This window comes from Setaria viridis, chromosome 1 (genome assembly GCF_005286985.2).
Source record: "Setaria viridis chromosome 1, Setaria_viridis_v4.0, whole genome shotgun sequence".
NCBI classification, from domain to species: domain Eukaryota; kingdom Viridiplantae; phylum Streptophyta; class Magnoliopsida; order Poales; family Poaceae; genus Setaria; species Setaria viridis.
Genome location: NC_048263.2, coordinates 3,081,236 through 3,151,659, shown reverse-complemented (window position 1 = coordinate 3,151,659; position 70,424 = coordinate 3,081,236). Strand labels below are relative to the sequence as shown.

Sequence of the window (70,424 nt, the reverse complement as noted above, 5' to 3'; positions counted from 1 at the left end):
CGCCCCGCACACGCCGCATAGTGCCACCGTGCGATGTCAGGTGGACACTGTGCTACCTGCCCATCACAACGGAGCACGAACATGGATGGAGGGTGATGGCCATACTGTACCCAACAACGTGGGGAACAACAAGACTAGGCAGCACCCGTATACACACACACTCTCTCTCTAACTTGTAAGGCCATCCCCTTGGACTATAAAAGGGGGCGGACCCTCTCTCTCCTAGATAGATCACACGAGATCACACATTAATCATAGGAGAAACCCTCTGACCCTCTTCCGACACATAGTGCACGTTTGAGCCCATGTCACTCTCTCCTACTCGGATCAGAGCACGACCAGGTCTCGGACACCCCCTTCTCATTCCTCACTCGTTTGTACCCCCACTGCAAACTTCGAGCACTTGGGCTCAGGAATACCGTTGACCGACCGACCCTGAATTGGATGTAGGGCACGTTGCCCGAACCAATATAAATCCTGTGTCATTGTGTGCTAGGCCACATCTGATCTAACACACGGCAAAACTACTTATATTTACTAGTCGGCCAGATTCCGCACCGACAGTTGGCGCCGTCCGTGGGGATCCGCCTCGCGTTCGCATTTTCGATCATCGGATGGCTCACCTTCCCGCCATTCTCGGCATGGCGAGCTTGAGCGGTACGATTTGCTTTGGCTTGCTGGAGTTCCCCGCGCCCCCGCTCGGTGGGCTGTGGGCTCCCCCCGTCATTGCGTCATCCCAGACCTTCCACTTTTGGAGCCTGAACTTCGCTGTTGACCAGCTCGACGTACTCCGCCTCCATGGGGACGCCCCGGCGTCCCCAGGAGAAGGAGCGCCCTCCACGGGTCCCGGGCCACTCGACGACCTCGACATCGAGGCGCTCACACTCTACCTCGAGTCCGTGTTGGGCTCGAATCCCACGGTGAGTGATGTGGACATTGTCCTGTACTCACTGTTCAACACCTTCCGCTAGCTCTCCGTAGGGACCCGGCTGTCTCCGCCGCGCTTGCCATGCGGGCGGCTCCCCTACGGCCTCACGTCCTTCGCGGACATGTACGCACGGGGGCTCCGGAGGGCCATGACATCACCCCCTCTCACATGCGAGTTCATGGGGATGGCGGGCTACGCCCCTGCCTCCTTCCACGACCTCTGTGATGAAGAGGTCAAAAGCGACGGCTCCAGCATCGGCAACTTAATGGCACCTAGCCATCCTCTGTCGCGGGAATGCGCCATGGCGGACGCCCTGAAGCAGCCACCGGAGGTGGTGGAGTCCCAGCAGACTCACACCCCCCGGACCATCATGCGGAGGCCCTGGTGCGTATGCAGGTGCATGGTGATGAGTTGCGACAGTGGCGGCTGAGCCGGCAGCCACCTGTGCCGGTGCGGACCACGTAACGCTCTGAGCCATGCGCGCGCAACCCGACGGGCGGCACTCGAGGCCGTGCCCACCAAGCCCAGCACAACATCTTGGCTGGAGGAGACAATCCCCTCAGTTCGCTCGGGCTGGCCAGAACATCGCTGCTGCGGCGATGCTTTTGCGCAGGCCCCCTGAGCCCGTCAGCTCCTAGGAGAAGGAGATTCACCGGAACCTCCGAGCAGTGGTGGAGACCGCCGCCGTTTAGCAGGCGGAGAGCTCCGCGTTGCGACAGTAGCACGCGGCCTCTTGCCTGACCATGGCCTCTCGCTCCGTGTTGCTGTTCAATCTCGATCACGATGCCCCAAGAGTAAAGGCCTTCGACCAAGACCGAGCCGCGGAGGCTCAGCAGGACGCGGTCGACCTGCTCAAGGAGGCATGAGAGACGGCCATCATCCGCTCTGCTCTCTACCAGCAGACCCTCCGTAGGTACCACGGGAGAAAAATCCGACGGAGCTTGAGGTCGGCGACCTCATACTCCGGAGGACCCAGTCGACCAAGGACAAGCACAAGCTCTCTCCACCATGGAAAGGACTGTACACGGTGGCTGAGGTGATCCGACCAGGTGCCTACCGACTGAAGGACAACGACGACAACATCCTCACCAACTCATGGAACATTGAACAGTCACATCATTTCTTTCCCTAACTCGGTTTTTAACGGTCATTTCCATTCGACATTCGCTCCTACAGCGCCCTAGCCCGAGCACTCTCAGCCTGGATTGCTCGGGGGCTCCATGCGGGTGCGGTACCACTCCCTCCTTACTTTCGTGCAATCACGCACTTCGCCCAATCGAATGGCATCCCGTTCCTCTGACTACCCTAAGTAGCTTACGCTCTAGCCTCCCGACCGATCAAACCCCACCATGACCTACAGTCACGAGCAGCTGAGCCTCACGGGCCACGCCCGGGTTCTAAAGGTTGCAGCCTACGGTCAATGGGCAGGTTTGAAAGGAAAAGGGCAAAAAGCAAAATTACTTAAGGGTAAAAATGAGGGTGGGCGGGACAAGCTCCCCCTCACGATTAAGAAGAGTGCAATCACAAAAGAACTTAAATTGTTCACTCGGGGGCTCTTAGTCCCCCACGAATTCATTCTAATACAAAAACTAACTATTTCTATGAAAGTTTACTACGGCCCCCCGGTCGCGTCAGATGGCGGTGCAACTGGCGGGGACGAAGGTGCCTCACGTGCGGTCGGGATGGCGCTCGGCTCCGACCCGGCCTCCGCTGCTTCAACAGGATCGGCGATGCCTTCTTGGCCCACGCTCGCGGCTTGCACCGAGCGGCGAGCCTCCATCACCCACTGCGCGGTGATCTGCTCAACGACCACCTGCGCGTGCGGCACCAAGCTCTCCCCCAGCTTCTAGATCTTGTCCGCGCTCCACCCGCTGGCGTACCCTCCGCACACGGCCTTGAAGTCCAGATCGAGGTAGTGGGTCACCACCGATGTCAGCACCCCCGATACCCCGTAGAACACGCCGTTAGAGATGACCGCCCGAACCTCATTCGAGATCTCCGCGAGCTAGATGGCGGGTGCGCTGGTGCTCTGGCCCAACCCGAACACCTTAACGACCACCATTTGCGCCATGTTGCGGAGCTGGTCGAGCTTTCCCTCACAAGTGGCGCGCTCCTCCAGGAATCCGGGCCACCCGACTCGGTCGGACGGCTCGGGCATTTGCTTAGAGACGGGTAAGGAGCAGTGGAATGCCACACGAAAGCTATGCCAACCCTGTCACGAACGACGAATCCGGATTCCACTCGGGCATGCCCGTTAGAAGCTCCCCAAGCCTGTCACTCGAGCCATCGAGGTAAGTGGCGTCAGCACCCCTCTAGTTGTGGAAACCACGGATGGGGTGGCGCCTAAAAACCCGACCGAGGTAATTTTACTGACCCTCCATTTTCTTTCCCATTGCAAGAGCATTCATTCATTCATCTATCTCATGCATACATGCATTCCTTCATACATTCATTTATACGTTCATCTCATACATACAGTCATTGCATTACATTGCTTTGCCTCGCATCACAAAGCAATAGTCGGCTCATTCGAAATGAGCCGCGACCGACCGAGGTTGAAGGCCGGTCCGTGAAGGACTCGAGGCTGCCTCGCATCCAACGAAGCTAGGGGGAAAAGCAGATGAGCCCCAGCGGCCTCCGCTCGACCCGCTCAGAAGCGGACAGGGTCATCTCAACTTCTCGTTCGATCCTGACCTCGAGCCATGTCCACAGAATCTCTATCGAGGAGATGCCAGCGGGCCACCCGAGTCGGTCGGACGACTCGGGCATCTGTTGGGAGGTGGGTTAAGAAGCAGTGGAATGCCACATGAGGGCTATGCCGACCCCATCATGAACGACAGACCTGGATTCCACTCAAACATGCCCGTTAGGGGCTCACTGAGCCCGCCACTCGAGCCATTGAGGCAAGTGGCGTCAGCTCAACCCCTCCGGTTGCAGAAACCGCGGACGGGGTGACGTAGGAAAAGACGCGACCGACCCCGACCGAGCGCAACGGAGCTCGGGGGCTCGGGCCGCCATATCCCGACTCGGGAATCTGACCGGTGACACAGGTCGCGGTCGGGAACACGCACATACGAACGCCCCGACTCACAATAGGGATCGCCTGATACCAACCGGTGGGGACACTGGAGTCCACGACCTTGGAAAAATTCAGCCTCCGACCGACTCCCCAGTCGGTCGCAGGTTTAGGGGCTAGACCCATCGGGTCCGCTCGTGCGAACCTGGCAGAAGACAGACTACCAGCAAAGTCCCCCCCCCCTCGGGGGTTGGGCACCTATATCTACTTGGCACACCTCCGCGGCCTTCGCCAGTCCTCTCCTCGGGGGCTGTGCGCCTATCTCTACTTGGCACGCCTCCACGACCGTCGTCAGTCCTATCCTTGAGGGCTGGACGCCTGATCCTACTCGGCTACCCTACGCAACGCAGCAAACAAAGGGGGAATACGCCAAAGTCCCAACGGCAACCCGCCTCCACGACGCGATGGGCACAGGAAACATATATCAATGAAAACATTCATCGAGCTAAAAAAGGCTTTTACAATATCACGCAAAGTGTGCAAAAACAAAAGCCCCAGGCTTTTATGAATATCACGCAAAGCGTGCAAAAATAGAAATCCTAGGCTTTTACAATATCACGCAAAGCGTGCGTAAACAGCCCCGGGACTACTCTACACCTCGAAGCAGGAAGCGTCGGGGTAGTAGGAGAAAAATGAGCGCATACAAGAAAGCTGCGCTCGAACAAAGTTCTCTCCTCCCTCTACAGCGATCGGGACAAGACCCGGTCAGGACGCACGATGCTCTCTCCTTACGAGAATTCTTCTAGCATCATGGCCCCCGGACATGCCCAAAGAGACTGCAAAGGGAAGGAGCATCTAGGCACCGATTACGAGAAATCTTTTGGCATCATGAAGTATAGCTGAAGCTACTCCTGGCGAAGAGCAAAAGCCTCAAGTCAACTAGCGCTATAACTCGAGCGATGAGGACTCCGGATGCAGAAGCAGTCCTATTTATAGCTAGGCCGCCGGCTACCATCCAGGAGCCTTACAGTACGCGCTCGTGATTGCGCAATAAAGGTACCTAGGCATGAGGTGACGCCATAAAGGTACTTGGGAACGAGGCGACGGTACAGTATCCACGTGAAGCTTATCCTTATCGTCAGGAATCCAGAGCTAGTGTTCACATGCGGCTCGTCCTTTTTGCAACAAGACGAAGCCGAACGACGCTCTCGTATGTCCCTCCTGACAAGGCAGCAACCTGCCGGTCAAAATCCAACAGCCCCTTCATAGCTTCAAAAAGCCCCAAAGGGGCTTGGAGGCTGCTGACGGGTCCATAGACCTGGGTCCCAATGGGCACACCTTTCTGCAACGCTCGGCCCAGCAAGAGCCGCAACAATAATGCACACCTGGGCCGGCCTAGATATGCAACGCCAGGCCGAGACCTTGATCTGGCCACCAACCGGCGCCTCCGACCAGGAAACCTGGTCGACGCCCCGACTAGAAGGCACGGTTGGGGCCGGCACCACAACCCGACTCTGACCGAGTTACTCCGACCGGGAGTATGCCAAACCGACGCACACCGCTCTACCTGACCAACACGGTCAGGACCGACCGGGATGATCGACTGGGGACGCCCGCTTGGTGTGGGCCCGGGGAGTAGGTGGAGCAGATAAGGGAAGCACTCAGGTCAACCACCGTATAGAGGATCGTACCTCGCCACACCTCGCACACGCCGCACAGTGCCACCGTGCGATGTTAGGCGGACACTATGCTACCTGCCTATCACAACGGAGCATGAACAGGGATGGAGGGTGATGGCCATACCGTACCTGGTGACGTGGGCAACGACAAGACTAGGCAGCGCCCGTGCACACACGCACTCTCTCTCTAACTTGTAAGGTCGTCCCCTTGGACTATAAAAGGAGGCAGGCCCTCTCTCTCCCAGATAGATTGCATGAGATCACACATGAAGCATAGGAGAAACCCTCTGACCCTCTTCCGACACATAGCGCATGTTTGAGCCCCCGTCACTCTCTCCCACTCAGACCAGAGCACGACCGGGTCTCGAACACCCCCTTCTCATTCTTCACTCGTTTGTATCCCCACTGCAAACTTCGAGCACCTAGGCTCAGAAATATAGTCGACTGACCAACCCCGAACTGGACGTAGGGCACGTTGCCTGAACTAGTATAAATCCTGTGTCATTGTGTGGTAGGCCACATCCAATCTAACGCATGGCAAAACTACTTATATTTACTAGTCGGCCAGATTCCGCACCGACAGCAAGTGTGCTAGGGCCATGTTGGGAGTAAAATCCAAGTAGCATAGACTTGCTTGAGTTGGTTAAGGCTTGGTTGTTATCGCCGTGATACTTGAGCACTATTCTGTACAAACCACATACTTAATATGGGAATAGTAAGACAAGTAGCGTAAGTCACACCTTGCCTTGACCAGATTCAGCGCGGGATGGGATGAGATGTGATCGGCCGTGTCCAGTGCGTCTATATATTTCCGGCCATTCGTTCATAGCCGGGTGTGGGTATGTGAATGGTCGGGGGCATGAATCAACACTTATCCTAGGCCAAGGGTACGGTCGTTGATCTTGCGCCTCATGTGGGAAAAGTTGTAATCTATTGCAATAGTCAAGCTCACGGTCAAAGACACGCATATGTACTTGGACTTTTTTTTGATACTTATGTACTTGGACTTTAATTTAGAGTTCCGTGAAGAGCTTATGGAAGATTGAGATCATGACTACATGATCACTTTACTAATTATGCAATTGTATTGATGCTTGATATAGAAAGTAGATGCCATGTCTTTTGCTTATTCACTTTATAAATTATGCTCACATTTTTATGATTTAATGATAAAACTTGACAAGCCTCATGCATCCACCAAATGTAGAGTATTATGGATAAGTCCTGCAAGTATGCAATGTACTTACAGTGCTGCCATTAAGTTGTTTTGCAGGTTTCCTTGTTGTGAGCGATGGCCACATTCATCCTGCCGGAGTTGGCAAAGTGGATGGATGGTGGAGGTCGCTCTAAGCTTGTGCAGGTGGTGTCTTATGGGCAAGGACATCATTGTTGCATCTTATTACTTTGTATCTCTCCACTGCATATTAGCTCTCAATCTAAGAACAACATGATAGGATAGCCACCTATCTAAGTTGGTTAATTACTTCACTTATAGTTGATCAAAACTCTCATGTTCTTGTTGTAGCTATGATTTGTGAATTTTTGTAGGATGATCAAAACTTGTAAATTGTCACACCCAGTTTTAAGGATAAAACTGAGTGCATTGAATGCATGTGCGCTAGGATCAAGTTACACACATGTATGACATAAGTGAATAGCAAAGATAGTGTCATAACGAATAAAGAGAGTATTAAATAGTTATTACATGACCGAAAGTCTCAATAAAGTACAAGCCTAATTTATTACGCAGCGGACTCCGAAGATAGCGACGACACCATAGGCAGCTGACTGAAAAACCATACGCCTAGAACTCCTCAAAGTTGTCAATGTACTCTACCAGATTATCTTGGTCTAAACAACAATTTTGCAAGGGTGAGTACTCAACAAGTCATGGGGAACAATGTAGTGTAAGGCAAATCAAGGTATAGCTAAGGCTTAATCAGTATCAGCTTTTAATTAAGTTGGTCAAATTTTATTAGCAATTAACTAAGTGTAAGTTCATACCACCCGAAATTAAACAAGAGTATAAATAAAGTAAACAACATATGTTATACATTGCGCTAATCATGAAACCACTAGGGGACTGTTATACATTGCGCTGATCATGAAACCTTAGCGGACCACTTCTTATTAGGAAATCTTTGTAAAGGTCTCGTAGCGTTCCTATGCAATCACACCTCGGAAGTGTGGTATGGTGCCTTGCAAACACCGCATGGTTGGGTCCAAAGTTCTTTTGAACTTTGACATGACTTGTGGGTAAAGATGTGCAACCTCTGCAGAGTGTAACACTGATCGATCAGCCGTGCTCATGGTTAAGAGCGGCCTGGACCCTCACATGATAATACTATCGAAAGATGGACTTAAATCGTTGTTATTTCATTCATGCATATGTTGTTTACTTTATTTATACTCTTGTTTAATTTCAGGTGGTATGAACTTACACTTAGTTAATTGCTAATAAAATTTGACCAACTTAATTAAAAGCTGATGCTGATTAAACCTTAGCCATACCTTGATTTGCCTTACACTACACTGTTCCCCACGACTTGTTAAGTACCAACCATAAGTGTACTCACCCTTGCAAAACCACTGTTCAAACCAAGATAATCTGGTGGAGTACATTGATGACTTTGAGAAGTTCTAGGCGTATGGTTCTTCAGTCAGCTGCCTGTGGTGTCATCGCTATCTTCGGAGTCCGCTGCGTAATAAATTAGGCTTGCGATTTATTGAGACTTTCGGTCATGTAATAACTGTTTAATACTCTCTTTATTTGTTATGACATTGTCTTTGCTATTCACTTATGTCATACATGTGTGTAGCTTGATCCTGACGCACATGTATTCAATGCACTCAGTTTTATCCTTAAAACCGGGTGTGACATAAACCAAAGTTTAAAATTTGCTCTCATATGCGGGTTGTTCCTGGCCGGGAACTGCTGGGATTATTTCAATTAAGTTAGGTTGATCAATGGATGATAATCCAGTTTAGTTGAGATAATTTGGACAGTTCTTACACTATTATTATATACATATACTAAAAAAACAGAATTCTGACGATTCTCCTCATCCTATCCATTAGCTGGGCTTGTCAGCGTCATGTTTCTTCTTAGCAAACTGCTCCCTTCTCGGTTTACCATCTGGCACAAATGTTACTTGGCTCTAACATATGCCTTGAGATGTTTCAGAACTTTTGTATAGATTTAAATATTGGTTTTGCTTGTTCTATAACATTTTCATTTCTTCGGACCTTTTGAATGATTTGCAAAATCTAATTGACAGGAAAGAGCTATATATGGTGTATCATAGTATTGTGCTCCTTCTTTCTTTCCCAAATAAATCAAAATGTGTTGATGCTAAAGAAACATGTGGCATGTGAAGAATGTTTTCCAGACAAGTCTGAAGGGCGCCACTTATTACCGCATACAAGTAGCTTATTTCATATTTGTTGTTCCTGAATTTTTTAAATTCACATATTCGAATTTTGAATATGTAATAGTAAACATTTATAAATGGAGCCATGGCAACTGTAGCTTGAAAAAGTTATAGGGAAGTACATATTGTTCTAAACTTTCCACTCCCACACCCATCTTAAAATCATGTATGTCGTTTTGTGCATCATCAAGTACTGAGAGAGGACTCCTAGATTTATGCTTGTTTCCCTTTCCCATACTATTATTAGTTTATAACTTCACCTGATCTGTCATTCATGCCTAACATAATCTTGAAATCTTGTGGTATGGCATTTAGCCCCCAAATAAGTGGCTGTGGCTCAACCCTTCATCCTACCCCTAGGTTACCTTATCCACTAGCTCACAGTTAGTGTATTCGTTGGTGTGTGCTACTTGCAGCCACTTATTGCATGTTTCGGTGATTACGTCCTCATCTTAATATATTATCCAAGTAAAACCTAAGTAGGATCATGTCTCTGAAAATAGAATTTTCCATTATAATATTTTTTGGGTTGTGTTGTGCATTTTGACCTGTTTTTTTAATAAAATTATTCATGCCAGTGTTATGCAGGACTTTTCTCATTTCATTGTAAAATTTATATTGTGTCTTGATCATCCTTTTTAACTCTTTTTTTCACAACGGAAAAATGCAGAGGTTCTTTTCTCAAAGATCTTGTCCTATATTTTTCCCAATTAAATTAGAGAAAGGTGCGAGAGTGGAAAAGGAACAGATAATTTAGATCTTCTTATGACTTTAATCTTACTGAGTACCATTGACAAGATCATTTCATTATATACTGACTATGCAAGCAAATTTCTGCTTTAGTTAGAAGTAATTGGTTATCTTACTTCAGCATGCACTTGGTGTTCTTCATTCATAACTATTTAGCTGATTTTAGTTTCAACAATACTTTTTAACTTTTTGGATTTTGCATTTCTCCTTTTTACCTTTAAGTTTAAATAAGACTTTGAGGTCATAGATTCAGAGCACAGGTGATTATTTGGGGTGTTATCTTGGACTCTTTTCTTATCTCTCAGGTGGGATAAGTGGGTTGCCTTGTATGGGGCTCTTTCCCTTTTTCTCTTTTTAACACAAAGATATGCAGCTCTCCGCATGTTCGAGAAAAAAGACTCAAAGCTAGCAGATGTTATTTGTTGCTTGAATCTTTAGAGCGACTTGATCTAGTATGTTAGGAAACAGTATATCCTCTGGTTTTATTCTTGAAAAATGTTGGACTGTGACAGCAGCCCTTCAAAACTAAACACTTGCTGTTTGACATTGGAGCATGCTTATGCTATTTGCTTTTTCTGTACTGGCCTATTAATTATGTTTGTGCTGTAATGTTTTAGTCTTCAACTGCCGAGTGTAGGGGCATGGCTGTATTGTACATGTATAGATCTCACATGACCCCCCCCCCCCCCCCCCCCCCCCCCCCCCCCCCCCAACACACACACAAACGAGGGTTCATGTAGGCATGGAGCACAGTGTCTTTTTGCACAAAGCCATGATCCCATTGGATTTGCAGAGCCTTCTGAAAGCTACCTTTTTGTAGCTTTTAAAAAAAGCTACAGTTTTGTTGGGCACAAGTCTATCATTGAGCTGGACACCTTACATCTTGTGACAGTGAGTGAATTACTCTCACACGCTCTCTCTCCAGGAGTGATTCAAAAACTATATACGTACGCACCTTAACCATCATACAACCAGAATCTGGCGTTCTGTTGGAGCGAACATTATCCATCTGTACGAATGGTAGTTTGAGGGCGGTCTGAAATATTTCATCCATGTACTTATGTGAATATCTAGCATGGCCTATCTCAAGTGACATATTAGCAAAAAGCTGTTATTTGGCTTACATACTATATCTAGCTCTGATTCTGTGGCATAATTTTCTTGCACATCGCGAGTAAGACAAAAATAATATATGGCGTCCTGTGAGATTTCACATATAAGTAGTCATTTTCTAGCAGATTTATCCTGTACCAGTCAATTCCACTAAGTCAAGAGGATCTAGCTTGTATGTCTTGTGCAATAACATGTGAAACTACTACAGTAAGTGTATTGCCTATACATGTTTGAAAGTTTAGACTTTACTCTGAAGTTGCAGTCGGTTTCATAGAATAAGGTAACTTTTAGTAAGATAAATATTTTGTATTAGTATCATTGTCATCCACTATTGCCCAAGTTCTATAAGTGAATTGCTAATGCCTGCCCAGGTTGCTCATCAATTAATAAAGAAACAAGGACTGTACTAATTACTGCACTGGGGCAGCGTTTTACTCACATTTTGATCTGACATCATGCTAATAGTCCACTAAAATGCTTGTTTGTAGATAATATACAGCATTATCAATCTAATCAAATTACTGAACTAATCCATATCTAATAGCTGCATGCGTTCCTCTTGCAGTAATCTGTCGTAAAATGCTCATTCATGCACCCCCTCTGCGTAATCTCTGGCGCTGGATCCAATGTCCCAAAGACAACCTCTGCATTCTGTCTGAGATTCTGATGATTCAGAACTCTGGAACTATGCCTGATAAATCTTGTGCAGAGCAAGGTGGAAAGGTGAGTGGAGAGATGTGTTCATGATTAAATCGAACTGTATGCCGCCCAGCTGAGATTTGGCATCCACCATGGATCCCTCTACACCTACTTCTTCCAAAGCTCACTGCAGGTGCATAGTTCTCTGTTATCAATGCGCCTGAAATTGAATTTCAGATCTCCACTCTACCTCTTGCCTGCTGATTTCTGATTGTCTCTGCATTTCATCGCATTGCAGGCCGATCGGTCGATCGGGCAGCCTTGTCAACTTCTGTATTCTTTTGTACGTATGCCATGTATCGCTGTGATGATCTATACAATTCATCTGACCACGAGAGCATGGTGCACGTACATACAGAGGCAATCAGTGGGCACGGCCTTGCTGCCCGCAGCCTGCCTGCCTGCCCCTCTTGCTCAAATATGCGCCATTAGCTAGCCTGCTTGTCCCCGCTGTGGTTTGTCCCCAATGGGGATCACGAGAGTGTGAAGGAAAAAGTTGCCCAGATTTTGGCTGCGCACCCATGGAAGGGTGTGGGTTTGTCATGTGGGAAGAGACATCGCTTTCAGGGTTTAAGCAGTTTCTGCTTCTCTCTGCCCAGTCATAGCAATAAGAGAGGGAGGATTGGCTGGCCTGGATGGATCATGTGTGATTGTGAGACTAACAAGAGGCTGGTATGGCCATTTTCTTGCATGTTAGGGAGATGCTGCGATGTCGTTATAGCTAATGAGTTTTGCCCTCTTTGAACGATGAAATGGCAAGCTGCTGGTTGAATGGTCAGAGGGATGTAGATGGGCTAGCAAATGTACCCTGTCCTGTTTCAAAGTCATGGAGAGGTTTTGGAACATATATGTATGGCTATAACTAGCATGATCCATAGAATTACGCAAATTATTTTTTTGCATCTAATTTATCAATTGTTTGTAACCTAATTGTGACAAAACCTGGTTGATGGTTTATGCAGGTGCAGAAGACACTTCTTGAGCTTAATGAGATTTTCCTTTCAAATAATCTTTGGAGCTCTGTCGTTCACTTAATGAAAAGGTGAACACTCAAGTTAATTATTTCTCCACAATAAACCCTGCTAACAAGGCATGCTTGATCCTGATTTCAGTGGAGGTTTGATAACATCCCATCGTATCTCCTTGGTAGGTGTCGATCCTAAGGTACTCGGCTAACCCGGCCGCTCTCTCCTAACAATGACAGGCCAATACTATCTTTCTTTAGCTGTAGACTACGGTAGAGGCACAAGCCAGTACTCCATTCTGTCTGCTGCTGTCACTAGTGTTGGTTCTGCTAATCAACATAAGTAGCACATAAACACAGGATTTCGTAGCCTAAACTACAATCAATCTACTAATGCGGAATTATGCGGGATTAATCTTATACCAGTGTTAGAAGCCACCATGGATGCCTCCTGGGTTGATGAAGTAGTCCATGAAGATGTCGCAGGCGTGATGCAGAGAGCCGACTCAAGAACAGGGGTGTTCTTGATTGGCAACTTGAACTTCTCGCCGGGTAGCGCCTTCCTCCTGGACGCCAACGGCACTGACCTGGACGTGGACGTGGTAGTTAACCGAGAAGATCACGTTCTAATATTTCCAACAGCTAGATCCAAAAGCCATGCTTGCATGGGTCCCAAGACACAGGAAGTGTCTTATTGCCTGCTTATGTCTTTAATGCTGATTTGTCTCTACTCTGAGAGAAAGAGAGAGAAGGGTGCGTGTGTGCTCGTGTGCGAGAGAGAGAGTGGAGAGAGAGAAAGAGAGAGAGAGGGAGAGCCTTAGCCTCAATGAGACCTATCCTGCTATCCATGATCCAGCTGCTGAAATCACTCGGACCCTACAAAGGCCTCCCTCTGGAGCACTCCAGCTTTTGTTCAACCGATCTGTACAGTATATGGGAACGTGCATGTACCTGATTGAGAGGCTAGGTGAACATCGATGGACGATGGCACGTGAGAGAGTTAGTTATCTAGCCCTAGATGTGACCATGTCATGGCACCGATGACCTACTAGAGACGTACAATGATTGCTTATAAACCAGGCTTCTTATATGGGAATGATATGTAATTCATAATAGCCTGTATCTTTTCATTAAAAAAGAGTAAAATATCATTATGGGGATATGTTCATCAGTAGGAACCTAATAGATTGCCGTGAAGGTTATGTAGCACACACCTAAAAGATACAAAGACCTGGATGTGTGTGAATGAATTTCATAAGAGGACAAGAGAATTTCAACCAACCAACCATCTTTTGACGGCTAACCGTTGCAGGGATAAAAATACAATTGAATTAGTTATACAAACAAGAGCTCGCAACCTAAGATATGCTATATGTATATAACTTTATTATACTAGAATAGGTGGCTCATGCTGGAATGCATCTATGCACATTACCCAAATTAAAGAGAATGTTACACATTATAAGCCATAAGTACATGGTGATATACTTCCACGTAGTCCAGTACCCGCAAGCTAAAAATGTAGGTTCTGTAGGTATTTAGTTGCTGCAGCTATCAAGCATTACAAGAGTCATTAATATTTTCTTGTTCAGCTTTGCAATGAAGGTGTGGTTTTGTTTGCAAAGTGAGCCATTTGATATGGCCCAGAAGATAATCTGTTACAAGCAGCAAAACCTGTCAAATGTATAAAGTGCACCGGCTAATATAGAATCTTTAGATTTACCTAGCGCAAACTAGTAGTTGGTTGCAAGTTACACATGGGGCGGACCCAGCTAATGGACATGGGTGTACATATGTACACCCAATAATTTAGACTAAGAAATATACTTAGCATACATATACACATATGTACATTCATATTTGGGTCCAATTTTACATACTTAAGCTCAAACAAGAGAAATAATCTGCTTAAAAGCTCCAAAGCGTTCTAACCTCCCTCTGTGTTGAGCTAGACTACTTTGTGCTGGCCGTCGTTATTGCATCATTGGTTTTCCTAGCGCGCCTGCGAGAACTCCACCCTAATCCCCCCTTCATTTTTATTCTCGAGTGTTTAAGTATTTAAGATTTTGGCAATGAGTTTTACCAAAGAAACTAAAAGCTAAGCATGTGTTTGATTTGAGTGCAAGATGTGATGTCATCCTATTTTTTTGGATGGGTTGGTCCTTCACGGGATGGGACGATCCTAGTTCTTTGTTTAGTAGGAGAGATAGAAAGAAATGGGATGGATAAGGTTCACAGTCTGCAACGGTAGACACCGGTGTTGGTGGGGGTGGAACTGCCCTAGCATGGATGACTATGATCTTGGCGTTGCCTTGCCTCCCTAGATGCCGCTTTCATCTCGTCCGCACAGGAGCAGGGGTGGCCGGGTTGAAGTTACATCATGGGTGGAGAGCACAAGGGGGACGGTGTGGTCAAGCTCTAGCGGAGGGCAGCGCGATTGAGCTCCGGCAGAGGGTGATCCGGTCGGATGTCCACAGAGACACTATGGTCGGTCTTTGGCGGAGCAATTATTCTCTACTCTATGTACATCCAATTTTAAAATCATAAAATCCTGCGTCGGCCACTGAGTTACACTCTAAAAAAACACTGAGATAGTATTGTTTAAATTCCCTTGTATAGTGTACACGCTTTGCCTAGTGAAATTTGCATTTGTGTTGTGGTAGAATTCATCCCCAGTTGCATTCTGAATTAAGATCAGAAGGTATATGCATGCAGACTTGGGGGCTCAAATTTCCTTGGCCATTTATATTTCCTTTTTTTTATTCTTGGCGATTTCCAGAAAATCTTGGTGAAGTCACAGTTTTTCTTTTTCTTTTCCCTAAACAGGTTTCCACTAATATTTGTATAGTATTTACTAAGTGACAGGGGAATCTTGCTAACTATGACAAGTATAAATTAAAGTGAGGTTTGTCTATAATAAGTTCCTTAAGTCATGGATTAATTGTCAAAAACGAAAAGAAAGGAGGAGAGGGGATTCATCTTCTTTTACCGGATAAAATGACAGGGAATTCCGTTCTAGGTAGCCAAGTTTTGAATCCTTGTTTATACGTAGCTCCAAGATCTAGATTGTCATCATGATGTTGGATGTTGATCTCAGGACACTTCATACATCCTTTATTTTAGTATTAAGGTTTTTTGCATTTTATACATAACCAACCAATATTTCTACAAAAAGGTTAGCATGAAAACCCATTGCTGTTTGTTTGAACTTCGTAACATCTTCTTAGCGTGAAAAACTAAAAGCTCAAAGGAAAGCTGAAATGCTCAATTTTCTTAGCTTTTCGTAGCTTTTTGAGCGCAGAAAGCTAAACACGTCTTCTAAAAGCTATCGGAGGCTTTTTAGAATCAAAAAGCAAGTAGCAGCTTTTCAGAAAGCTTCAAACGCTGCAGCTCAAACAATCAAGCTCTAATCCAACATCCTAGTTTTGTTATCAAAACAGAAGATAGCTTCTTATTGTTAGATTAAATGGGCCTCGGCCTATTAAATCAATTAATCAATAAATCCTAAGGCCCATGCAGATGGTGGTAGTTTTATTTGGAATAAATAAAATCACCTTGGAAGTTGAGAGGGTCCCTAATCAACTTATAAGGTGGAGCCATATTTCACCTGTTGAGAAGTTGAGAGAGGGACAGTAGGATGCCGCGCGCTCGCTCGCCTCGCCGAGGCGTGCTGTGCCACAGACGGACATGAGGTGTGGTCTGGACTTGATCTGGTTTTGCAACTTTTCATCACGAGTTGATGATTAGTAACTAATGCATTATAACTGATGTGGATTAAAAGGCTGACAACAAATGACTCCTGTTAATGGTTGGGGGTTACTAGTAACTGATCATTTGATGTTTGTTGAATAATTGCAATGAACCTGGACACTCAAAGGTTTCTGGTTCCTATAACATGTTGGAAGAGCAGGCCTCCGAAGCTGTGCTCTTGCCTGAGACTTTGCACCTGAGAAGTAAAAGGGCGATCAAGTTTTTGGGGAGCGCATCTATGCGACTATTTGGGGAGTGCATCTACGCGACTACTCGCTATGCACCACTACTTTCTGGAGGCGCAACGGTACTGCGAACATCTGCACGGTATCAACTATGATCGACTACATCGAATAGGCTCGAAATGTCGAGTAACAGCGCATCTGGTGCCGCCGGTGCTGGCCTCACTGCAAGGTTCTGGTTTCTAATATCCAACTCGTGCTTTATGTTCATCGCTATACACACACAATGGATGCTCCTGTTTCTTTTATATATGTCATATTTTATTAAATATTTCATATTTCAGATTAAAATGAACTAAAATGCCTCTAATTCCAACACTTATTGTCAGCTAATTGTATTGATTCTTGTCTATAACAAGCTTTGCGTACCAACCATCATTTAGCAGAATATACCTACAACATTATGGGACATGGTCGTCTTGGTGCCACGAACCCTTACCTATTTCTATTTAGATTAGAGAGCAATTTGGCGTCAAGGAATTTTACCCCAAAGGGGCTATTTAGTTGGTTATTTATACAAAAGGAAACAAAAGGAAACATCTGATGCAAATTAGAATTTAAATGCTGATTCTCTCCACGTGTAAGCTGTTGAAGGCGATTTTGAACGTAGAATTTTGTTAAAGCACAAAGTATTATTCATGGTGCAGCGTGATCTTAATCAGTGATATGTAATCCAAAGCAACAGCATCCTCAATTCCATGTAAACCATTTGGCAAAACAATCATTGCCCAATATTTGCACTAGCCTGGTGGGTCAGAGTTGCATCAGATTTTATAGTTGTGGTCGATCTGGGAATGAATGTTTTGCACTCACGGTGCATAATGTGTTTGTCCCACTGTTTCCCTTGGTTCCTCATCCCTTTCCCGTGCCGGCGTGCCTGCCTGTGCGTGGCCACCTCTCTCTCACTCTAGGAAAGGGATCACACATCATGACATCTTTCTAAATCCCTAGGGCCCTAGCTAGAGAGAGACTGATAGCAGCTCTTGTCTCCTCCTGCATCTCTTTATAAAAAGGACAGGACCGTCTCCACACTGTCCATGATCACCCTGGGCCCTTGTAAATTGCCCCTCCAACTGCAGATCTCCTCTCCATCTCCCTGCAGCTTATATGCATCTATCCCTGATCTCTTTCGTCTTCCCCCAGTGCTTGCTATCTCCCTAGCTAGATCTCTCTCTAGCTCCCATCTCTTCTCACATGTCTACCATCTACATGAGCCAACTGTCTACTCTCCCTCTAATGGAGGGAGAGCAGGATCAAGGACTCTTTCCGGCCTTCCACATCTCAAAGGACCCTCCTATCTTGTTCCCCTTCATGATCAACAACCCCGTGGATCAGCTCCAAGGGCAAAGCAGCTATGGAGATCAGCACTTGAGGCAGCAAGTTTTGGCTGAATCTACTCAACAGGTTAGGGGATCACAACTTTTATTTAGTATAGATGCATATGTATATCATCCAAGGAAAGCTTATGTATCCTAGCACATGCTGCTATTTTAATCTTACATACAGCTCCTTACCATGTTTAATATTAGTCTTATCTCGCTTGTAGTTCACAGATCGCATGATGATGAGCGGATCAGACATCTTCCCTAGGCCACCGCTGTTCCGGCCGACTATTCAAAGCATCGATGGTGACATGATCCAGCGGTCCGCATATGATCCATACGATATCGAGAGCAAGCGTGCTGACGGCTGGGCAGTGGCACCACCAGCAGCGAAGATGAAGATCATGAGGAAGGCGACGAGCGAGTATCCCGAGGGTGGAACGGCAAGAAAGCCAAGGAGAAGAGCACAAGCGCACCAAGATGAGAGCCAGCAGCAACTGCAGCAGCAGCAGGCTATGGGTGTCGTTAGAGTGTGCTCCGACTGCAACACCACCAAGACCCCCTTGTGGAGGAGTGGTCCTTGTGGCCCCAAGGTGAATTACCAATTGGGCAAAGCCCTGATCTGATCTGTGTGTGCTTTTGAGATTTACACCACAAGTTGTTGTTACACTTGCAACCTAGTACCACAGTACACATATTTACCTTTTGCATGCTGCAGTCTCTTTGCAACGCATGCGGCATAAGGCAAAGGAAGGCTCGGCGGGCGATGGCGGCTGCCGCCGCGGCGGCGGCGGCTGCTGCCAGCAACGGAGGCACTCCACAAGCTGCAAGCGTCGCCGTACAGGCAAAGGCACCCAAGAAGGAGAAAAGGGCAGACGTCGACCGGTCGCTGCCGTTCAAGAAACGGTGCAAGATGGTAGCCGTCGATCACGCTGTCACGGCAGCCAAGGCGACGCCAGCAGTCGCTGCTTCGACCAAGGATCAGGATCACGTCTCCAGTGACAAGGTCGCTGCTGCGGCGACGAGTCTGCAGAGCAAGGCCGCCAGTCCTCCTCCGGCGGCGGCGTTGCACGTTTTCCCCGCCGCCGACGAGGTTACGGACGCCGCCATGCTGCTCATGACCCTGTCCTGTGGGCTCGTCCGCAGCTAGGTAGCTACCTATAGCTTCTACTAGCAGCCGAGAGATCAATCACTAGTAGCCACTGATGAGTGCGACCTGATTTGCAACTAAGTACCCTGCCCCTATTATATTTCTTGTGTTTTCTTCTTTGATTTTGTGTTGAGGAAGAGGAAGAAGATCACCAGGAGAGATAGAGTGACGACATGCCCAAGGCAAAAATAATAAGCGAAAACTCTCGCTAGCCAGTAATGAGTACCAGGATTTTCTATAAGAGTTTTTTTAATTATTTTACCTTTTCTCAGCTGTGGCTAATTAATTATTCAAGCCACTATATGCTATGTAACTTTGTTTCTTTGTATTGTTTATGTTTTGGATCATTGGAGCTAATAATATGGATAATTGATCGAGGAGACACTATACCACAGCCCCGGATCACCGACTACGTTGTAGTTGGTATAACCCGCTGAATTAAACATGTAATACTGTTGATTGCTTGTCTGTGGTTCATGGCATTTTTCTCCCAGTGTCAAATGTGTATGTCAGCTGCTACTTGCTCAGATGTAGAGGGTCTCAAGCTACTTCTTGTCAGGCATCCCGCATACCCTCACTTTTTTGTGACAAACATTCCCTTTTATCATGCATGGCAGCAACTATGCGGTAGGTGGGACAACTTGGTGCATGCCTTGATGTTTGGAAACGATTGTCCGGTGCATAGTTTACTACTACAGTACTAGTACTAACTTTATATTCACATTACATTGTCCAATGCCAAAGAAAATGCAAAATAATCTCATGCATTATATACTTTGTATCATAAATCTCTGTAGTTTCATTTCTGTTGCATTGCACAATCTTACTAGTTAGGTCTGGTTAAGAAGCTCATCCATCAGTTAAGGAGGTAAACAAGAAGAGAACACATAGTTGTACCCTTTGGGCCTAGGAGAGGAAACGTTTACATGCATATGGATTCCAAAATATTCTTTGTTATTTCTTTACTTTAATTTTTTATCAATTAGCACTTCCTAATAAGAGGAATTATATTACTAATCTTTATTTTTTAGCACCAAGAACTTCGTCGTCTATTTACCGGCAACAATAAACAGTCAAGCTGAATACAAGGCAACAAAAATCTGTGTCTGGTTCAACCGGATGCAGCCTTCACTGCACGACAGCGCCTGTACGTCTCGCACTTGAGTGACCGGACAAGGTTTGCCTCCCTTTGAATATGAACGCTAGAATGCATGACCTTCTCTACTCATTTCCTTCAACACGTTCCCACATGTTGCAGATTCTACGACAACCATTTGGTACGGTGTTAAAAATGCGTCGTATGTACATAAAAAAAAAGCCCTAACAGCACCTTGTTTTTGCCTGCCCCATGACAAGCCGGCCACACAAAGATTACATGCATTATTATGCATGATTTATTTCCATACTATATATTTTTCATTCATGGTAGTTTTATTATGTATGTTGTTTCATGTTGGAGATCTAATTGCTATCTTCAACATGAAGAGTGAATAGAGCTTGCATTTGCAGCTGTGTTTTACTGTTTTCCCTATATATACATGCTGACATGTGCCGGACTGGACGGATGATCTCTCATGAGCACTACTACAAGCAGTAAAAGTTAGCCGGTCAGGACTCGGACGTACAAAGCTGTCCCAACGCAGGTGCAGCTGTATCGACGGCAGAGACAAAGTGTCTGGAGCCTAAGGACTGGCCTGGCGTTTTCTGCAGCCATCAGCCATGCACTGCTTGTGCATTGGTAAGTGGTAAGTTTAATCTGAACCGGACAAACAACATCCCTAGAGTGGCCTAGAGGGAGAGGGAGAATCACCCAGGATCACGAAATGAAATTGACGGCAACTACAGAGGAGTTGCCCAGCTATACTTTAGTTTACCTTTTTTTTCCTGCGAGTTTCTTAGCTATTCTTAGAGCACAAGTATACTTCCCGCTAAGGTGTAGTATTTTGTTTTTTATAAAAAAAATCAAACTGTGAAAGTTTTGAACAAGAAATCAGTCAAATTATATGCATATTTAATGTAAAGGAATTAGTAGGTTCATATTCAAATGGATATTAAGATTATGTAAATTTAGCAAATGGCAATACTGTAAGAAAACTAAATGCCAAAATTTACTTTTAAAGATTTCTCATGTCAAAATATGTCTTACATTGGTTAAAGAAGTTTTCTGATTTATCTACACATGTTTAGTACTCTAAATGTTAAGGATCTGCTGATTGAGTTTGACTTGAGGACTACACGTTCCTAAATTAATTAGAAAAAGAGCAAAGAAATATCTACAAATATTAACAACAACAACTACTACACAACAGCAACAATTTTTTTTGGTATGGATGTGTGTTGTGTGACCTGGAAAAAATATGGAATCACAAATTCATATTGCAGTACATCAAGATATACACTAAAAATTTTTACTTGCTTAACAAGATAGACACACTATCACTTTTGCATATAGCCAATCAAAAGACTCATTTGGAACGTGAGAATTTTTGCTGCCATATCAGAGTTGAGGTTGTTCATGTTATCTGAGATTCCAACAAAACCAAAAAGCTTAGTTTGTTTCGCATTTACTCATTCTAAATTAATGGAATCCCTTTAATTTGTTCGGCCATAGACATTGATCGGAAAATGATGACACGGTTCCAACTAATTAAAATTTTGTTTGCTAGCATTGCATTCATACTACAATTGATGCTCGATCATTTTCACAGTTCAGAGTAGTGCAGTAGTAGTGATGAAGGCAACATTTCAGAGAGAGATACAAAGACCTGCGTCCATTCATGAACCAAGGAACAAATTCAAGGATAAGGGGCGACGTGGTGCCGCGAAAAAGTGAGGTGCCAGATTGTCACTTTGGCTTCTGGCTCAGAAGCTAGCTGCTAGCTAGAGACCTAGAGTCCCTTTTATTTTTGCTTTTGAATGGAAAAGAAGTTGGCGAAATGGCTCGGCGGTTGGATCAACGATGAAAGGTCCATTAAAGAACCAATAAGAGGGCAGACTTTGTGTAACTTCGTTATCAGAACAGCTTACAACATCAACGTCTCGTTTCGAATGCACAAATTTGATAGAGTTGTATCAATTTCTAGAAAATTGGATCCCTAATTAAGCTCTAAACGGGGATTACTTGGTAGTTCTCCTCGAGATTTGAAGTAATATCCTCGAATTTTGAAGTAATATCCGGGCTCCTTGGCAAAGGCGTCAGTAGAACGGCAGGCCAACCACTCGCTACCACACGGCAGACCACAATCCAATGAACAAAATCAACATACTATCTGCTATCAGACGCATAGAGACCAAGAGTCCGCAAGGCAAAACCTACCTCCTTTTCCTCAATCGCTCCCTCTGTATTATTGTTCGGTTCTTGGTTCTGTCGTCCTGCGTCCAAGCAGCGAGGCCCCAGTCCTCAAGTGCCCAAAAGAATATGGGATATGCCCAGTTTTGAAAATCCAGTGAGTCATGTTGAGATCATTAGCATGTCCTGTTTTGGGACTGAAACCTTAGAGTTTTGATTCTTCATTTGGATTCCTGAAATCTTAGGGACTTCAAGAAGAGATGGCCAAGCAAATCAGAACTAATCTTACTACTTATTGTTCTTTAGGGTAGTTGGAATAATGATGTGATAATTCAGTAATTCACTTTAACAAACCGTATTGTTAAATTATAAGAGGTAACCATTATTGTGAAGAGTTTATTTCACAATGTATCATTATTAGTTTATCCCTTCGTTATGTTTGGTCCAATATTTTTAATAGCTGTCAGTTAGGATCATGAGTTGGATTTAGTTTTTGTTGAAATACCATGGAGCATATTCCGGGCTCATGAAAATTATTGTGTAATCTCCTATTCTTGTGTAAGCATGTTAGCATGTGTACTTAACAATGATTTCGGCACCAAAAATATCGAGATTGTCAACTTTGCTTATATTAGTAGCTAAATGTTTGTACGAACTTGTTCCTCGTGGCTATATGTTCGCCCAGCCTCCACGAAATTTATGGGTCCGCCACTAGGGTAGCGTGCAGTTGGAAGAACTAACCGGTGCTGTACAAAGCGTACGCTAGGACAGCGACCTCACTTGTACCAGCAATGGGCAATGGCAGCCAGACGTGGCAGCCTAGTCTATGCATAAAACATGCGGATGCCTCTCACTCTGTACCTGTGTTATGTGTGTGTGCATGCCAAAGGACGACACGTTTGTCTGATTCAGAACCAATGTATACTGTAGTTGAATTGTCCAATGGCGCTTTCGGTGGGCATGCAGCTAGCAACAGTACCTAGGTGCTAGCTGTAGTGGTAGTTTGTTGGCCTAGCTGCTTAGCGTTTCGGTTGGGGGAGACGTGGATTCTGTTGCTAGCAGGTAATTGTTGTGGTTCCGATCCTGCCATCGTTCCCAAGATTTTGCGGTCGCGCCTTGAGATCCGTATTTCGATTAGGTTTTTAGGTTCTGAGGGGTGAGGGGCTAGTTCTATTGACAAAGCGGTCGGGGCAATGGCGTGAGATCGAATTATTTTATCAGATTCCATCGTAGATGCAGAGGGGTTTATTATATCAAGAGTGCATAAAAAGGAGAAGAATGTCGTCACAAAGTTTCCCTCATATGATTTTAACTTCATAACGTATATATGTAATATTTACCTTTGTCTTGTCCTCAAGTGCTACCAATGTGAAATGAAGATATGAGCAGATGCTTTATATAACTACTTACTCGAGTAAAGAGATGAGTGAGGGTTTTAAGTTCTCGCTGATGTATTTTTTTTAAGGAATTAAGAAAATCAGGATATAAATAGGCTCATGAAGAGCAAAAGAAAAGGAAGAAAACAGAATTACAGAGAATTAAGCCAAGATTCCATGGTAGGAACTAGACTAGGTTTAGCCCTTAAGAGAACAAGGGAGAATTCAAAGACAAATTTCCTTTTACAAGCATTCACAGATGGGTCGATATCATTGAAGATCCGGTCTATTCTTGTTGTCCAAATGCTCCAAGCCATTAAGATGATCTCCATGAAGAAGGGAACTCTCAGTTGTTGCTTTATACGAGAGAAGATTTGAACAATTGGTCTTGTAGTTACCACCGAGATACCAATCGATGCCTAGCATGCTTTAGCAAAATTGCATCACAGAAAGAGGTGAGCATTAGTTTCAGGTCTATGCAAGATGCACATGTCACAATTATAAGATTCCAGGAACATCCTTTTGCGCCTCAAGAGGTCTCTCGTGCTTACACGATCTTTGAGCAGCAGCCAAAAAAAGACTTTATGTTTCATCTGGCATTTAGACCTCCATATCCAGTAGAAAGTTGGATGGGTGCTTCTATGGCCAATCAGTGATTTATGAACTTTTGATGCTGAGAAATTTGCATTGCCCCATATGTATCTCCATTGGTCAAACCTAGATAGTTGTTGCGAGTTGTTCAGAGAAGTTTGCAGTTCTAGGAACTGTTGGTGAGCTTGGATTGAGAGAGCCAGATGGAAGTTGCAAGAAAAGTTAACACTGCCCACTGCATTTTTGTAAGTAACATTGGGGTTCTTGGCAAAGGAGAAAAGTTTAGGGTATTTTTGCTGCAAGACTTGACCATTCCACATATCCTGCCATAAAAGGATTGATGCACCATCATGTACAGATGCTGAGGCAATTCCCTTGTAAGAGTCTACTAGCTTGACTATGTCTCTCCACCAAAAGGAGCTCTTGTTTTGTTGCCCTGGTAAGTGACCATTCGAGTAGTAGTTATCCCAGACTAGATGCACACAGGGAATGTCAGCTCTTGAATAGAATTTGTGTAGGAATTTCATCAATAGAGAGTCATTCTGAGCAGACAGATTAATAACACCCAATCCTCCTTCTTTCTTGGGCAGACACACCATTGGCCATGCTACTTTTGGTGGTTGCTTAGCATTAAGATCAGATCCCTTCCAGAGGCAATGCTTCCTGTATTTGTCTATCTGCTTAATAACCCCCTTATGCAGTTTCAGAGTGCCGCAGTAGAATACTGCTGCAGAGGAGAGGACAGAGTTCACCATTTCAAGTTTGCCACCCTGGGTGAGGAATGCAGATGTGCAAGTCAATCTTCTCTCAATTCTCTGAACTAAGGGTAAGAAATCTTCAATTTTTGGCTTAGTTGTGCCCAAAGGAAGACCCAAGTATGTGAAAGGCAGGCTACCCTTTTGGCAATTGAAGGTGTTGGAGAGTGACTGCAATGTTTCTTCAGAGACGTTTATTGGCACCATGACTGACTTGTTGTAGTTCACTTTAAGGCCATTTGCTGCTGCAAATGAGCTTAGTAGGTCCTTTAGAACTAGCAGTTGTCTGGGGTAGGCTTCCATTATTAGAAGAGTATCATCAGCATATTGAATAATTGGGAAATCAGACCCTGCTCTCTCGGGGATGGGTAGATTAATTAAACCTTGAGACTTTGCTTGATTGACCATGGACTGTAGAAGATCTGCTGCCAATACAAAGAGGAGAAGGGATAGAGGGTCACCTTGTCTGACTCCTCTTTTGTAATGGAAAACCTTACCAGGGACACCATTTAGGAGCACTGAGGAAGTGCCAGACCCTAGGATGTCCTTGATCCAATCCAGCCATCTAGGACCAAAATCCTTTTTCTGGAGGATTTCTAGGATAGCTTGATGTTCTATTTTGTCAATGGTCTTTTCAAAGTCCAGTTTCAGAATGACCACTTCCTTCTTGGTAGATTTGCACAAGTGAATATATTCAAAAGCCCAAGCTAGGTAGTCATGAATAGTCTTTGATCTGATGAACCATATTGATTATCATGTACTAGGGTGAGAATGATCTGCTGAAGCCTTTCAGCCAGAAACTTGGTTAGGAGCTCTATGGAGGAATTAAGGAGGGAAATAGGTCTGAAGTCTCCAACAAATAAGGGGCAGTCCTTTTTAGGTACCAGGTATATGAGTCATTAATACTTTTCAAGCAAATTGTTCCTTCATAAAAAAGCATCACAGAGATCATAGAAATCTTGGGCAATAGAAGGCCAACATTTCTTGAGAAACTCTCCATTGAAGCCATTAGGGCCTAGAGACTTGTGATTTGGCAAATCCATTATAATCCTATCAATTTCCTCCCTTGTTAATTCACCTTCTATCCACTCAAGATTCTAAGCTAGAGGAAATAGAGAAGCTAGATCCATGTTTATGCCAGAGAATTCTGAGATGCCTAATCTCTCCTTAAATGCCAACCGGAGAAGCTGAACTTTTGCCTCATGCTCAAACAGTTCCCTTCCTGAATCATCCCTAAGCATGGTGATTTTTCTTTAATTGTGCTTGATGGAGGCATTTGCATGAAAAAAATTCAGTGCACTCATCTCCAAATTTCACCCACTTGATTGTGCCTCTCTACTTCCAATAAATTCTCTGTTGGTTGAGAAGGGATTGTAATAGTTGTTCTAAAGTTCCATTCTTCTAGAGTGAGATCCTTGGATTCTTCAAGGGTGTCAAGGAGGAGGATAGCATCCTTACAGTTTTGAATGGTTTTTGCCAGGTTTGGGAGCTGGTTCTTCTAAGCTTTCAACACTCTCCTTAGGTTTTTGAATTTAGCACTTACAGCCTTTACCTTGCCAGTCTGCATAGTGGGCAGGTTCTAGCCATGTTGAAGGATAGCACCAAACTGGTTATGTTCCAACCAATAATTCTCAAATCTAAAGACATGTGGTCTTGGCACATTTGTGCATGCAGATATAAGGCAAGGAGTATGATCAGATGGATCCCTGGACAAGGCAGATGCCCATGTGTTCGTGAGAAGAGTCGCTCAGGAATTGGAGGAGAAGAACCAGTCCAGTCGTTCTAAAAGGGGATTATGCTGCTTGTTTGTCCAAGTGTATCTACACTTTTGAGTGGAATCTCAACCAATTTAAGTATGCTAATGGCTTCATTGGAGGCAAACATCTCTTGACTGTTTCCTCCTAGCTTATTCCTATTTTTTAGAGATCGAATTAGTTTGAAGTCCCCTAAGATTAGCCAATATACCTCCTCAGGCATGCCAATGTTGCTGAACCAATTGAGAAAGTTCACTTTTCCTTCTGGTGTGCATGGGGCATAAACGTTGGTTAGGATTCGGTGTTCCCTAATAAATCAACAAACAAGCTCTGTGCATAGTCATTTTGAAAGGCAAGAGAGCCAATGAACTTGGATCCATTCCAAATTATAATACTACCACCAGATGCTCCTACTGAGGGTAGGACTTCAAAACTGTCCACACAAGGAGGGCAGAATTTCTTGATATATTGGGCATCAAAAAATTATTTTTTAGTTTCTTGCAAGCAAATAATACACATCTGGATTCAGTAATTTTGCTTTTAATGGCATCCCATTTGCCTTCTGAATTAATACCCCTTATGTTCCAACTTAGGATCAGCCATGTTCTTTTGTTATTAGTGCAATTCATTTGGAAAACTCAGAATAAGATAGAAACCCTTTGCATGCACAGCACCCAATGCCATAACTGAGGAAATGAAACCAGTCTCTAACATAACTGAGAACATCCAACATTAAACCAGGAATAAAAAAAAAGAAGAATCCAGCCACACAGGGCCAATAAAGGGCACGACCTAGAGTTTTTAACTGAGAAAATAAGCTGGAAAAAACCATCAACCGGCAGGCACAAAATCCACAGCCACTTCCGATGGCTGGAAAGGGGGAGAGAGAGCATGCCCTTCTCAGTTTTTGGTCTTCTTCTGTGGTTCATCATCATCATCATTCTTGTCTTGATCTACCTTCTTCTTCTTGCCCTTTCCAGCTTGCCTGAATGAATCTTGCTTGGTGTCTTGGATGTAGGCCTCTTTTCACTAATGACTTTAAAGGACTTGGGTTTACTTTTTAGAGCTCTGTCAGTCAACTTTTCAGGAGGGATCATACAGGCTGACTCACCAATTCTCTTGATAATGCTTAAAGGAACAGCTGGAGGGTTTGCAGAGCACGCAAGACAACCTTTACTAGCACAGCTATCTTGCTTAAAACCATCATTGCATACTCTAATTCTAGAACTCCTTTTGAATGCAGTTTCAACTAAGGGAGAAGTAGCTTTAGGATTTGACTGGGAGGTCTACTCAGCTTGGTCCATTGAAGTGACATTGTTTGCAGAAGGATCCAATTTTGAGGATTGACCAATTTCATTGTCTGCAGAAGAGCTTACACAAGTGATCTTGCCATGATCAGGACATGTAGGGGGCATGGCAAAGGATAGCATATCTCCATTCTTGGAACAGTCAAGCAGCACTTTCCAAGTCTGGGAAGATAGGAAGGATTTGGCCTAGTCAAAACTGTTAGGTGACATCAGCAAGATTATGAAAAAGGGAGTCCAATCTTTAGGGAGCTGCACCACCAACTCTCGATTGTCAACAGGAGAGAAGAGCTTGGACCACAATCTGAAGAGATCAGGACTAGGGGTGTGTTTGGTTGGGCTGTGACTTTTGGAAAAGCTGCTGTAAGCTGTGGGCTGTGGAAAAAGTTGTTGTAGGTTGTGGGCTGTGAGAAAGCTGAAAGCTGTTTGGTGAAACAGTTGTGGCTTTTTAGGAACACTTATGAGCGGACCCCACGTGTCATTCATAGTTCCTTTCACTGACATACGGGCCCTATAGTCATTAATACCTTTTTTTTCTTTTTCTCTTCTTTTCCTCTATCTTCCCTCTTGTGTGGAGGGGCGGCGGCGTGGCCGGCCGGTGAGGAGGGCCAGCAGTGCAGCCGGCCGGCCGCCGAGGAGGGGCGGCGAGGAGGGCCAGCGGCGCGGCCGGCCAGCGTGGAGTGGCAGCAGCGCGACCGACCAGCAAGAAGGGGTAGCGGCACGGCCGGCCGGCGAGGAGGGCTAGCGGCGCAGCCGAACGATGCGGAGGGGCAGTGGCTAGACGGCGCGGCCGCCGGAGAGGGAGCGGGCGCCGCCGGAGGGAACGAGCGCGAGAGAGAGATGATGGAGAAGAAAATAAACGAAGTGGTACACCACTTACGAGTGGCACGCGGGTAATTTTCCCGAAAGTTTGGAAGTCACAGCTGCTAAAAGCACCCTGGGAGCTGATGTGAAAACTATACTAGGAGAAAGCACTTGCTTTTGTGAAAGCTGCTACTAGTTCTACCCCTTTGGTTGGGCTTTTGGCTTTTCTTGGTGGCAAAAGCACTTTGGAAGCCCAACCAAAGGGACCCTAGGTTTGCTAGGCTGGGTCATTCTCCCAAAGATGTTTGCCAGCCTAGGGTCCACAAGCGGCCTGTCAAACAATCTGGCGAGGCCCGCATTCAAGTTTAATTTCATATGGATGGCGGGAGTTGGTTGACCATTGGATGTCCATAATAAGCTGCATTGCAGGTGCAATGGGAGCAACATTTGCCAATTCCTTATCATTCATCAGCTCATCTATCTGAATCTCAGGGACTAGAAAGTTAGGATGTTGGGCCTGAAGGCCAACCACTACCTCTGGAAAGAGCTCTTCAGGGAACTGATCACTGTCATCAATGGGGGAATCAAGGTTCAAATCAGGAAGTTCAGGTCCTGTGACATCAAATGATGAATAGATAGAAGAACTTTGCTGAACTGAAATACTGATCTATTCATTGTCCTCTATGTTGATCTGATCAGCAGGCTGAGCTTCTTCCATAATCTGATCTTGATCTTGATTACCTTGTACAACAGGAATCTCAGGGTGTCCAATTGGCTACTAGGGAGGCAGTGAGTTAGGAATTTATTCTGGAGGATCAGCATTGCCATCATTTATATTCTAAAATTCTTCCAAATTTAGGCCCAAATGTTGAGGGTGAGGTCAGAAGGGTCCTTGATTGTGACCAGGCTAACCAAGTCCCAATCCTGGGAACACAAAATTTTCATCTAGTCCTTCAGGAGGAATATCCTCATCCTGTGGCATGCCCCCAAGAAGATTTTGCCGGAGAATCTCACACTAGATAGTCAGGGAAACTCCTTCAAAGTTATCCCCCTCGAGATGATTATGTAGTGTAGGACATTCGACAAATCAGTAACTGTAGCCTTAATAATGATTCTAGCTAGAACATTGTCTCTTTGCTAGAAAAGCAACCTGCCAAATGATTTTATAGTATCCCCTGTTTCTACATTGGATCGATAATCCAGAGGGTAACCAATCAACATTAGCCAGCATTCTCTATTAAAGGTAACCCTTCTAGCATTGGGACCCCTATTGTGATTAATGAACTCAAGATTAAATCCTTCGTGCTGGTGAGGACTGTGAAGCACAAGACCATTTCTGTCAGATATACGCACAAGACGAACATAGGCCTGACCACGACCAAAAGGGCACTTATGAACATCCCTTACTTGCAGGCCATACTATTCCACTACTAGACCTGAAATGACATCCCTAATCTCATCAAAAGGTACCTCATCATCAGGGAGAGGGGAACGGTGATGATGGCTAGGTCTTCATTTCTCGACACTGCCCTCGAAGTCACCATACAGATGTACGGCTATCTTCCTTGCACGATCATCCTTGAATCCCAGCAGCATCATGGGGTTAGGGTTGATGTTGAGGAAAGCCATTCTTGGTGGATTGGTGTTGGCGGTGGGATCGTCGGCTGGTGTAGGCAGGGGAGGGGATTCCGATGCACAAGGTAGTCGAGTTTCCTCCACACTAGGGTTTTCTTGCTGTGGAAGAGGCGCTAAGGAAGCTGAAGGGGCGTGCCTCTCGTTAATGCCCAGAATGGAGAAAGAAAAGTCTTGGAAACTGGCGAAAACTGGCAGCCCACACAAATTAGGTCCACTAGTCATTGTAGTGGGCTGCTTAAACCACCTCTAGACCTCCTTATCCTTCGAAGCAGCCGAGTTAATAGACGGTGAAAAGAGGCAGTTAAAGATTCGACCGCCATTTAATCGATAGCAAAGTCTTCAAAACATGTCCCTCTTGTTTACAATGCCAGCATTTGATCAGGTTTTGACATGAAACCCTAGGGTGGTTGGGAAGCACCTTTTACAGACATTATTAGACCCTGCAACAGTATTGGGCTGCAAGACATATGGGCCTTTTGACCCACAATTCAAAGCAGACTGCTGACCTGTCAAATTTTGAAAATTTTGAGGATGAACCTTAGCCCAAAAATTTAATCTCTCAAAAATTGAACGCCAAGTGTAAGAAATCCTTTTGAATATAGAGATTCTTGGGCGTATGGGACTGTCATTATGATCTAGTTGATGAACCTTGATATTCAAATGAGAATCAGAGGAACCAGAAGGAAACGATTGAGAGGCCTGCTGAGACCCAAGGGAGTCCTATTGGCACCAATTAACGGAGACTGGTTAGATCGAATTGCATCTGCATATGAGATCTTCTTCTTCTTATGATTCACTTCAATCCAATCAAAAGAATGGCTAGAATCCACTTTGGAGAAATCAAGAGCAGCTTCAAAGCCAGAATCATTACAAAGGTGAAAAGTCAATTTGAAAGAATCACGAGAAAAGGTTCTCAATTGAAGCACAAGGAGCCCAACACGTTTGCACGAAACTCCAAACTGAAAAATCTGATCATCCAACTGGAGAACAGAGAAGTTTTGCGGGGTACCCCCCAAGATAGAGCGAAGACAATAATCAACTGCTTCAAGTGAAGTCTGAATCTAAAGTGGCTGAAGGAGACCAGCAAGAGGAACACCAAAGAAGAACCAGCACCATCATAGAAAACGGGGACACCACGGAGATCCCAAACCTTGGAGCTAAAGTCCTGCCCTAGGAGAGGATCCATCGAGGGGAGATCCATCTTAACTGCCGGGAGTTAAGCGCATGCATGGTGCAGGGAGGAGATGACCGCCGGAGAAGGAGGTGCGGAGGCTAGCCTGGAGAAGGAGGAGGAGGAGAGGACTCTCATGATGCCCAGTCTCGCTAGTTTTTGTATCTCTCGCCGATGTATACAAAGATCAAATACTTCATTATTGCTCTATCCATGTTATACCAAAGAAAAAGCTTACGAGAATTAGCTTGTATTATTGAATCCTCTCACATTGCATATTTTCCATAATAGCAACCTCTGCATGGAGCACTTAGAGTCAAATCATCTCATTTATGCCAAAATAGCATCAAGAAAGAACCCTGAGGGGGTATTTTGCAATGGCATTACATGTTATGGTGAATGCAACTATTTTTTTTCTATTTTGTCTATAAAGAATATTTGTAATTTCACAAAAAAAATTGCAAATAAATCTTGTTATATGAAATGCTTGTCATGTACATCCTAAATGAGAAAATATTCATTTTGGTTTTGGAATGCAAGAAGACTGACTATATATTGTGCACAATTGCACTGCTAGCCGCCTCTACCGGCAAGGAGAACATCCTTTGCCCCGGTGATAGTATTGCTTGAGGATCATACTTCATCTTTAGATCGATAATTCTGCTCCATTTCACTCCAAAATGCCGTAGCCACCCATCTTGAGATGTGCGGTGCGGTAGGTATTGTTTGTATTCTATGCCTGACTTCTCACAGAATGCTAGCACTGCCTTGTTATCTCTATGTAGTTGATCTACGTCATTGGCGGATAATGCTAACCAAAGCAAAGCCACATTGTAGAACACATCATCGTTAGTGGGGGTCACCGTTGTCATCCGGTCGTCCCATCTATCCTTGTTCATGGGGTACATGAGGATGAGGCCAGCTAGGTTGGCATCCGTGAAAATGCACTTGAACACACCAGCATCAAAGTCAAGAATCCGAGACCAAGGAATGAAGAGGTTTAGCCATGGATGTGTCACATCCCACACACCAGCCGAGCGGAGCACCATCTCCTCCTCGCACACACGGTCAAGGAATTGTTCATAGGTGACATCCTTGGCAAATACAAATCCAGGCTCAAAGTTTAGCTGCATGCCTTAGCAGTGCCTCCATCTTCTGCAAATAATGCAAAACAAACTAATCTTTACCTATTATTAAAGCAAGTAATGTCTCTGCTTGGATTTTCGTACGTCGCGGTCATTTTGCTAAAAAAACCCTGACGTTTCGTGAAATCAACCCGCAGTCCAATTCTGAGTATAGGGGGCTCGGTTGGAAAAAATAGGAAATCTGGGGATTAAAGGGGAAAGAACTAAAGGGAGGATGGTTCGGATTTTTCAACCGTCATGGATATTTTGCGAAAAAACCCCTCAAGTTTTTGGTAATCAACCCGCAGTCCATGTCGTACTGTTTGGGCTTATATTTTCTGCCGAGAGAACAAATCGTTTTCTTTCTTGCCGTTCTCGCTCATAGATCGCCCCGACTGCATAGGCGACCGGGTCAGCGCCGGCCCACCCCTCTGGCCGGCTTGCCGGCGGCGCGCTCGTCGACCTCGACATCCGCGACCACCTCCCCGTTCTCCTCCCCTCCGCTAGGCTTATCCCCGGTCTCACAGTGACGGGCGCCCTCCCCGCAGATCCCCGCTCCCTTCTACATCTGGCCTAAGCAACCGGCCCTGTAGGCTGTCCATTGCCGCTTGCCCTGGTTCTCCCGCTGGGCACAACTCATGGCCGCCGCACGCCGCCACCCCGAGGTCTTGATTGTCCAGTGGGAGGAGCTACTCACCGTACCACCACCGTGGACGGAAGAGGGAGAGGCCACAGGCGCGACAGGTCCATCTTCTGCACGCGGATGACGCGGCCTCAGGAATCAGGATATGGCCTGCTTGGCACCAGCGGCGGCGTGCTGGGCGCCGGGGACGCCTCCGCTGCCACTGCAGGGCGGGAAGGAGGCTTGGAAGCTTCTCGAGCTGGAGCAGGGGAATGGGACAGCAGAGGCGGCGCCTTCACTTTGTTCTGCTGCTAATATGCAGATGAAGCAGCAGATAAGCTACACGTGTGACATGTCCTCTTTAGTTTTTTCAAGTACGATTTCTTCCCTGATGTTTTCTCTCTTTTCCTTTAAGCATGGTTCTGTTCTCTGCTACGGAGCATTAATTGACGAGCCATCTGGGAAGAATGTTTGGCAGCGGTTGTTAATCAAAAAGTAGTGAACCACAAGCGTTTCACTAATGTGATTAGTTCAATGAGCCAAAGAAGAAAAACAGAGATTCATTCAATTCTCTTCCTTTCTACCTGTGTCTAAATTAATTGACCAAGGCCACATTACTGAGCAGTGTGATACATACAGCAGGAACCTGAAATGGCTTGGGTATCACTGAAGCTGTGTGTTTGTGAATCACTCAATTGAGTTTGGGAATGAGAGAACATGCCCATGTTGTGAATCATTGAACTGTGATGTGTTTTTGTGAATTACTGAATTGAGTTTGGAAGTTGCAGAAATGATCAAGACAGAGGTCTATCCCAAAAATACATCAGGATTTACACCTAATGGTGTCAACCCACAAGGAAATCCAATGCAGGTTTCTGTAGTACCAGTATTAGCAATTATCATTATGAAATTAAAAGAGGTCCATCATATTGGTCATTGTGTTGAAATGAAGAGAGTTATAAAAGGGAGGATTACAAGGCATGTGCATATTTTTTTTCCATGACATTAGTGTTCTCTCCAAGGAGTTTTTTTCCTGTTTAACTGGTTGGTCATATAATGTCATTCTCAACAATTTTCTACTGTAGTAAGTGTTGGTTAGAGATTTCCTTATGTCCAACATCAGAACATAATTTTTTTTGAGGATTGAGAATAGCAATCGCCGATCTGAATTTGTCTTAAGATGTGTGACATTCATACTTGCTTCGTGCAAGCATCTGGAGGACTGCTCCATTACCTGAAACCGCAAGAACCTCTAAATGTGTTCAAATTCTTAATGACCTAAATGATATTCAATAAATATCAACCCGTAGCAAGGCACGGGCTTATTTCCTAGTGTTTGCTAAAATGAAAAGAAATAACGTTGACAAACAAATGGATAAGCAGGTTTTAATTCCTACCTGATCCACTAATGCTGGAGCATCCTCGTTGTAGTACATAGCCCCCTCAATGTAGTAGATGGTGCTCAACCTGAATCGTGAAGCGAGCCCAACAAGTTTAGTAATATTGGCACCTCAGAAGAATTGCGTCGACTTGGGACCTTCGAAGAGGGTTCGTTTGAGCTGGACTTGGCCCTCAACATAGTCGAACCTAGATCCGCTAGCCCGATCCAATATGAGAAACTCGGTCTTTGGTGAAATTGGCCACATTCGAATAGGCGAGCCGGACCCATCGCACCCGCTTCAGGGCTGGTTCAAACCCGATTCTGGCCTGGGTTATTACGCCAAACTGACCCAACCCACCCAACACTGCAAAGAACAAGTCAGAGTTCTTGGCCCCAGAGCATGTCACCATCTCACCCGTTCCTGCATTGTATTATGTTTTTGCTTATTTATTAATTATTGATTGATAATTGAGAATTTGGCAGTAGTTAGTAGTTACTGCTGTTTAGTTAATTAACGAAGCTGAGTTAAGTTGCAGGAGCTGTGACGATACCTGTGATCACGTCGAGCTCGTGCACGCTGGCGATCTGCGGGCCGTGCCGGAACGCCTGGCCGCCGATGCCGGCGTTGGAGAGCGTCCTGCCGACGGTGAGGTGCAGGTAGTCGGTGCATACGCGCGGGGCGAGCCCGTGCTCCAGCGCCGTGCGGAGGACGTCGGCCCACAGCTGCTCGCCGCCGGCGTCGACGTACGGCCCCGCGCCCGCCGCCGCGGCGGAGGACACGTTGACGCGCGCGCCGCGGCCGCGGCCGCGCCCCAGCGCGCGCATGTCCACGACCACGCCGCCCGGGGCGAGCGTCTGGCCGCGCCCGGAGTGCCCCTTCCCGAGCGGCGCCACGGGGAACGGCGCCGGCGAGGAGGCGGAGAACCGGATGAGCTCCGCGATGTCGGCGGGCGTGGCCAGGTGCAGCACCGCCTCCGGCGCGGCCTCGACCATGTGGCCGAAGTCCGTCGACGCCTTCGCCGTGGAGTTGCGGTCGGTGCAGATCCTCGAGGCGATGCCGAGGCTGAAGAGATCGCGCGGGAGGCCACCGGGTGCCGCTACGGATGGACGTAACTGACCGGCGACGAGACAGAGGAAGATGGTGAGGAAGAGGAGCCCCACGAAACGAGTTCTTGCCATGCTGTTCTTGCTGTGGCAATGCACTTGGAGTTGAAGGCGATTAGGAACTAGAGAAAAGAGAGGTCGCTTGTGTGTTCTTGAGGTCAAGATCTCCCCAAGGCATTCATTGTTTTGTTCTGAATATTTTGGGACTGATTGGCTTTTGAAAAAGAAAAAAAAAGAACAAGGAATGAACCTGAAGATGACTAGAGAAAAGTACTACTCCCTCCGTTCCAAATTGTAAGTCATTCCAAGAATCTTGGAGAGTCAAAGTACCTTAAGTTTGACCAAATTTATATAATAATATAATAACATTTATGATGTCAACTAAGTATCATTAGATTCTTTATCAATTATATTTTTATAGTATATCTATTTGATGTCATAAATCTTTATATTTTTCTCTATAATTTTGGTCAAACTTGAGATGCTTTGACTCTCCAAGATTCTTGGAATGACTTACAATTTGGAACGGAGGGAGTAGAAAACTTGTGTTCATACTATTAACGTGCATACTTAGGTCCTAAGTCTTGTTTCCTCAATATCTAGGTCTTAATTTCTTAGAAGAAAGCATCTCTATGCATAACTATCATCTTCTGGATACATCCCTCTTCCTTGTAATCAGGGATTTCCACCCCTTGAGTCTCTCCGCGTTGACATCATGATGTTATTAGACTGGATATGATCAATATGGTGACGTTGGTTGTTTGTGGTCAAATTAAATGATGTTCAGAGAAAATTTAAATCCTTTGTGTAGCGCCTTGATCGAAATGCATGGCTATTGTTGGAAACAGGACGCGGAGAAGGATCCTGATCGGCCATGGGTTGGAGTGAAGCACCGGTAAATGAGATAGACAAATAACTCTTCAGAATGAGTATTGTGGTCACTATTGGCAATGCATTGAGAGCAGAATTCTGGAACTCCTCATGGCTGCAAGGGAAAGCGCCACAAGATCTGGCTCCAAACTTGTACAAACTTGCATGGAGAAAGCACAGGAATGTCTATAAGAATGGTCAACCATACCTAGACAAGAGGGCTATGGCATATGAGCACGGCTGTAGAAATGGCAGAATTTGTGCAGCTGTGGGATTTGGTACAAGATATCCAATTCACAGATAGGTCAGATGAGATAGCCTGGAGATGAACGCCTGATGGAGAGTATAGTGCTAAATCAACATACTCAATTCAGTTTCAGGTATCGTTCTGTCCATTTGAGGCCACAACAATATGGAAGGCGCAGGTGGAAGGGAAACGCAGATTCTTTGCATGGCTACTCATCCAAAGCAAGATCTTGACAGCTGACAAGCTTGTTGCAAGGAATTGGCCATGTAATCCATTGTGCTCGTTATGTCAAGCTGAACTAGAGACATCAGAACATCTCTGTCTGCACTGCCCATTTGCAATGCAGGTGTGGATGCTGATGAGGAGCTGGGCCAACAATTTGATATCACTACCAACGCCAGGATGCAACATAGAAGATTGGTGGGCGACATCACTTCAGGCGCTGAACAAGACGCAACGACTACAAGAGCGGCAATTCTTATCTACACTGTTTGGAATTTGTGGAAGGAGAGAAATAGGCGTATCTTTGAAGGAGTGGTGGCATCGCCAACTCAGGTTCTCTTTTTCATCAAGGAAGAAATCGACTTCCAACAGCAAGCATGTGGGGCTCCGAGTGTTACTTAGTTTCTACGTTAGAACTTTACTTTTTGAGCAAAGAGTTTATGGCAATTTATGTAATATTAACCTTGTAAATCAAATTTCATTCTCTTCTTCTTAAATGATATGGCAGTGCTCCTGTGGAAGTTAGTTTAAAAAAAGAAAAGAAAAAAACAGCAAGCGTGAAGTTCTGTCCTATATCCATGTTCTAGAGCAGTACCTGATGCAATGAGTGCCCATTGCCGGACGGTGAACAGTATGGGTCAATGGTCTGGATCGGTTGCTTCTGGTGCTGCAAGCCTGCGACAGCTATGGAAGGAGGAGGCTGCAGTTTTTCTAATGCCCCTATGGTGCTGATTGGAACACCCTGAAACATGGGCCAAAATTCTCGGCAGTGGAATCAGTTATGGCCCTGGAATCCTTGTGCAGTTCAGCTCTGCAGCCGAAGAACCTGAACTCTGCTAATGTGAAGGGGAAGCACAAGATGAGCAGCATAGTCTATTGCACTAAGCCAAATGAAATGTCTGAGCATCTGGTAGCAAGGTTGGGTGAAAATAAAATGCGGATGTCCGTATCATTGCCTGAGTCAGGACAAGCAGGTGCTCATAAGTTATCGAAAAAAAGATGCTCATCATGTTTGTTTAGGTTTTCGAAATTTTCGCCATTTGCATTGTTGCAGCACTCTACTACTGTACATAACTTGGTGTTTGGGTAAAACAAAATATAACTTTTTTGCGAAAAAAAGAAAATGCAACTTGTTTTGCTGAAAACCTTACAATTTAATTAAGAAAAATGCAATTAGGCCAGCATTTCATCAATGGCGGGCTTCGATTTACAAAGAAAGTACAGTGCTTCTTTTGCACTGCACGTGCTCAAAACAAACAGCACATCCTCTGCAGTACACGGGGAACATCCAAGCATATCAAACTGCAAAGATCATTTAAAAGCAGGCACCCTCTACTCGCACTACAGACTACACACTGCACGCTAGCGACAGAGAGTAAGCTGGTGAGGGCGAGTGCCACAAAATGAGTTCCTGCCATGCTTCTCTTGCTGCAACAATGCATTTTAGGTGATGGATTTGACTAGTGGGAGTTGGCTTCTTTGGTGAATAAAAGCTAGAAAAGGAGAGATTATGTGTTCTTGAGGTGAACTCCCAAGGTATATATAGGAACCATTCAGCCTTGCAAACGTTGACAGTGGAGGTACAGCAGAGCTTTCCGGTATATTTTTTCCCAGAATATTTTGGAACTGTTTGACTTTTGGAAAAAAGAAACCGGAATGCACCTGAAGCATGCATGAGTAAGGGAAACTTATGTTAATAGCTTTCCATCTGCTGGTTTTGAGGTTTTGACTTGTACAGAGTATCTTAGTGACTATTGGTCAGAGAAATTTCTTTCTATCATTGCCTTTAAATTTCTCAAGATCGTGCTTGGTCAGAGACTGAGATCAATATCTCCTCTGCCCTGCTGGCTGAGAAATACATAAATTATAACATAGTGGGCAAACTGTAAGCTTCCAGTTAGTCAAACTCGAATAAAAGTAAACTTTTCTTAATTTGATCACTTTGTGTTCCTTTTAGAAAATGTTTATTCCCATTCAGCACCATATCATAAAAATGTTGAGGCTTGTGTTTGACTTGATTGGCTTGGCTGCTTGGCTGATTAGATACTATAAAAGGAGAGTTTTTTTTTTTTGCGTGCGTGCGTGAGGGCAAGAACTCCCAAGGTATTTGTAGGATAGTAAGAGAGATATCATTCAGCCTTGCAAACGTTGACATATGGAGGTACAGCAGAGCTTTGTAACTTTTGGGAAAAAAACGTTGACATGTTAGTGGGTTACATTTCGGGTTTTGAGTTTATGACTTGTAGGGAGTATATTAATGATTATTGCTCAGAGAAAATTCTTTCTATCCTCTTCTTTTTTTATTTTTTTTTCTTCTGGAACATGTTTGGTCAGAGACTGAGATTAATATTTCTTCTGCCATTCTGGCTGAGAAATACATACTATATAACATAGTGGTCATAATGTAAGCTTCCAGTGAGTAAAACTCAAATAAAAGTAAACTTTCTCAATTTTATCACTCTTTGTTCATGTTTTAAAAGGGTTTAATTCCCATTAGACAACGTAGCATTAAAAAATTGAGCTTGCTAAAATCAAGTGTGTATTATTAAACCAGAATGGAAGATTAGGTCCATTCGAAGTGAATATCATAGTGATCTGGCAAGTGGCAACAAGCATGTGACTGTAGTGATCAACTGATGTTCGGAGATTTTGTCCACATGACAACAACCAATGATGCAGGCAGGTAAACAGGGAATTGACTCTAAATTTCTAACCCAGCAACCAGCATGACTTTGCACTTTTGCTAAACTCCATTGACATTCCCGTTCGTTGATTTCGGGCAGCAATAGTTTATGGAGTGACAGGAATGTTAGCACATTTCTTTTTGAACTCAATGATATTATAATTGTGAACTCTTGCGCGGTCAGTTCATAAAGTTAAACTGGATGTAAAGAAAACTATAGCACTCAGATGGCAGGATGCATGAATGTCGAGCTAGGGTCATATTTATCTGACCATATCAAAGATGCAGATATGTCAACCGCTGAAATCGTTTGCCCTTTAAAGAATCCCTAAGCATGCCCTGATGGATGCCTTTTTTCCTAGTCTTGTTTAGTGCCAGCAATAAATGGTTGCAGGGCCATTTTTCCTTGTGAAACAGAAGCATTTCTTTTTTTTATTTTTCCTTATCTCATGTTTGTTTAGGTTTTCTAAACTCCATTTGCATTAATTAGTTTTAAAATATTAAACATTTGCTATATTTTGAATGTGTTTAATACTATAAATTCACGGTCAAAGTACTATCTTAGTGACTGCATTGCCGTCTAAAACGACAATTATTTGAAGACGGGAGGGAGTAGGACTTAAGAGCATGGGACATTCAATATATCACTGTGTCTTTTTGCCATTTATTTTCCAAAGGAAATACCTTATGTCAAAACTTTGAGAACTCTATTCTCGCCATCTCCAATCTCCTTTGCCACCCATTGCTTCTCTCAACTCAAAGCAAGTGACAACACCAAGGACGAAACTCAATTCTCCGACCAGATAGTAGCACTAGAGAAAACCCTAGCTGTACATATGGACACAGTGGCGGACCCAACATGTTTTAGGAGCTTGGGAAATTTAACTATGTGTTTGGATGGGAGACAATGTAGGACGGGTTGGTGCCGTTCCAGTTTTGTGGGATGGGACGGTCCCGTTTAGTGTTTGGTTGAAATAGGATGGGACAGTCCCGTCTTGTGTTTGGTTGGAGAGGTTGAGGTGGGTGATATGGATGAAATTTTTAACACCGTTAGCTATAGTATTTTTGACCCACATGTCATGTTGTATACATTTATTTTATTTTTTTCTTTTTTTCCCTCTTCTTCTCCGGCCAGCCTCCTCTGTTCCACGCCGCTGCTCCTGCTACCCCGCCGCCGCCCATGCACCACCCCACCGCCCTACTCCACCCGGCCTCCTGCTCCACGCCGCCGCCCCTGCTACCCCGTCGCCGCCCCTGCTCTCGGGCCGTGTAGCGTCGCCCTCGCAAGAAGACCCTCGGGCTCCGGCGGCCACCCCCAACCTCCCCTCCCCACCCTCCCCTCAGCTCCGGTAGCGGCCTTGCTGGCAGGCTCGTCGCGCCGCACCGCCTCCACCCTCCCCTCGGCCTCCGCCGCGCAACGCCACCCCCAACCGCCCCTCCGTGACGGAGCGTGACGGGGGCGAAGTGGGATGCCCCATCCGCTCGTTTTGATGGGATGGGGTCATCCCAGATCTGGAGGGTATATTCCCTCGTAGGGATGTCCCCATCCCACCTGTCTTCCAACCAAACGCGGGATAAAGTGGGATCATCCCGTCCCGTCCCACTTCATCCTTGGATCCAAACGCATCCTAATGGGCTTAGAAATACTAGATCTAATAACCTTCACTATATATGGACTAATGGACACAAACCTAGAGGAGCCCGGGCGGAGGCCCAGGGTCGCCGAGCCCTGGGTCCGCCACTGTATGGACATGTGTTGCAAGACTGTGCTTTTCTTTATTTTACCGTTTCCAACTTCTTGTGTTATAAAAGGTCTCAAAAAAGTGATATGCGTGTATTTTTCACCATTCTTGGCCATGATTTTTAAGTTATGTTTACTTACACAGTTATTTTATCAATGCATCCACAGATTAAGGAGCATGCTTCGTCTTAGAGTGAGACTATTGAACGCGCATAAATTGTCCCACTTTTTTTTTTGCAAAGCAGATGCATACACTCCAATGACCACGCTATCAAAACACTAACCACTACAATTGTGAATTGTCCTAACAAAAACACATTTGGATAAAGAAAAGGAAAGTGAAAATGGTTCCAGTCACAACTAGAACGTCTCGTTGCCTCCCTTTTTCAATTGGAAATCATGTACAGAGGTTTCATGTAACATTGATCTAAAAGATAGAAAACGAAGATAAAATAATAAGGTCAAGCTACAAATGCCTCTCCTTCCAATCAGCCTTTCAGAATTACAGAAAACCTGGTTGGTTTTCACCTCCTAACAACTAAAACATTATGTGCAGCTGGATCCCTAACTACAAAACACCTATCATACACTACATTCTACATGCTAAAGCACAATATTACGCAGTCGCAATGCCAACAGCCTCGGCTCGTGATGGAAAAATCTTCTGACCCGGCGATAATATTGCTTGAGGATCATACTTGGCCTTCAGCTCGGTAATTTTGCCCCATTTAGCCCCAAAATGTTGTTGCCACCCATCTTGAGACGTGTGGTGTGGCAAGTATTGCTTCCATTTGATGCCTGCCTTATCACATAAATTCATCACCGACTCATTCTCCCTCTCTAGCTTCACCACTTCGTCTACCGACAATGCCGACCAAAGCAAACTCACGGCATAGAAAACATCCTCATCATCTGTTGGGGTCATCGCCGTCATCCGGTCGTCCCACTTATCCTTGTTCATGGGGTACATAAGAATTATCCCAGCTGGGTTGGCATCCCTAAGGAGACCCTTGAAGACACCATTGTCAAAGTCAAGTATGCGAGATCGGGGGACGAAAAGGTTTAGCCATGGGTGGGGCACCTCCCACACTCCGGCTGACCGGAGCACCCTCTCCTCCTCAAGCACACGATCAAGGAACTGCACGAATGTCACATCCTTGGTGAACACAAACCCTGGCTCGAAGCTTAGGTTGTCCAATAGTGCCTCCATTTTCTGCAAGGAAAGCAAAATCAAATCAATTTTCTTTCATTCAAAATTCAAAATGGTAGTTTAATTTTAATCATAGCGCAGAGAATTGAAATTGGATTGTGTTCAGTACCTGATCCACAGATTCAGGGTCATCCTCGTTGTAGTACATGGCGCCTTCGATGTAGTAAATTGCAGCGGATCCTTTCCTCAAGGCGAGTTTGGCCAACCTGTTGAGATCGGTGGCGGAGAAGAACGGTGTTGACTTGGGACCTTCGGCAAAGGACCGGTTGAGCTGGACTTGGCCTTCAACGTAGTTGAACCCGACTTCCCGAGCTCGATCGGATATGAGAAACTCCTGGTCCTTGGTGAATGTAACCACATCCGTGTAGGCAAGCCGGACCCAACGCACCCGCTTTGGGGCTGTCTCAAGCATGATCCGAGCCCTTGTGATTACACCGAATTGCCCCAATCCACCCAGAGCCGCGAAGAACAAGTCCGAGTTCTTGTCCCGGGAGCATGTCACCATCTCACCCGTTCCTGCATTGTTAAATCACGTATGATCATTAAGATGTGTGCAACACTACTCCTGAATAGTTACTTGATTGATCATTAGCAAAAAAAAATGATCATGCCGGAGTGCTGTGTGATGATACCTGTGACGACGTCGAGTTCGTGCACGTTGGCGATCTGCGGGCCGTGCCGGAACGCCTGGCCGCCGATGCCGGCGTTGGAGAGCGTACCGCCGACGGTGAGCCGGAGGTAGTCCGTCCACACGCGCGGCGCGAGGCCGTGCCGCAGGGTCGCGCGGAGCACGTCGATCCACAGCTGCTCGCCGCCGGCGTCGACGTACGGCTCCGCGCCGGCAGCGGACACGTTGATGCGTGCGCCGCGGCGGCCGCGCCCCATCGAGCGCATGTCCACGACAACGCCTCCGGGGGCCAGCGACTGACCGCGCCAGGAGTGTCCCTGCCCGCGCGGCGCCACGGGGAACGGCGCCGGCGAGGAGGCGGAGAACCGGATGAGCGCGGCGATGTCGGCGGGCGTGCGCGGGTGGAACACGGCCTCCGGCGCGGCCGTGACCATCTGGCCGAAGTCCGTCGACGCCCTCGCCGTCGCGTTGCCATCGGTGCGGAGCCTCGACGCGATACCCAGGTTGAAAAGATCGCCCGGGAGGCCAGCGGCAGGCAATGGTCGGAGCTGGCCGGCGACGACGGAGATGAAGCTGGTGAGGAGAGCGAGTGCAACGAAACGAGTTCTCGCCATGCTTCTCTTGCTGCAACTATGGCGATTGGATGTGTTGGCGAGGCCTCGCTGATCTTTGCGTTAGAAACTATAAAAAGGAGAGATTGCTTGTGTGTCCTTGTGGTCTAGAACATCCATGGTATTTATAGGATACCATTTGGCCTTGCAAACGTTGACAAATGGAGGTACAGCAGAGCTTCCGGGTTTATTGAAATTGTTCTGAATATTTTGAAACTGATTGACTTTTGGCAAAAGGAGGAGGTATGTACCTGAAGCATGACAAGGAAAAAATTATGTTAATGGGCTCCATCTCCTGGTTTTGAGATGTTGACTTGTGGAGAGTATCTTAATGATTATTGGTCAGAGCGATATACATTTCTTTCTATCCTCGCCTTCCTTAAGGTCAAGACTCAAGAATGGGTAGAGACTCAGAGCAAATTTTCTTCTGCTTTGCAGGCCGAGAAACACATAAATTCAGTACGGAATGGGCGGAGATTCAGAGCAAGTTTTCTTCCTTGCAGGCTGAGAAACACATAAACTAATTACGGAAGTAGTGGCCAAAATGTAAGCTTTCAGTTAGTATCTAACTCAAATAAATGTAAACTATTGTTCCCATTCACCATCATGTCACATTCAGTTAAGCAAATTTCACAAAACTTCAATTATGTTGACCTGATACCCACATAGTTTTTTTTTCTTCACCCTAAATTGCATTGGAAGTCTACTTTGGGGAGCTCTAGTTGCTTTGCGCCGCTGGTGCATGTAAAACTTCCATTGCTGCTTGTTAATACAAGGCCGGCAAGGATCCGGGTGTTTCCACAAAAAAACATATACCATTGTGGAACTTTTTTCTGACTAGATATCATAGAAATATAACTATTTATGCCAAAATAGTTCTACAATATCAAGTGTCAAAATAGTTGTTTTTATATGATGTATGTCAAAAAAAAGTTATAGTGAGTACTAGACTAAAGTAGTTCTGGTTGTATGAAATTTACCTTGTTACTTTCTCCGTTTTAAAATATATAACATTTAGGATAACCTAATTAGGCCCTTGAAAAAAGGATAACCTAATTAGTTAAAAACAGATAGAGTAGTTTTTAGCTTAATAAATTAGAAGATTCCACCAGATTTCAACACTCAAGTCCACTCGGAAGAGAATATCATCCATCTAAAGAAGCATGTGACTGTAGTCATCAACTGATGGCAGGGGATTTTGTCCACATGACAGCAATTTTGACGAGCAGCCAATGATGCAGGTAGGTAAACTGGAAATTGACTCTTGGCAAATCCTGCAACTCTTCATGATCCTACCTCCATTGACATTCTGGTTCGTTGATGTCCGGCAGGAATACTCTATGGACTGACAGGGATGTAAGCACTTCTTAAATTCAATGATAATTTATATCGTCAGGTCGTGTGCAGTCAGATCACAAATTTAAACCGGATGTAAAGAAATATATCCTTCCGACGGCAGGATTGATGTATAAACAAGACTGAAACTATATAAGATTATTGCAGGCTGAGAGGATGCATGAATGTTGAGGGGTTTATATTTTTTCAGACCAAATCAAATCTGAAGATTTGTCAACTGCCTGAATGATATCCAAGTGTTAGTGGTGGACACCTCACTGTTCTCTGCCCTTTAAAGAAGCTGCAAGGCCGGGAAACAAAGGCCAAGTTACCTGATGGTTCATGCACGAGCTCAGACGACCTTGATGCCCGGCCTGATGTGTCTTAATGTAAGTACAGGTTTGGGTCAACGGTTGAGGAGCGTTTTGTTTGTAATTTTTTTATAAGCATATTTCTTCCTCCAATCCCATGTTTTTTGTTCTTCTTTCGGTGAAAGTTTTGACATTCTGTGCGCGTGTGTTCTATTTTAATATTTAATAATGGTACTGGAGCTCAACCTTCATTTCGTTAGATAGAGTGCCAACAAACGAGGAATGCCTCGCACGCAAACCAGGCCATGCTGCATCATCATTGCATTTGATCCAATGGGGGCATAACTGATTAGTAAGTACTGGCAAGATTTTAGGTAAATACTGCTTGGTTTTTTAGGACTTATATTCATAATTTCCTTAGGGTTTTATTGTTCACCTTTTTTTTTATGACACGAAGAATAGCAAAGATGTTTCTTTGTCAGTCAACCGTAAATTTGGATTTAGAAGTACATATAGTTGTGGCTTTTACATGTACAAACTATTATTAATGACTAATGATTGCACCACTTCAATTTACTTTTTTACATTTTCCAGCAAAACAGATGCATAATTATTCCAATTTAGGTCATTTGAATTTCTTAACCAATTATTTTTTTTAAGCCAGCTATTGTTATCGATACGAAGCTTTGACATTCCAAAACCAATTGATTTTCAGCTATAACTCTGACTTCCAGCATTATCTATTTAAAATTTAAAAAAGTTATTTCGATGGCAATGAAGCTTTGGAGGTTGTAATTATCTCTAGATTTTGATTGACAGCACATTAATAGTATATTTGAACTATCCAAATTTCAAATCGAAGCAGATAAAATGGGATGGAAATGGACTAACTGACTTGGACCTAGTACCCCACCTATTTATGCCACCACTTGGATCCCCTAACTGCAAATCTGCAATCGAGTGTGGGTGTCGCTAAGATTTATTTCTTTTAAAAAATAAACTCTTTGGGTCCGTGCCCACGAACAGCAACGACGACGGACGAGGAGATACCCGGAGCCGGCTTTTAGCCCACCAGTCAGGTATGCGGAGCAACGTGGAGCCCGGCCCAAAAATAATTTGGCCGTACAACCAGGCGGTGGAGGCCCGATGATCAGCCGTCGCTGCGGCCTGCGGCGTCTGCAGTGACGTCACGGCGGGCGGGCGTTGTCGTCAGCCGAACGTGTGCTATTGCGAGGAGAAGAGAGCTAGCGCGATGACGTCAGGCATACGAGGATACGCCTAGCGCAGCCCAGGTGGCCGCTTCCCGGTCGACGAGCGGGTCCCTTCCTTCACGACGACGTACGTGGTCGTGCTTGTAAGTTCCGCGTGCGGCGGGCGGCGGCGCCCCGTCCGGCGTCCAAGCTTTCACACACGGCGGCGGCCGGCAGAGGGCGCGGCGACCGGTAGGCCACAGCGGGCCGAACGGCACTTGGAGCTAGCGGACGGTGGCGGTGGGTCTCGCCGCCGGGCGAGCGCACGCGTGCTCAGCTTTTGCCGCAGCTGCCGCCGCGTGTAACTGCTGTATAGTGGGCACGATCGCTCATCAGCCATCCATCAGGGATTCAGAGGCAACTCCATTTCGGCGTCATCATAGCTCGCAACAAGAAAAGCAGCTGGGCGCCTGGGCCTCCCACCCCCCCCCCCCCCCCCCCCCCCCCCCCCCCCCCCCCCCCCCCCCCAACCACCACCACCACAACGCACGATTATTGATGGCAAATTTAACCCAAAAAAAAAAAAGAATCACGCCGCACAGCAAAATTCCAACTGTATAAGGTTCTTCAGATCCATCTGTTCAACCTTGCTGCGCACGAATTCTACTGGCGGCAGTACACTGCCAGTGTTCGTCGAAACAACAGTAAGGTCCCTTTGACACGGCTCATTCCAAAACGACTTCACCCGTGAAGTCAAAGTCGGTGAAACCAAAAATATTGGTTTTACCCGGCTTCTAGTTCATTTTAGTCCCGGCTTACAAAACGGCTTCACACTACAGTATCTCGATTTGCGTGAAATAGATGAAGTCAAAATCGAAATAAGTCGTGCCAAAGAGGTCTAAACTGAAGTAAAAAACTCCGTCACGGAACGGCTGCTTCCATCACTCGGTCTCGGTGGCGCTGGTACACTACATTCTGTGGGCCCCGTATTGCTCGAGCGCATCCATGGCAGAGTCCATATCGCGTTCACACTAGCTTCTCCACGACACGGGTGGGCCTATATAGCACTCCACGCCTTGGCCGCTAGTGCGCAAAGTCCGCACCGCCTCCGCCCCCTTCCTTCACGCGCACATCAAAAAGGTTTCATCAGAAAGAAAAAAAAAATTGTTAGGCCGTGATCGAGGCTCCGCTCGATAGAGCACTGAAGCAGGGCGGCAAGGAGGAGAGGCCATGGCGGCCATGAAGCTCCCCGAGCTGGCGCTGAGGGTGTGCGTGATCCCGCTCGCCGTGGCCTCGCTATGGGAGATGGCCACCAACAGGCAGGTCGACGACACCTACGGGGAGGTCAGGTTCTCCAATCTCTCCGGCTTCACGTAAGCACCGATCATCTTGTGTTGTCCCAATTGCAGCCTGCAAAATTCGCTTGGTTTCTATTTTCATATGTGTAAGTTTGGATAGACTTTGTTTGAGCCAGTATGTATGACAGTATGAGAGCTAGCACCAAGATCAAATTTCATCAGTGATCCAAGTTCTTAGTTGGGCTCCTACTCAATTTCACCCTGCCCTTGTTTAACTTTTTTTTTATTCGCTCTTGCACTGCTGTACCCTTTGGAGTTTCTGGCAAGAATTTGGACTGTTCCTTAATCACTGATGAAATTCAGTTGTTTTCCTCAGCTATTTGGTTGGCATCAACGCCGTTACAGCTGCCTACGCGGTAGCATCCATCTTGCTGTCGTCGTTCAAGTCCTTCGCTCGGTATGACTGGCTGATTCTCGTCCTGGATCAGGTCTGTCTGACCCAACACCTTCTCTGTATTTTTCGCTTTTGAGATTGACTACTCCGAATGCAATCTTAGGTAGTTGCTGTCCAATTGATTGGTGAGGACTGAGTAGATAATTGTCCATCAAGAAACTGGTCAGAACTCAGAAGTAGTGGACTACTGGTGGCAGATAGGAATTAGGAATTGGATAGGATCATGCGAGCTCCGATTCAGAACAGAGCAAAAGTTGAAAACTAAAATTCAGAACAGGGTAGGCGACAATTCATGACCGAGAGAATTCATCTCAGGGCAGAGTACACAGGTGTTTCACAATGGACACCAGCAACAGATATCTGCCCTTGCACACAAGTTGATCATATTTTTTTTTGTTTGCTGTGAAGATCGTTAGGAGAATCATGCGACGTTCTCGATCTGACATTGCCCGGGACGACATGGTGCCCCTTGCAGGCGTCGGCGTACCTGCTGGTGACGTCGGCCTCGGCGGCGGCGGAGGTACTGCAGCTGGCACGGCGCGGCGACCGGGACGTGTCGTGGGGCGAGGTCTGCTCCTACTTCAGCCGGTTCTGCGGCAAGGCCACCGTGTCCGTGGCGCTGCACGCCGCCGCGCTCGCCTGCTTCGTCGCGCTCTCCCTAGTGTCCGCCTTCAGAGTGTTCAGCAAGTGCCATCCCCCCGGCGGCGTCTCCTCTCACGCCAACTACTCTGATGAGCCCAAGCACGCGCAGGAGGAGCAAGGCAAGTAGACTAGACTACTGGTGCTGCCGGCAGGCTAGCTGATTGGCCTTTGATCTCAAGTTCAATTAGCTGCTGTTTTGTGCGTTGATGCTGTCATGTGCTGTTCTAGCTACTAAAGCAATCGATAGTGAGTGTGAGCCGCCAATAATAGGCCATGCCTGTGCTGCTGTAACCTGTAGGAACCTGAAATAATGCACGGAATGAAGGCTCGTCTCGGTCGCTGGCACATGGACCAGGGCAACCAAGATGTGACTGGCCTAATGCGGACAACATGGTCAAATTATGGATTAATTAGGTTTAATAGATTCGTATCGCGAATTAGTCTTCATTTATGCAATTGGTTTCGTAATTAACTTATATTTAATACTCCTAATTAGACTAAACTTTAGTGCTTGAACCAAATACCCTCTTAATAAGGGGGAAATAGCTGACATGTGATTAGGAACTAGCTAGGAAGATGACTTCTGCTGTTGATCTCTTCAGGATCTTTGGACCCAACTGTCCGGACATCAGGTCATGTGGTAACGCAACGTGCCTTGTCGGGACGCCACTGCAGAGTGGCATCCGATGATGGAAGAGGCCCGAGAACTGAACAGTACGCTTAGCTGGAAGGAAAGGGAAAAAATGAAATGGGACAGCATGCTGACAAGTCTCACTAGCCATCCTGTTTCACAACGGGGGAAACAAAATCTGACTAATTAAACCTAACAAATCTGACTGCCCCCGGCAGCAGAGGAAGCAAAGCCAACGAGTCTGAACAAATCGGCAATGGTGATGCGTGCACCTAACCTGGTCACTGATCTTCAGTCATTGCTGATCACTGACAGAAAATTAAACAAAAGCACGACCAAATTAATCAATCCTAACATCGACCCCGACCATCAATCTTACATCTCCTCTACCTTGCAACACATCTTACATCATCTACTGCTAGCTACCACCACAAAAGCAAAAAAGAAGACTCTGAAGGAAGCACATCGATCACAGCTACTTGTGCACAACATACAACAATCAACATAGCCTGCTAAAACCACCACCTGACATACGGCGACGCCTCCGGCCGGCGAGCTAACTCACCATCGATCGACGGATCACTTGTAGCGGCTGAAGAAGGCGGCGGCCTGGGCGTTCTTGTAGGCGCTGCAGCCGATGAGGTAGAGGAGGAGGAGGCAGACGGTGGCGACGACGAGCGCGATGTTGGCCTTGTGCCACTGGTCGCGGAGCGCCTCCAGGAGCCCCGCCTTGCAGGACTCGCACTCGTAGCAGAGCTGGGCGGGGTCGTTGCTCCACAGCCCGCAGTCCGGGTCCGCCGCCGGCCGCGCCGGAGCCGTCCACACCGTCGGGCTCACGTAGCTGAACCCGCACACCGACGGCGGCTTGCAGCAGCCGGACTGCACACACATCGCACATGCAGCGTCATCAGGTAGCTGAGTGTCAGATAGTAAGTAGTATTCGGATGTTCAGCGTCATCAGGTACTGTCAGCTAAAAAGTTTAGACATTTTTAGATCTGATCACCTCGAATTTCTTTTTTTAAAAGAAAATTCTTGATTGCATTAGGGTTCGGAGATGGAGCCAAACAGATAGTTCATTGGTTCCTACTTCCTAGAGATGGAGGGATGGCCAGCCCGGAATCCGCGGGCACGGACAGACAAACTCTGCGCGGAAGCGGACACCGATCGAGATGAATATACCATTGTACCCACGCATAAGCATGAGCTGCGCTCGCTCCAATCCAAGAATCAACAGAGGGAAGTGTTCTTGGCCCAAAACCGAGGTGATGGAAATAGAGTAACACGGAAATACACAATTAACAACAGTTGATCTCACTCACCCATGCACCGTCCCATGCCCCTTGTCTCCGACCATGTTACACTATCTGCAAGCTAGAACGCGTCCCCAAGAAATCTCTACTCCCTTTGCCCGAAATGAAATAGTAATTTTGTCTTAAGAAAACTTTCTAACATCATTAACACCTGCGATACCAAATACATGTTTCATAGTGGATATAGTGAAACTAATTTGATGTGATGTATGTTGATGTATACTTCTATTAATTTGCTTAAAACTAGAGAAATTTGACTTGTACAAACACAAGGCATCTCGGAGAGAATACATAAATCCTCAGTTGCAGCGCCTTTACGGCACCGGAATTTCATATGAATTTTCCGAGGGAATTCTTCCAAGTTTGAGATGGGGTTTAACCAAGGAGGCTTTAAAAGGCTGATAAAACCCTTAATAAAGTTCAACAACGACACAAAAGGGCATTTTCCCGGCCAAGAAATCGCCCACCACGAAATTATGTTCCGGTGTCTGTATCAGTTTCTGATTCGCTCCACAAAAAGTTTAATTATAGTATGGACCTACACATGGATGCCTCTTTAGACCATTTGGCGTTTGCGGGGTGGCGAAAGGTGAGCAGGCCCACGCCACAGTGACGGTAAAGATGCCCATGATTAACCGCATCCTTTTCTAATCCCCGTCACAAAGTTTGCCACCTGATTCCTCCATACCCCTTCTAGTAGTGCTACCATCTAGCATCTCTGGAGGGCTCCAGATTGAGATTGATTGATCCTAATAAAGCATAAAAAATAATTCCTTTCCTTTTTCCCTTTTTGCCTCAGTTAAGTGTCGCTAGGTAATGTACCTACCAATGTATGTTCAAAGTGGCAACTCCTTTCAAATGTTGGCAAAAAAAAAATGCATTTGAACAGTTCTATTTCTACTACTAGTTCACAGCTTGTACTGCATTTTAATTTTTAAAGTACTAATAAGAAATTTTCGATAAATTAATCTCATGAGCTCAATCAACAGTAATAAGGAGGTGCTGGCTGCTTCGGCTTTGCAGCGAGCAAGCAGCTGCAGCACGGCTCTCTGCCGCAGCAGCAGCTGGCTCTCTGCCGCAGCAGCAGGTGGCTGCTTTGCAGCCAGCCGAACGGAAAATGTGTGGACAGGACAGGACAGGACTCGAGAGTGGCAGTGAGCTGAAGCAATTACCTGTAGCGGCGAGAGGTGCGACTGGTAGAACTGCTCGGCGTTGACGAAGGCGGCCTGCCGCGCGAGCTTCTTGCAGGTGTCGGAGACGACGAGGCACGCCTTGATCTTCTCCCACCTCCCCGGGTCGTCGGAGACGTACCCCCGGAGCCACATGGAGAAGCCGTCGAGGTGGTAGTCGTCGTAGGCGCGGCCCAGGACCGGGTACGCCCCCGAGCCCCGGGTGACGGCGAAGGCGAAGACGAGGAGCGCGATGAGGAGCACGATGAGCGCGGCCATGGCGAAGAGGTAGAAGGCGAGGAGGCGGCGGCGGTTCCAGTAGGCGCCGACGAAGCCCGCGAGGGCGGCGAGGAGGAGCAGGCCGCCGAGGATGGCGACGGGCCACCGCGCCAGGCGCGCGCACTCGTCCCCCTGCGCCGACGCGAACCAGATCCCCGAGGCGATCACGGGCACCGCGCAGATCAGGGCCAGTAGCGTCACGCACGCCGTGATGTTGTTGCTCACCGCCATGGCTGGCTGGCTGGCTCTTCGGGCTGCCGGCGCGGCGCGGGGGTGGACACGCACTGGAGTGGAGTGGTGGTGGTGTGGTGGCTGGCGAATGGCGATGCCCGGATGCCCCGGAGGATGGGGGATGGGAATAAAAAGGGTGGTTTGGGAGCTTTGGGGAAAGGTGGCGAGGGTTTCGGGGGAGGCTGACGTGTGGGTCCGGGAGGGGATTTGTTCGGGGGTGGCCCACTGCCGACGTTACGAATTTGTGCGTGCGTGTAAGTGTTATCTATACGCGTGGGCGTGGGATTGGTCGGCTTGCTTGTACGCGCGGCATGCCACACGTGTGAGCGAGAGATTAGCGCGTTCACACGGCCGCGGGAACAGCAGCGAGCAGCTGCGTGTTGTTGGCTACTCCGTCTCCCTCCGTTCCAAAATCTCGTAAGTCATTTTAATTTTTTTAGTCAAATTTTTTTATATTTGATCAGAATTTAGACATCAAATAGATATACTATAAAAATATAAAAATATATTTAATGAAGAAACTAATTTAACTTATGGCATCATAAATACTAGTGCTTTATTGTATAAATTTGATCAAACTTGATATACTTTGACTTTCCAAGAAAATTAAAATGATTTACAGGAAGTACTATTTCCTCCGTTTTTATTTATAGCGTGCACGTATATCAAAATTTATATTTTGCAATCTTTATTATTAATTTTTTAACTCATGCTGCGACGAGCGAGCGTGTTAAGTTTCAGCTCGATCTTTGTTCTGTTCCTCGCTAGAAGACGAGCTCAGAGCTGTTCGTTTCGAATTTTCAATCAGTTTTTGCGTATTCTACTTGTTCCATTCAGTCAAACTTTGAGTGGTTAGCTAGTCAACCGGCGGGACAACGAGATCACGAGAACGAAGAGTTGGGTTGAAGGACATGCATGTCTCAAAGTACGAAGGGTGCAGCACTTGTTGCCGTCTGCCAGGGCCAGGTGGATGGTGGCGCTGTGTGCTTCCGTCCGCGCCATGGCTTCTTCTTCCTCTCCTCTCTAGAACTCACGTCGCGCTGGCGCCACGCTTTGTTTTTCCGCATATTTTTTTCGTCCAGACGTAAAAAAGCCGTAAAAGGGTTCTGTTTTCCCGCTCCTTTTCGCCTGGACGTAAAAGACGTCAAAAGAAGGCTCTCCTCTCTGCATGTGCATAAACAAAGCAGAGGAAACGTTGTGTCGTCGGGCGTTCTGCCTGCGCTTGGTTTCGCCATCGCCATGCGTACGTGTTCTTTCTCTGCTCGCGAGCACGATGGATCTCAGGTCGACAGGTCAGGGATCTGCGTGAAGGCACATGGCGAACTCGACACGCGCCAGTGGGAGCCCCTACCGCGCTTGTCCTTGTCCAGTTGTCCCCCGTTGTCCGTTTCTACTCCACGTAGCATCATCCATGGCCGGCTATGGGAATGAAAGAAAAGAAGCGTCGGCGCGCCGAACGGTACCGGGGCCGAGCCCACGGAACGCTACAGGCCCAGGCCCGGTGCAACTCTTTCTCAACACGGCCCGTTCGTCGTACCAGCACCGCTTCCGGCCCTCTTGGGCCCATCTCTAAACCGGTTCGCCGTGGCCCTCCCAGTCGCGTGTGAGCCGAGAGCGTCGTCGCGTGCGCCGGCCCCGGCGAGCTCGCTCTCTCCTCCTCCCCGAGCCCCGACCAGAAGCAGCTTCCATGGCGTCCGGCAGATGGAGCCGCAAGCCATCGCGGCCCCCTCGCGCGGTCACCCCCCTCAAGGCGCTACTGCTGCCCGTGCTCCTCCTCGCCTTCTCCTCCTCCTCCGCGGCGGCGGCCGCGATGCACAACAACAACTGGGCCGTGCTCGTCTGCACCTCCCGCTTCTGGTGAGCCCTCCTCCCCTTGCTCACGGCGCTAGGACCTTGAGCGCCCAGCCGCGCTCGTCGTCTGCCCCTGTCTGCCCGGCTCGCTGGGGATCCAGTCCGGGTTGTGCTGGATCGGTCGGTGGGACGCGTGCTTTCGTCGGGCGTGGCGAGTGGCGTGTTTGATGCAAGTTCCGACTTGATTGGAAGTCGATCGCGCCTGTTGATTCATCCTAGCGTTACTAGCTGTCGGGCTTGTGCTTCTCTGTTTCTATCTAGCGAATCAGTGTCGGTACAGCCAAGCAGTAATGGGGGTTGCTTGCGTCGATCATTGGTTGGTTCTATTTGGGCGGAGTTAATCATGCTTATAATGCTTGTGCAACCACATTTCGGAATTCTGGAACTTCCGAATCAATATTGGCATTACTCATTCACTGCAGTATCAGTGAATATTAGCGAAACGTAGTTCAATTTTGTAGTTGAGATCTCAATTGGGGTAATTGGAGTATTGGACTTTAAGCTGTCATCTTCTCATTGGGGTGCGGGGGCGAAAGCTATGAGTTCAAAGTTCAAATGCTTCAACTATGAATATTCAAGTTCTTGTCTAGATGCCAATAGATCTGCATCTGTTCACATCTGTTCAATTATACGGTGATTTAACTGTGTTAGCAATAGATCCATGTTAAACTCCATAATCTGATATGGCAAGTCGAAATCAGTCATACACTACCTATCTTCACATCAAAGATAGAGAAGACATATCAAGGTTAGCCTGCTTGATTATTCACATCAAAGATAGAGAAGACATATCAAGGTTAGCCTGCTTGAGTAAGGATCTACCAACTATGAATATAACATGTACAAAGTAAAAACTTTTAACCAATGCCTTCCGCGGCAATAGCACTGGAAGTACTTGTTGGTATATTTAACGATCACGAATAAATCCGCAAGCGCATAGATATACCGTTGTAGCATTTCACCCAAGAGTATTCCCAAGGATATCGTATTTCCTAAAGGAAGGCGGGTAGGTCAAAAGAGTTTACTATGCAAATGAGTATACCATAGATGGATAGAGACAATACTCAAGGCAGAGGTAAGGTAGATAGATAGATAGTGTGACACACACATGATTCATCTCAAGATAACTAAGTTAGGGAGAAGGACTACGAGTTAGCTCTAGGTTCATTTGTATTTTCTCTACGCTGCACAGTTCATACAAGCATAACATATGTACACAGTATAGAACTTAGGCCTATGCATCTAGGCACACATGGGGAGACAATACCTGTACTGGTTCTGCCCAGCAAAGTTATTGCTAATTTACAAGAGGGGACAAGGGTGGCTCATGGAAGCTGGAGACGAGAGGGGACAAGGGCGGCTCGGCCGAACCCCTGGTTCGGCTAACCCCATGTGGGCCCCCCTCGCAACTGCCTTTCTCCGGGTGACCACTTGGTGGGTTCCAATGGCGGTTGTGTGCGTTATCCGATGGATTGAGGCGGTTGTAGTAGTTTGTGGGCCCTTCAATCCATGGGATGCACATGTGGCAACCTCCCATTAGTCAGAAGCATGTTTCTCGGATCCACAGAGGGTGCTCTCTCCATCAGTTATCGAACGGCTTAGATCTGGTTAGGTGGTCTTTATCGGCTCTCTTGCCTTATTTAAATGTTCACAGTTATCAGATCGTATCAGCTGGTAGATCTTGCATGCTTTTACTACTTTATATATGCTAGGTCCGATAGATCTTTACCCTTGACCCTTGTATTGCTAACCGTCAGGCCTTTGACATCAGTACGCTACTGTAGAGAGCCGATGCTTCGGTTGGGTTTTATCCGTTTCTCTTAGAAGCATGGTGATGTCATTGAGCCGATAGGGGCGCATACGAGGCCTTGCTGCCGCGAGCTTGTTTGACTAAGTTAGTGGGCCGAAGTTAATACCCTCTCACCGTGTTACCTTATCCAAGTTCAATTACACCGTCATCACATTAATTAGGATTCCATTAGCTTAATTAGCTCGTAAGCGGTAGGCAAGAGGTTCTTGTTTGCTATGTTCTAATCTCTTAGGCTAATAGATTGATGTCAATGCCCTCTCATTTGTGTTACCTTGCCTAAGTTCAATTACACTTATCAAGACATCGACTAGATCTGTTAGTCTATTTGGTGCGCGCATGGTTAGCATGGGATCCTTTTATGGCTATTCCTTTACAATGCTTTATCTTAGCCCATCGGCTGATATAGCTGATGGCACATGCCACTAATGCTTTATTTATTTACACCGCATGATTACATTGAATAATCTATCTTTTGTGGTGTTTATTCCAGGAACGCCTAGCCATGAGTTCGAAAGGCTTCGCCACCAATCGGCTCAGGAATTTAATGTTTACCTTGTCAATTTTTAGATCAAATTGACTGGCACGCCTTGCACCACTCGTGAGCCGATTTGGAGCCTGCACTGGAGTTAAGCAGATCTGCCAGGTCCTCTCTGTTGTTCAACGCAGAAGCCTAATGTTCAGATTTTGCGTCAACAACGCGGGGCATACAACCATAGTCAAGATGAGTTGAATCCTCAAATTCGGCGGGTTGAGCACAATAAACTATCTCAGTCAAGGTCCCGTGAAGAAAGGCGTTCTTCACATCCAGTTGATGAATAGGCCAATGTCTGGAGAGCGCCAAAGAAAGAACCGTGTGCACTATAGCAGGCTTCACCACAAGACTGAATGTCTTGTCAAAGTTAATGCCTAGACGCTGTGTGAAACCGCGTAGAACCCATCGTGCTTTATAGTGCTCAAGAGAACCGTCAGCCTGAAATTTGTGCTTAAAAACCGACTTGCCTGTCACAATGTTGACCTTAGGAGGACTTAGGATGAGATTCCATGTGCCATTGGCTAAAAGGGCATCAAATTCCTCCTGCATCGCCTGCTGCCAATTAGGATCAGCAAGACCACCGCGGTAAGTGCGCAGAACCGGAGACAACGGTGCAGTGTGATAGAGAGCTGGTAGTCAAAAGCCATATTTCTCGCACGTGGTCATGACATGCTGATTCGTCACGGGCCGCACGGGAAATGCACCTGCAAGAAACCGAGGTGGAGCAGCAAGGGCGACGGGTGAACGTGGCGGGGTGATAGGTCTATGGATCGCCCGTCGAGAGTAGACCTAGATGGGATCGTGAAAGGGCTGAGCCCCAACCGGCCGTAGAGTGGCCCGACCAGCCACCTGTGTGGGTGGGGAAGGCATGCGGTTGGCAGTGGCCAATGCAGGGCCAGCCGCAGGAGAGGGAGCCACCATTGGCGTGTCGGAGGGCGCCGTCAGGCCTGCACAAGGAAAGACCGAGCCGAGGTAGCCCCGGGTCATGGTGGGGAAGCCGGGGGGTGCCGTGGGCTGCGTCACCGGAGATGCGGCGAAGGGCACGTCGGGGGGCGCACTGGAGAGTGATGTGCCGAGGCCGTTGGAGGGCGCCAGCAGGGGCGCGCTAGAGGAGGCGCCCGGCGTCGATGGAGGGTTCACAGCCGCACGTGGCTGTGCGGAAACATCGTGGATGGGTCCTGCAGGTGACAAATAACATGGTGGACCAAGAGGTGCCGGCACATGGTCAACAGGATCCAACAAAAACTCGAAATCGTCCAATCCTGGAGGTGAATTGTGCTTAGAGAAATGGAACGATGTCTCGTCGAAGACCACGTGCGACAAATAGAGCTGAGTTCTTTATTACGAAAGGGAACTGCATAAGCAACTTTGAACTAAACTTCATGACCAGGATGACCAAGACGGTGATGCCACACCGAGGGGGTGGAGATGGTGGCAAGGGTGTGAGCAGTGGGGAACCGCAAAGGGTAGAGTGGCCCAGTGCGCTTCCCTAGTGCTAGGGCACCTGACGATCAGCTTCTGAGACTCCAGATCCTTCATAGAACAGCCAGCGGGATCAAATTCAATAGAACAATTGTTATCAGAGGTAAATTGGTGAACGGAAATAAGATTCTTAATAAGCTTAGGTGAAACTAGAATGTTATTAAGAGATAATGAACCGGGAAGGTATGCTGCGCCGGTGGCCGTGACGGGAAGCAAGGAGCCATCATCGACAACAATGGATGAAGGAAAAGGATATTGCGGGTAAGATGAATATGAAAGAGTACCAGCATCTGAAGTCATGTGGGAGGTGGCACCTGAGTCGAGATGCCAGTCGTTTGCCTGCGGCTAGTTAAGCGTCATGGTGCTGAACGTCGAGGTCAGGGACTGCTGATCCCAGGAGGAAGGCAGGCCTGTCATGGGGTTGTAGAAACTCGGAGGAACCTGAGGCGACTGCTACCCTAGGTAGGGCGCCTGCTGGCCCATGAGCGGTGCCTGTAGGTCATGTTGTTGCGCTTGCTGCTGGGCGTGCAAGGCCTATTGCTAAGCGAGAAAGGCCTATTGCTGCACCAAAAGAGCTTGCTGAGGGGGCGCGGCGGGCCGAAGGGGGGCGGTGGGATGCTGCCGTGGACTCGGGTACATCTGGATTGTACCCGTCCACGAGTTCCAGAAGGAAGGCCAGGGACCGCTGCCCTCCTGGGCCATGCCTGGAGCAGGAGCCTGGGCGTTGGAGTTGTGGCCGGCAGGGGCCTTGCCACCGTCGCCCTGGTGCGGCAGGCCACCACGCTTGCCCTGCTTCTGCTTGGAGGAGGTGCTGCTGGAGGACCCGGAGTTCCCTCCCTTGCCGCCCTCGGAATTGTTGTTGGTCCGACCAGCAGATTGGTGGGAGCCAGGGGTGCGCGAGGAGGAGGAGGAAAGCTCGGGGCTGGTGCCGATGAGGAGCGCCGTAGACGGAGTCGAAGCAGGATTTGCCATCATGAGCTCCTCAAGGAGCAAATCATTGCGAGCCTCTAGGAAGGTGCGGAGAGGCCAGTTGCACCTAATGTCGCGGCCAACAATGGCAAACTTCTCGTTGAGCCTGCGGATGATGTTGAGGACGAGGGTGTGGTTGGAGACCTGCTTGCCAAGATCACCTAGGGCATCCGCCATGCCCTTGAAGTGCCTGCAGTAATCCATGATGGACAGATCGTCTTGGAAGAAGTTGCGGAATTGGGCGTCGAGGTAGTGGGCATGTGTCTCCCGGTTGATGAGAAACTAGGTCTCAGTGGCAAGCTAGGTGGCACGGGCGGTGGCGCTGTGCTCCATGACGATGTCAACGAGGTTGTTGGCGATGGTGCCGTAGAGCCAAGACCGGACGACGCAGTCCCTGCGCCCCCCAATCTGGAGAGGCCAGAGCGGGCACGTCGTGAAGGACATGGTCCTGCAGGAAGTACTTGCCGACGGTGAGGAGGAGCTGCTCGCGCCACCATGCGTAGTTACAGGAGGTGATGTCGAGGATGACGGGGATGAGACTCCGGATATTCTACACAGCAAAGGCTTGGGCCTGCAGATTCAAGATGGGAACAGCTTCGTGCAGGAGCATGGCTTGATGGGCGTCGTTGGGCGCCTGACCGGAGATGGCAGAGGCGGCGGCGGCGGCAGCGTCCTCCTTAAAGCCAGGCGGGGCGCTCTTGCACTCCTTGGCGACGCGCGCCAGGGTGTCGCGGAGGTGAGCAGTAGCGGTGCCGCGCTCCTACGTAGCGGCGACAGCCTCTTCCTCAGCCTTGATGGCGCGGGCGAGGGCAGCGGCACGTGCAGACTTGCGTGCTTGGTGCTTTTCTTCAGCGCGTTTGGCGGCGTCGGCATCCACACCATCGCGCTTGGCGTTGGCGGCGGAGGTCTCGGCGACGGCGGGCGGCAGGGAGCCGGCCATAGGCGCAGCGTGAAGGACGTGCGCGGGGTTAGCAGCGCCGGCTAGGGCGCGCTGGTTGGGCGCGAAGAGACCGCGCAGAAGCAGCACCAGCGGCGGTGCGCTAGGTTACGGAAGCAAGAACGGGAGAAACCCGGACTCGTAATACCATGAAAGCAATAGAGATTGCGTGAAATAATAGATTGATTAGGTTATACAATGGGTACAACGATATATAGTGTGGCGGAACCGCCCAACTTAAGCTGGTTTAAGTGCGCCTAATTTGCTGTCGGAACAGCAATTATTCGAAACGCACTTCAAACAGCGTAAGTCCGGTAGTCCGTCGAGTGTCCCTAGGACTCCTCGAAGGATCCACGACATGACTCATAGCCATACATCAGGATAATATCCGCGATGGGATAATATCAACAAACATTACATTTTTACATACATATAAAAGGTACGAGTTATTACAAGACATAGATTGAAACAAACTTAGTGATGCAGTGTGAGACAGAGTTCTAAGATTTAAACATAAATAGGAGAAGATGCGTAAGTAGAACTTTTTCTCTAGGGTATCGTGAGACTCAGGTCAATACCCTAGGGCTTCGGGGTCTCCTCCTCTGTAGCCTCCTGTGGAGCTTCTGAAAGATAGCCACAAGGGGAAAACCCTGAGTACGGGGTACTCAGCAAGTCTTACCCGACTAACCAATATAATAGTTTTCTTTGGAATGCATGCCAGCTTTTGGGTGTGCTTGGTTGACACAGTTTTTGTCGAAAAGCTTACTACGAGTAAAGCCTTAGTTTTATCTTTTATTTGGATTAAGTCATTACCTAACCATTCTAAATGATAACAGAAGTAAAAGCAACCATAGCTGTTAAATCATACATCAATTGATAACAGAAGGATACACATTGCATGAATTGATACTACGATGCTCAACAGTGATCAAGTGCATTCATAATCGAGAATTGCGGCGATCCGGATCCATTTACATCCTGCAGGAGAGTACCCTGATCACCAGCGTTATACGACTGTCCAGGTCGTATCTAACAACCTCTCGATTAGCAAACTCAATGATTAGGAATACGACTACCCGGACCCAGGGATGCACCCCCACATGAGACCCCACGTCTGGCCCGATCACCATGTGAGTTTCAGGCTACACCCCTGCCAATCTCCAGCACGTCAAGCGCGGGTACGAAGTATTCCTGATCATAGAGTTTACTAACCTACTGGGCTTTACTGGTCCCATACCCAGTAAGTGATCAGAGGCTTATCACTTGATCAAAGGTTAAGACAACGAATCGGGCCTTAACCAAATTAAGCTAACAGACAGAACTATATCTCTAGCTTCTGTCCGTTTTCACTTTTCAAGTTATCTTCCATAAGCAACATGTATGACTTAAAAGTTTTCCTTAAGGTTGGTAAACCAAGCATGTAAGCAAGTAAGCAATTCTAGACTTGGGTATCTTCTAAGGTTTGAACAAGTGGCAAAGATGTCCTTAAAACAAGGCATGATCATACACAAGAATAGGTTTCAAGCAACTCCTAGACTTAGTGCATACATAAAGCAAATAACCTATAACTAGTCACATGAAATAACGACTTCAAAATAGATAGGTATAAATGCACCGGGGCTTGCCTTGTTCGCTAAAAAGATTAGTAGTCTCTGACGAGTGGGCTTCACAGGGGACTAACTCAAACACTTCTTCGGATTCCGAAGGTCCTTCTGAAAATTCCCAATAATCTCCTTCTGATGCTTCGGGATCTACAGCATAATACATGCAGGGGTTAGAATGCAAAATTTTTTAATAACAGACTATACAACTTTCCTTCATGATAAAGTTGTAAGCCAACAAGGACTACACAACTTATCATGATAAAGTTGCAAGCCAACACACAAAAATCTAAAAAGATTAACCTATAATTTTATTTTTCTTATTTAACCCTCCTTATAGCTTTTTCTTTTATTTTTAGAAAAAGTTATAATTATTTCTATCTTGAAAATCTAATTTCCTATGAGTTAAGAATTATTTGTGATTAATAAAGTGTTTATTCATATTTTATACATTTTATAAATATTAAGTATTTATTTAACTACCTTAAAAGGAAGGTATTAAATAAATACCCAAATTTTTATTATTTTTCTAGGGTGTAAAATTTTTAATGCATAAAGGAAAATAAAATAAGCCTAACAAAATTGGTTTCACTAATTTTGGATACTCCTATAAATTTCTGTGATTAAAATGGTGTAAAACGAATTTAAACGAATTATTTGCTAAAGGGAATCTAATTTTTCCCGAAAAACTCTCGGAAATACTTTTCTTACTCAACCCCTCTCTACCCTCTCTCACGTACACTGGGCCCCACGGCGCGGACCCCACCTCTCCTATTCATTTCTACCCGCCGGCCTTAAACCTCCCCTAACGGGCCCCGCGGGCCGATTTTTCTTTTTTCCTTTTTCTTCTGCGGCCCAATCACCGGTCTCTCGGCCCACTTTCTCTTTTCCTTTTTCTCCGCGAAACCGGCCGGCTCCCACTGGGCCTTCGGCCCCTTTTCCTTTTTCGGCCACCCGAGCACACCCTACTGGGCTTCCAGGCCATGGCCCAATCGACGATTGCGCCGCTCCGGCCTTCTTCCGCGTTCAGCTGACCCGCGCGCTTTACTGGGCCTCCACGACGCGCCGGCCCACAGACGGCCGCGCCGCTTCCGGCCTCCTTCTCCCCCTTTCTTCTCACTGCCGCGCGGGCCTAACGCCCGGGTGCTTCTTCCTCCTCCCGCCAAAACGTGCCCGTGACAGGGGGCGGCGCGGCTCGCCGGCCGGCGCCCTCCCGGTGGCGGGACTAGGTCGCGACACCACCTCTACACCTATACGGCCCCGTGCGCGGCAACAGCTCCCCGGGAGATGGCCGGAGCCATCCCCTCCACGGCGACTCCCTCGGCCGGCCGTGGCTACTCACGACAACGGCTCCACCGACTCAAACAACTACCTCTACTCCATCCTAGGACCCTAGAGACTTGACTATGACTACTCAAGACAGAAGAGAAGCAGCGCAAGGTGGTTCTCACCGTGAGCGGGTGGCGCGACGGCGGCGGACAGAAACGACGGCGAACACGGTTACTCCGGCATGGAGGTTGGACAACAACTAGTCTGGGGTATAGCTGGGGTGTCTGTGGAGGAGTGGGCGAGAGGAATCGACGGGAGGCGAGACGTGGCGGTGGAATTTTACTCGGCGGCGGTGCTTTGACAGAGGAGCGCTGGCGGCGGTAAAAAGGAAGACGGTGAAACGGCGGCGCGGGAGCGGTAAATATTCAAGGGTTTCACCGCGCGCATGGCTGCCACCGTGGTCTACCCCTAGGCTTGCGTGGTGAGGAGGTGGCCTAGCTAAACGCGCTGGCGGACGACCGACGGCGGCGGCGGCGACACATCTGGTGCTCTGTCACCGCCCGTGATCTTCAGAGCCGAGTCGTGGTCGATCTTCAATCCGACGGCCTCCAGCGCCTTAACAGAAGTTGGAGATAATCTCAAACCCGTCATCTTTTGTTTTGGCTCTGGTTCGAGATAAACATCAAATAGGATTGAATTTGGATTTGTTTCTCGGTTTCCTCTGAAATTCACTGAAACTGACATTCAGTTCATCAGTTATCGACAGTGGCGTTGAGCTTACTTGGTGAATTAATTCAGTGACCTAAACCTTGTTTTTCCAGTCCAACTTCTTCCTAAATGTGTTCTACAATGTCCCAATGTTCCATTTTGCTCATGAACAAGTACCCTTTTGATCTACATTGCTCTGAATTCGAGTTCCAAGTTGATGCTTTGATGCTGTTTCAGACTTAACCAAATTCAGAGTTTCAGTTGACTGTGACAATGTGCTGACTTTGAGCTTGAGTTTGACTTCCTTCCTTTCACTGTTCCTGACCAACAACACTTGAACATTGTAGTCCAAGGTTCATATTTCAATGTAGTGTAGTTGTCCTGGTGCACTTATTTGAAAAATTCTCCAGAAATCAATTTCCAAAATGGACTCTGAGGCTGTTTTTCAGAACTTCATATTTTCGGACGGTGAACAGTAAAGGCAGGTTTTCATTTTCCTTTTCAATTTCTTCTGAGATTTTTGGCACTGTTTCAACTCCGAATTTTTGATCCCTCAGTGCCAAATAATCTTACACTTGTATTCCACATGTTTGACAAATTTTTCTGAATTTCGAATTTGAAATTCAAATTTCTGCCAAATTTGACCCGAATTTGATTTTTGGTCCATTTCTTTTTCTTTTCTTCTTGAATTTCTTTCTAATTTCTCATAGTCACTTTAATGCCTCAAATGGCAACTATTACATATAGGCAGCTCCTGAGAGAGGTTTATAGAAATAGAACCAATCTCAGGGTATCCTTGCCTAATACTAATTAAGAGGCCACGGCAGTAGCTGGCCCTAGTCGTGGCGTACACGCTAAGGGCTCTACATGCACACAACACATACACATGTCTAACAGTATATTTGTTATACTTATTTTTTTTAATTCATATATGTTCAAAGTATAATCAATTTGTGGAAAATTCGGAGCTTCTAAATGGATGGAGATCAAGTGAAGCTATTTTATGATTGGAAATGTTCTCTGTCCCCAGCTTCGCAGCAAGTTGAGCTGACAGTGCTTGTGTCTGCATTGCTACAAGATCGGGATCAATTTAGAGCAAAAGCTCTTATGATGTCTCTGATTTGGTCTTCCTTATATATTGAGATCTGCCAAGGAAAAATGGTCATGAGTAACCAATAACACAAAGCTTGTTTCCATGCAGTTCTGTCATCTTCCTTGTCTGCGGGTCCTGAGTTACTAACAATGGATCTGTTACTACTGGCCTTGTTCTGGTCCTGGTAGCTGGCCTTTGTTGCGATAAAGTTGTGTTGGTGGTCCATGCATGGTGGCAACTAGCCTTTGTCCATCTCATCCATCAATATTGTCTTGCCTTATACGGTACTCAAGCAAAGCAAAGATAAAGTGCTGATTGCATTTACCAGACATGTTATCCAGAGCGATCTGATTTCACGACAGCTCGATGCTTATTGCACACTACAGAGAGTGCTTTAGGGCCTGTTTAGTTTCTCCCAAACTCCCAACTTTGACACTATGCAAAAAGAAGATTTCCCATCACATCAAACTTGCGGTACATGCATGGAATACTAAATGTAGACGAAATCAAAAACTAATTGCACAGTTTTGTTGTACTTTGCGAGACGAATCTTTTGAGCCTAATTAGTCAATATTTGGACAATAATTTACAAATTCAAACGAAACGCTACAGTGTGCTACAGTGCTACAACAGTGATTTTGCATCTCTAAAGTTGTGCAACTAAACAAGGCCTTAGGTTTGCAGTGGGAATGCACTGTTGCATGGTACTTTTTGCAGGCAGGATCAGTGTGTGTGGCAGGTCATTGCCATGGTTGTTATGATAGCGGAGGAAAAGCCTCTATGCTGTCTCAGCTGCTCTTCGCAGGGTGTTTGGTGCTAAACTTTAGCAGTGTCACATCAGATGTTCAGATACTAATTAGGAGGGCTAAATATAAGCTAATTACAAAACTAATTGCACAGATGGAGGCTAATTCGTGAGACGAATCTATTAAGTCTAATTAATCTATCATTAGCTACTGTAGCACCACATTGTCAAATCATGGACTAATTAGGCTTAATAGATTCGTCTCGTGAATTAGACTCCATATGTGCAATTAGTTTTGTAATTAGCATATGTTTAATACTCCTAATTAGTATCAAACATCCGATGTGACAGGTGCTTAATTTTAGCAGGTGGTATCTAAACACCCTCTAAGGTAAGGTCCCAGGGATCTACTACAGTCAGCACTTAGGGGGTGTTTGGATACTAGGTGCTAAACTTTAGCAGTGTCACATTGGATGCTAATTAGGAGGACTAAACATGAGCTAATTATAAAACTAATTGCAGAACCCTATGCTAATTCGCGAGACGAATCTATTAAGTCTAATTAATCCATCATTAGCAAATGGTTACTGTAGCACCACATTGTCAAATCATGGACTAATTATGCTTAATAGATTCGTCCCGCGAATCAGACTCCATCTGTGCAATTAGTTTTGTAATTAGCCTATGTTTAATACTCCTAATTAGCATTCAAACATCCGATGCGACAGGTGCTAAACTTTAGCATGGTGTATCCAAACACCCCCTTACCCAACCAGCAAATAGCTTCATGCCACTTTGTCAGATATTTTCTTTGTTGGATGCCCTGTAATAACTGCTGTTGGCTAGATGAGGAAGTTTCCAGCTAGAATGTGTTGTATGGCATGTTATCCTTATAGGATGTGCATTTGTTCTACTGATTTACAGTTGGTGGGGTGCCACTCACGGGAAGATGATTTTAAGGGTACAGTCCAGCCTCTGTGAAGGCAAGTATGCAGTTGAAAAGGGCAAAAGGAAACCCCTGGATCGAAAGCAGTGGATGAACAGCTTGAGCATGGACATGCCATATCTGGCATTTTCTGTATTCATCAGATGCTGACTTGTTGGCTATATGCGCTATTACGAATGAAGGGCTGGCACATCGGCTTGCTTTGAAACCCAAAGCTTTGGATCGTTTGCATTAGGGTGTCTGAGGGGGGCTTTGTTGGATGAACCATGTAGCTACTGTCAGCTATGGCAACTACATACCTATCCTTTGGGTGCTGTTGTGTTTGATGCTTCGGAGAATGTGTTAAATCTAAAGTAAATTGCACATACAACAACTTGTAAAATGCTCAATCTAGTACAGTAACTTGTCAGGTGGGTGTATATTGGTCTAAAAACTTGTAAAACGCTCAATCTAGTAGAGAACTTAATAGTTGGGTGCACATTGGTCAAAAAAACTTGAAAATTCTTAATTTAGTGCAATAAATTGGTAAATTGGTGCTCTACAATCAAAGTGATATAACAAGCAACATATTTGCTAAGGCAAGATCAGAGTATATTCGCGTCGTAACAAGTTATTAAACATTATTTGACCATTGACATTCATGTCGAAATGGTAATGTATTCGGCCAGGACTAGAACCTCCAATGTTTAGAATTAATGTTATGCCTTCGTACAATGATTTAATTTTAACTAGGAATATTTGATTTCATATTCAATATTAATAAGTTCTCCCCCACTATTTTTACATGTTTGATTATTTGCTTTTTCAGCTAAAAAATTCCAATACATGCACTTCTTTAGAAAGTAAAAATGAGCTAAAATAATAGAAACATATATTTTTCTCTACAGTTCAGAAGCAAAGAAGAAAACCTAAGGTCCCACTGTCTCACTGTCTCTCTTATGTACTTTAGTTTTTCAGTAATGCTAATGGTATCATTCTAAATTTGATTCAATTTTAACTAATGAACAAATAAGTTATGTACAAAATTCAGAAGCAACAGACTGGTCATGATCAATGACTTTATCAACAAAAAATAATAATAATTGATTGGAGGAAAATTCACATGTACTCCATCTACTTTGTTTAATACATTATCGTTGTAATGTTTGGACCGTATGTGCACCTATTTGCTAAGTTATTGAACTAAATTGAGCATTTTACAAGTTGTTGGACTAATCTGCACCCACCTGTTAAGTTATTGTACTAGATTGAACATTTTATAAGTTGTTGAATCAATCTGCACTCACCTGATAAGTCGTTGTATTGTGGGTGCAATTTACTCTTAAATCTATGCATGACTGTTACCGTGCTGGTCTGGAAATATGGACACGGAACCGGAAGTCAAGTAACTGGAACTCAGTAATTGGTTGTTCAGATTTCAGATTCCTATCCAGCAATCCCAGTTTCTATACAGGCGAGCAAGGTTAAAACTTGATGCTCAATACCTTGTTGAAAGATGGGGTTTCTGGAACTGTGAAGTGGGTGCCTGCTTTGCATGTTATAATGATCTTACAGAAGAAAATGGATGCGAGGTCGTCAACGATTGATGATGAGAAAGGAAATTACATGAGGCTAGTTGCTAACAAATGGACTGCAGCTGCGTGAGATAACCTTTTCCTGGACCCCTTGCTGGTACATATTCTTTCGCCTATGTTTCCTGGTATCTTGGTCTATATTGGTTTAACTAAATTCCGTTAAGAGTAGCATGAGCTAAGATATGGATGATAAGGCTGATCAGATAGGAAATTACAAAAGGGTGCATAGCGCCCCGTGCAAGCTAGAGAGTTCGGCAGAAAGGGCACATAGAGGCATAGATGGACAGTTCACATACTTTTTTGGTTGCTCAAACCCATACACTAATAGAGTAGTGCTCCGTTCAGTTCAGTTGTTCTACCCCTATTGTTTTAAGTATCACGCAAGACCATGCTCCTATAAGTTCTATAAGTTCATGTAATGCGTACTCCATACGGTTGGGTTCCTTGTGATCAAGCTTGCACTTTCTACCTTCTCTTTTGGCAGCTACATCATACAGTAATGTGCCAATTTTGGGAAGAACAACTGCCAATCTGTAGTTGGTTTTGTATTGAATCGAGAGAGACACTTGTGAGGTGCACGATTCGTTTTGGGTTTTGTAACTTGGGACTGGGTACTGAAACAAGAAGTGCTTGAAATGTTTACTGAGGACCACGTAAGTTTTTCTAGAGTTCTATATTGGTCCAGCAAAAAGGTGCCCAGAAATTCAGACTTCAGAGATGATTGTCATTTGTCAAGTCAGTTGTGCTTGAAAGAGATAAAACAAGGACTTGAATATGAAAAGTAAAAGTTTAAGATATCAGTAACCACGGTTATAACAAAGATATCTAGCTGGCTTGAAATAAATGGATAACAGAGCAAGATTGGGAGTAGGTACAGTGCTGTTTTTGTTAGGTACCTCTATCAAGGCCACCAGACAGCTAGAGTCTAGGAAGGAACTGTACCCAAGGCGAGGTTAAACAACAAGAAAGAGCATTTTCCGTGGTCAGAAGTACTCACGCGTCCTTTGTACTTTTGTAGTGGAGTAACATGGGGGCAGCAATACAAGAGGGCTTTGTACCTTTGTACTTTTGTAGAATAATGTTCGATGATTTATACCAAGAACATAGGTAATAAGAGTAATAGCTATGATAACTTTGTTCATTATATGAAATGTTCTCTTCTTTATCCTGTGAAAGGAATTGTAACATTTTAATTTGCTGTTTGACCTTTCTAATACAAAGATGTTCATTATACAAAGAATCATAACATTTTACTCAAGTCCTCCTTAATGATTGATTCTAGGCTGACCACTATTTTCTTAATTATTGGATAGCGAATTTCATGAAGTCTTTCTTGATTAATGACTAGTATTATCTGTCCTAATAAAGATTAAATGTGAGCTGGGCATCTGACGTTTCCGTTCCCAATCCTTAGCGGGCTTTAAGGTCAAGTTTTGCACCTGCACATTCTGCAGTTGATGATGTTCTCGTGCTGTCGAAGTCTTTAGATATCCCCTGAACCTGTCAATTCCTCAAAAGCTCACAATTCCTTTGTGCTCATTGATCTAGCAAACAACAGCATGACGGTGATAGCACTGAGCCGCTGAGCATTCATGGGGACAACATCTGTCCTCAGGGCATTACATGGTTCCTGACAGTGACCGGCTTGTGTTTCAAGCCTTTTCTTCAGGAAGCTTGCTTTTGTTTCAAAATTGTTGATCTTTGGACTAGATGATTGAGAGGTAATGTTCTTGTTAACCTCCAAACTCAACACAGATTAGGGCCACAAAGGTTCTTATCTGGTATAGTAAAAGGGTTCTTATCAGGTTTATTTAGTGTAGTGTTACTTTAAGTGTTGGGTCAAAATCTTGTAGCTTGTTTGTAACACAAGAGCACCAAGTTAGAACATGC

At 46.1% G+C, this 70,424-nt stretch overlaps 5 protein-coding genes, 1 long non-coding RNA gene and 1 pseudogene across 7 annotated transcripts; 3 read left to right on the top strand and 4 right to left on the bottom strand.

The window, feature by feature from the left end:
- Positions 1-17,554: 17,554 nt before the first annotated feature.
- Positions 17,555-19,431, top strand: LOC117836709 (protein CYTOKININ-RESPONSIVE GATA TRANSCRIPTION FACTOR 1). Its single transcript, XM_034716223.2, has 3 exons — positions 17,555-17,976; positions 18,119-18,487; positions 18,613-19,431. The coding sequence occupies exons 1-3, from the start codon at positions 17,767-17,769 to the stop codon at positions 19,042-19,044; spliced, it is 1,011 nt and encodes a 336-aa protein (XP_034572114.1). The 5' UTR covers positions 17,555-17,766; the 3' UTR covers positions 19,045-19,431.
- A 12,840-nt stretch (positions 19,432-32,271) lies between these two features.
- LOC140220081 (cytokinin dehydrogenase 6-like) lies at positions 32,272-33,249 on the bottom strand. The gene has a single exon (XM_072290734.1). The coding sequence runs from the start codon at positions 32,854-32,856 to the stop codon at positions 32,272-32,274; it is 585 nt and encodes a 194-aa protein (XP_072146835.1). The 5' UTR covers positions 32,857-33,249.
- A 1,365-nt stretch (positions 33,250-34,614) lies between these two features.
- LOC117847530 (cytokinin dehydrogenase 7-like) lies at positions 34,615-36,110 on the bottom strand (annotated as a pseudogene).
- A 5,946-nt stretch (positions 36,111-42,056) lies between these two features.
- Positions 42,057-44,248, bottom strand: LOC117863934 (cytokinin dehydrogenase 7). The gene is made up of 3 exons (XM_034747851.2): positions 43,560-44,248; positions 43,037-43,443; positions 42,057-42,930 (listed from the first exon to the last, which is right to left on the bottom strand). Exons 1-3 carry the CDS (start codon positions 44,167-44,169, stop codon positions 42,334-42,336), a joined length of 1,614 nt encoding a protein of 537 aa, XP_034603742.1. The 5' UTR covers positions 44,170-44,248; the 3' UTR covers positions 42,057-42,333.
- A 3,829-nt stretch (positions 44,249-48,077) lies between these two features.
- On the top strand, positions 48,078-49,760 carry LOC117850050 (CASP-like protein 2D1). Of its 2 annotated transcripts, none has more exons than XM_072295638.1 (3): positions 48,078-48,375; positions 48,677-48,788; positions 49,163-49,760. In XM_072295638.1, exons 1-3 carry the CDS (start codon positions 48,233-48,235, stop codon positions 49,484-49,486), a joined length of 579 nt encoding a protein of 192 aa, XP_072151739.1. In that variant the 5' UTR covers positions 48,078-48,232; the 3' UTR covers positions 49,487-49,760. The 2 variants fall into 2 exon arrangements, with proteins under 2 accessions (XP_072151739.1, XP_034587722.1); XM_034731831.2 differs by having other exon boundaries at positions 48,080-48,375; positions 49,230-49,760.
- Positions 49,761-50,346: 586 nt separating this feature from the next.
- LOC117850040 (tetraspanin-2) lies at positions 50,347-53,135 on the bottom strand. Its single transcript, XM_034731822.2, has 2 exons — positions 52,511-53,135; positions 50,347-50,906 (listed from the first exon to the last, which is right to left on the bottom strand). The coding sequence occupies exons 1-2, from the start codon at positions 53,015-53,017 to the stop codon at positions 50,607-50,609; spliced, it is 807 nt and encodes a 268-aa protein (XP_034587713.1). The 5' UTR covers positions 53,018-53,135; the 3' UTR covers positions 50,347-50,606.
- Positions 53,136-53,724: 589 nt separating this feature from the next.
- Positions 53,725-57,713, top strand: LOC117844000 (uncharacterized). Its single transcript, XR_004637869.2, has 2 exons — positions 53,725-54,874; positions 57,169-57,713. It is a non-coding gene; the product is annotated as an uncharacterized lncRNA (long non-coding RNA).
- Positions 57,714-70,424: the final 12,711 nt, after the last annotated feature.

Coding starts and splice junctions, on each gene's coding strand:
- LOC117850040 (XM_034731822.2), bottom strand. CDS start 53,017: ATGGCGGTGAGCAACAACATCACGGCGTGCGTGACGCTACTGGCCCTG. Junction 50,907..52,510: donor CGCACCTCTCGCCGCTACAG/GTAATTGCTTCA, acceptor ATGTGTGTGCAG/TCCGGCTGCTGCAAGCCGCC.
- LOC117850050 (XM_072295638.1), top strand. CDS start 48,233: ATGGCGGCCATGAAGCTCCCCGAGCTGGCGCTGAGGGTGTGCGTGATC. Junction 48,376..48,676: donor TCCAATCTCTCCGGCTTCAC/GTAAGCACCGAT, acceptor TGTTTTCCTCAG/CTATTTGGTTGGCATCAACG. Junction 48,789..49,162: donor TGATTCTCGTCCTGGATCAG/GTCTGTCTGACC, acceptor TTTGCTGTGAAG/ATCGTTAGGAGAATCATGCG.
- LOC117836709 (XM_034716223.2), top strand. CDS start 17,767: ATGTCTACCATCTACATGAGCCAACTGTCTACTCTCCCTCTAATGGAG. Junction 17,977..18,118: donor TGGCTGAATCTACTCAACAG/GTTAGGGGATCA, acceptor TCTCGCTTGTAG/TTCACAGATCGCATGATGAT. Junction 18,488..18,612: donor GTGGTCCTTGTGGCCCCAAG/GTGAATTACCAA, acceptor TGCATGCTGCAG/TCTCTTTGCAACGCATGCGG.
- LOC140220081 (XM_072290734.1), bottom strand. CDS start 32,856: ATGCAGCTAAACTTTGAGCCTGGATTTGTATTTGCCAAGGATGTCACC.
- LOC117863934 (XM_034747851.2), bottom strand. CDS start 44,169: ATGGCGAGAACTCGTTTCGTTGCACTCGCTCTCCTCACCAGCTTCATC. Junction 43,444..43,559: donor CGAACTCGACGTCGTCACAG/GTATCATCACAC, acceptor TTAACAATGCAG/GAACGGGTGAGATGGTGACA. Junction 42,931..43,036: donor ACCCTGAATCTGTGGATCAG/GTACTGAACACA, acceptor CTTTCCTTGCAG/AAAATGGAGGCACTATTGGA.